The following is a 72089-nucleotide window of genomic DNA, read 5'->3' on the forward strand; positions in this document are numbered from 1 at the left end:
GATCACAACTCAATTTAAAAGAGTGGGGAAGTTGAGCAAATATTGCGTTGAGAGCAAAATCCATGCGTTGATCAGAAAGCTTCAAAGAGGACGTATTGGATAGTGAAGTCTGGAAAACAGCATCAACTTAGAACGAGGAGTTCTCCCAATTTACTTGTGCGTTTGAAGTGATTTTAAATCCATCTAAAAGCTAAAAGAGTCTAGTTTTCATGGTGGGGCTTCCGTAGAAGAAGCTCCAATGAATCGGGCTGGAAGCCGAGAAAAAGACAGAAGGGTCGGGCTGTCGAGTAAGTTGGGCCAGTATTAATTTTTTGAAGATTCCGTCTAAACCACGAGGATTTCTAAGCTAAGATTTTATGGTAAGCTTTCTGAGACATTTTAGAACATGTTTTCCGAAGGAAGTATCTTAAAATAAGGTATGGAACTAAGAGTAATATAAGCTGATATTTGAATCTAGAATTTGGGGTTCAAAAGGGAAACCAAGGAAACATAAGGAACTTCGGAAAGGAAAGTTCCTAACCAATCAAGGTGAGTGGTTATTGTGTGTTGTATTGTTGATACAATTTCTATATATAGGTAAATATATATAGGGGATAATGTTAAATTGGCATGATCAGAGATATATATTTATCTGATTATTATGCTTGTTGAGATATTGCTTGTATGTTTGTTTTGGAAATTGAAATTGTACCTGGGATACATAGTTAACATGCTTGAAAAGGGTACTTGGGGGGAAAATATAGTCGGCTTTGGTCGGCGGGAAATGATAGTCAATGACGACCGACAGAAAATATAGTCAAGTTACCTAAGCATAGCTAGCAGAAAAATAGTCGATGTGCACATTGGCGGGATAATAGGGTACAGGGAAAGTCCATAGGAATTATTGTTGTCTTAGTATACGTGTGAAAGTACTTGGGATGTTTTTATTATGTGATAACCAGCGGTCAAGCTGGGGTCGATTGTTTTAACCAGCGGTCGAGCTGGGGATTGTCCAGAGGTTTGGTTGGAAAATAATAATGAACTTGTGGTAATGTTCTTGTTGACTATGTATTACTTTCTCAAAAGTATATTTCTGTTGACAAAGTTATTTGTTTATCTAAAGACACCACTCACTGGCTTTACAACTCATGTTTTCCATGTTTTATGTTTGACCCCCCCTCCCTCCCAGGTAGCGAAAGGTGAAGAGTTCTAGGGTGCTGCTAAGGTCAAGGTCTGCCACGTGCCACAGTTACACTTCCTGAGGGTTTTACAGTTGTTGTTGTAAACTTTGTAGTTAAGTCTTGGAGTTGTATAAACGTTACATTGTTGTAAAATAAAATGGGCCTACTTAATCAGTTGATTGTTCAATTTGTATATTGGTATCAGAGTTATTTTCGCAAGAATTATTAGGCAGTAAGTGTCAATAAAAGGATTGATAAATGTTGCAGTCATGCCCTTCCTCAGATTCAGAGGGTAGTCTGGGTCGGGGTGTGACATAAGTAATTTCAAAGAAATTACATATCTGAATATGATTCAAACATTAATTATGTGAATTGGATTCATATAATTAAATTTAATATAAATGGAATTTATATTAAATATCATTGTTGAGAGAATTAAACCATAGGTTATATTGTATTAGATACAATATTGAACTATAAGTTATACAAATATAACATGTAGTTTAATATATATTACATGATAAATGGTCGTTTTATATATATATATATATATATATATAGTTATTAAAATTCATTTTAATTTTTTTAAAAAAACTAATTTTTGGGAGGGAGTTGTAACTCCCTCTTCACCTTTTTCTTTCTCAGACGTGAGAGTGGGAAAGGTCCTCATTCTCTGCAGTTGATGTCAAAAGTGTTTTCACGGATTCTCTCAACACAAAAAATGTAACGTCCTGAGTTCATAAGGGGTACATGAATAAACCGATATCATAAAGGGATCCTTTAGCTCCACCATGATGCCCTCAAATACATTTACAACTGCCGCATGAAAAAGGGCACATCTGTTTGTGAACATGTCCTGGACATGATGGTCCAATTTAATGTGGCAAAGGTAAATGAAGCGGTCATAAATGAACGTAGTCAAGTTGCATTCATCATGGAATATTTTCCAAAGAGTTTCCTACAATTTCGCAGCAATGTAATGATGAAGAAAATCCAATATAACCTAACCAGTCTCCTTAATGAGCTATAGACTTACCAGTCTCTTATGAAAAATAAGAGACCGATTGAAGGAGAGGAAAATGTTGTCGATTCTAAAAGGAAGTTCCATAAGGGTTCATCCACTGAAACTAAGTTTTTTCCTCAATCTTCTGCTTCTAAGAAGATTCAGAAGAAGAAAGGAGATAAGGGAAAGGCTTCCATTGCTGCTGTAAAAGATAAGGGAAAGGCCAAGTTGGCTGGCAAGGGCAGGTGTTCCCACTATAACATGGATGGACACTGGAAAAGAAACTGCTCTAAGTACCTCACTAAGAAAAAGAAGGAAAAAGAAGGTAAATACGATTTACTTGTTTTAGAAATGTGTCTTGTAGAACATGATGAGCTTGCCTGAATACTTGACTCAGGAGCAACTAATCATGTTTGTTCTTCTTTATAGGGAAATAGTTCCTTTTAGTAACTAGAAGAAGGTGAAATGACAATCAGGGTCGTAACAGGAGATGTCGTTTCAACCAGTGCAGTGGGAGTTGCAAAGTTATTTTTTAGAGATAGATTTGTTTTTCTTACGGATTTTTCATTGTACCAAGAATTAAGAGAAATTTAGTTTCTATCTCTTGTCTACTTAAACAATCTTATACTGTAAATTTTGAAAATAATAAAGCGTTCATTTTCAAGAATGGCGTTCTTATATGTTCAGCTAGATTAAAAGATAACTTATATGTATTAAGACCCACCGAAGGAAAAGTAATCTTAAACCATGAGATGTTTAAAACTGTTGAAATTCAAAGTAAAAGGCAACACATTTCCCCTAAAAGTAACAACACCTATCTTTGGCACTTATGACTAGGCCACATAAACTTCGATAGGATCAGACATTTGGTCAAGAATGGATTTCTAAATGAGTTAGAATATGATTCATTACCACAATGTGAATCATGTCTTGAGGAAAAAATGACCAAAATATCTTTTAACGGAAAAGGTTATAGGGCCAAAAAACCCTTAGAGTTAATACTTTCGAATCTCTATGGTCCAATGAATGTAAAAGCTCGAGGAGGATACAAATATTTCATCTATTTTTTAGATGATTATTCAAGGTATGGTTACTTATAAATAATGGGGCATAAGTATGAAGCTCTTGAAAAATTCAAGAAGTTTAAGGCTGAGGTTGAAAACCTATTAAGTAAAACCATTAAAATAGTTCGATTTGATCGAGATGGAGAGTATATGGATAAAAAATTCCAGGATTATATGATAGAACATGAAATCCAGTCCCAACTCTCAGCTCCTGGTACATCTCAGCAAAACATTGTATCAGAAAGGAGAAATAGAACCTTGTTAGACATGGTTTGTTTGATGATGAGTTATGCTCAATTGCCTAGCTCGTTTTTGGGGTATGCAATGGAAACTGCAGCTCACATCTTGAATAATTCCTCCGAAGAGTTTTTCTGAAACACCTTTCGAGTTATGAAGGGGGCATACACCTAGTTTGCACTACTTTAGGATTTGGGGTTATCCAGCACACGTGCTTGTGACAAACCCTAAGAAACTATAACCTCGTTCAAGTTGTGCCAATTTGTTGGTTACCCAAAAGAAAAGAAAGGTGGTATTTTCTACGATCCATAAGAAAATAAGGTGGTTGTATCGACAAATTCTAATTTCTTAGAAGAAGACCACATGAGGGATCACAAACCACATAGTAAGTTAGCATTAGGAGAAGCTATTGAAGAGTCAACAAGAGTTGTTGATGAAGCTGGTCCTTCAACAAAAGTTGATAAAGGAGCTAGTTCTTCAGGTACGTCTCGTCCTTCTCAATCGTTGAGAATGCTGCACGGAGGGATGTATCACGATCTGACTGCTACTTGGGTATAATTAAAACTCGGGTCGTCATACCTGATGATGGTGTTGAGGATACATTATCCTATCAATAGACAATGAATGACGTAGATAAGGACCAATGAGTCAAAGTCATGGACCTTCAAATGGAGTCAATGTACTTCAATTTAGTATGGGAGCTTGTAGATCTACCTGAAGGGGTAAAACCCATAGGGTGCAAATGGATCTATACGAGAAAGAAAGATATAGCTAGGAAGGTACGGGCCTTCAAAGCTAGACTTGTGGCAAAGGGTTATACCCAAAGAGAAAGGGTCGACTATGAGGAAACCTTTTCTCCTGTTGCTATGTTAAAGTCTATAAGAATTCTCTTGTCTGTAGCCACATATTATGACTACGAAATATGGAAAATGAATGTCAAAGTATCTTTTTGAATGGTAATCTTGAAAAGGATATCTTTATGTCTTAGCCCGAAGGGTTCGTAGTCCAAGATCAGGAGCAAAAGGTTTGCAAGCTGAATTGATCCATTTATGGGTTGAAACAAGCATCCAGATTTTGGAACATTAGATTATATACTGCGATCAAATCTTTTGATTTTGACCAAAATGTTAATGAGCCTTATGTATACAAGAAGATCAATAATAATAAAATAACTTTTAGTACTTTATGTGAACGATATCCTACTCATTGGGAATGATGTAGGGTACCTTACTGAAGTGAAGAACTGGCTAGCGGACCAATTCTAAATGAAAGATTTGGGAGAGGCGCAGTATGTTCTTGAGATAAATATCATTAGGGATCGTAAGAACAAAACGCTGACATTATCTCAAGAAACTTATATCAACAAAATATTGGCTCGATATTCGATGCAGAACTCCAAGAACGGTTATTGTCCTTCAGGCATAGGGTTCATTTGTCTAAGGAATAGTGTCCTACGACACCTCAAGAAGTTAGGATATGAGATATATTACTTGTGCCTCAGTTGTGGGCAACTTAATGTATGCTATGCTCTGCACTAGGCCTGACATATGTTATACAGTGGGAACAGTCGGCAGGTACTAGTCCAATCCAAGGTTAAACCATTGGACTACGGTTAAGAACATTCTCAAGTGACTTCAGAGAACGAGGGACTACATGCTGGTGAGGCTAAGGATTTTATCCTTACAGCATACACCGACTTTGACTTCTAGACTGACAAGGATTCTAGGAAATCTACGTCATGGTCAGTGTCACCCTTAAGGAGGGAGTTGTAGTTTGGAGAAGCATCAAATAAGGATGCATAATAGACTCCACTATGGAGGCTGAGTATGTAGCTGCTTATGAAGCAACTAAGGAAGAAGTTTGGCTCGGGATGTTTCTAACATATTTGGAAGTTGTTCCAAATATGGACTTGCCCATTACATTATACTGTGACAACACTGGGGCAGTAGCCAACTCAAAAGATCCTCACAGCCACAAACGAGGAAAGCACACAGAGAGGAAGTATCACCTGATATGGAAGATTGTGCAACAAGGAGATGTGATCGTCACCAAGATCGCTTCAAAGCATAACATCGCTGATCCATTTATGAAGGCTCTCTTAGCTATAGAGTATGGGAGTCATCTAAAGAGTCTAGGTGTGTGAGACATATATATAGTATAATATAGGGCAAGTGAGAGGTGTATAATGGGTATAAGGATGCCCTAGTTTATTGTATTTGTATATTTACTTTTCATGTAATGTACATTATACATTGGACATTTCCAGCTTTGGATTATTTGTTGCATGTATATCCCCCTAACTAGAGTTTTAGTTTAAGTGGGAGTTTGTTGGGTTTTATGCCTTAAAATTTATAAATAGTAAATGTTACATTTGACCAATCATTAATAAAGTGTTATTGACGTTTATTTCAACAAATTGTTATTGTTTCATCTTGCCTAAATAACCCTAATCCAATAAACTAACATCCTATGTTGTTGTATGAGTCTTGAACTATATGTGGAGGCATACGGGGATCAATGTTCAAAATACAACCTAAGGGGTCTTTAGTATATGGATAAGGCTGGGTATCTTATCCTGGTGACACTATGGATACGACCCACTTTGTATTCGATACAAATACAATGATCCAACGCATTCGTGTAGGGGACATACCAGTGAAGGTATCCTACAATGAGTTTGCATAAGATTGGACCACGAAATAGTAACAACTACATGTAACTCCGTTGATTTGTTAGGTTTCCATTTCACTAAAATGACCTAGGCAACTTAATCTTAATCTTGTGTGAGTTCAGAACTCATGTTCATGATGGATTTTCCTTTGATTTGTATGGGTGAGAGTGGTCAGTTTGTCGACTCAATAAGCATATCATTTTGGGGACAAGACCAAGTGGGGAGCTGGGAACATAATTTCACGAGATGGAATTCATTCCTTCATGACTTTTAGGGTAAGTAGATGAATGTTTCCTTAAGTGGTGTCTTCGGGGCTCGAATAATGGGCCTTATCCTTTCACTGGCCCAAAAGAGGTTTTCTGTTTAATGGTTGGACCACAAAAAGGATGTTCATTAGAGGAGTATTGGTACTTAAGGATGTAAAGGTAACTTAGGGGTAAAACGGTAATTTGACCCAACTAGTGTTACGAACACTTGTGAAGGACTAACTTGCTATTGTTGGTCAATATCTATGGAGACAGAAATATATCTACAGTGAGAAAGTGCAACTGTGGTATATAGTTGAGTGTACCCACAGTTAATGAATATTGATTAACTTGGTTAATGTGTTTAGCCAATTAATCTCATATCGTTAGAGTTTCTAATCTGTAGGACCATTAGGTCCTACTGGTAGCTCATAGGGTATTGAGGTAATTAAAGTAATTTGAATGTTCAAATTTACTAAGAGAAAGAATATAATGTATGGTGATGCATTATAATATAAAGTTTATATTTTAATTAAACTTTATAATATAAATTTATTTTGGATTTGATTCAGAAAATTAATTTAATGGGAGAACTAAATATTTGAAAGAGTTCAAATATTAAATTTAATATAAATAAAATTCATATAAAAACTATAGGTTAAAATTAATGTATATTAGATGCACATTAAAACTATAGGTAATATGAGAGAAAAATAATTGAATGTGATTCAATTATAAGGTTAAATTAAATATGTGATAGTTAATTTAATGATTAATTAACTGAAGAGTTAATTAATTATTTTATTTTATTAAATTAATTGAAATAAAACTATAGGTTATGAGTGAGGGATGTATTAGAATATGATTCTAATACATATTTAATTAAATATGAGATATTTAATTATTATTACTGTTGGATTTGATGCCCTAAATCTCGTAGGATCCTATAGTTTGTAAATGTTATGTATAAACTCATTATTTATTTAATAAAATATATGATATTTTATTCCAATTTTGGTTGCATTAATCACAAACCAATAAACTAAGTTCTATGGTTATCTGTAACTTAAACATGTATATAGAGACATACAGATGAATCATGTTTTAAGTGATAACCTAAATGGTCTATAGTAGATAGATAAGGATGGATACCTTATTCTAGTGACACCATGAGTATGATGCTTTGTAGATGTTACGATTTTTATAAAGTGCTACAAGTGATTTGATCATGATCATTCATGTGGAGACACGTAAGCGGGGATATTCTATACAAAGGAGTTTGTATAAGACCGGACCACGAAATGAGTAGTCTTATTATATAACATCATTCTTAATAGAGACTTTCATTTCATCAGGATGACCATAGGTAACACGACCTGAATCCTGAGTGAGTTATGAACTCTTACCTATGAAGGCAATCCTTTGATTTGTATAGGTGAGAGTGGCCAGATCGCGGACTCAACATGCCTACCATTTTAGGGATCGTCTGATTGGAGAGTTGGGAACACAACTACACAAGACAGAATTTACTCCTTCCCCAACGTTAGGGAAAGTAGATAAATTGCTTCGTTAAGGGCTGATTCTGGGGCTTGAACATTTTTGCGCCACACTCTCTCCTGGTATGGGGCTTGAAAACTGGGAATTGGGACGATCTACTTCTGCTCCAGTCCCCTTTACAGTGGTTCTTTCAATTGGTATCAGAGCAAGGTTTGATCATAAAATTCCAATTGTTTTTAGTTAATTTTACAATGATGGTGGGTGTTTTTGATCTACTACATTCAGTTTAAATTCATGTGATGAATGACTATTATTGAATGCGGTTTTGATTGATGGATGTTTTCGGGATAGGGCATAGTTTTACAGAATTGTTTTCTTTACAATTTGATTGTAAAGGCCCATGTTTTTGGGGCAAGAAATTGCTATTGAGTCTGTATCATTGTATATCGAGTCGTTCATGATGTTCCTGGAGGTTTTCTGACATTTTGGGGCTGGATTTGGACTTCGGATCGAAGAAGATCGATATTGTATAGTAGCGGATTGCATCGTAGCGTCGCGACGCTATGCCCTAGCATCGGAACGCTCCAAATAGCAAATGGAGAAATTTCTTCGTAGCGTTGTGACGCTAGGCACAGCATCTTGACGCTGCGATGCAAAAAAAACTTCTTCTGTTCGCTCGTGGTTCGTCCAATTTGAGCGATTCGATTGACGGTTGGACCGGTTCACGACTTGGTTCGAGCGGTTCAAGGCCCGATTTACTTGTATCGAACCGGATGGCTTATATTAATGTAATAGTTAGCCATATTTTTTTTAGTGTCCTATCCCAATCCATCAATCTTTAGATTTTAAATATACATGTGATGTATGTTTTATTTCAATATATGTCATATTGTATGTCATATAGATTTAAAAATCCCATCGTAGGTTATGAATTTATAATCATGCATCATATAGTATAATTGTTATATTATATAAATGCATGCATTAATAACATATACATGCATCATATATATTATAAGTGTAATAATATAAAGTATGAATGTATATTTTCTTTAAAAAATATTATTAATGTCATTCATCACTTTATTATATGTAAATGTTTTATATATATTAGTAATGAAATTGAGATTGCATGAAATATGACATTACCTTAGGTTAATTTATAATTGTTATGATTAACTAATGTATGTCAAGCATGCAATGATTGATTTTTAATTGTTTCATTTATTTATAATCGTTATAATAAAATGAAATTAGAATTAAAATCAATAATAAAGAGTTGCATGCAAACCTTAGGTTATAATCATTTTTTACAAATGTTTTAAAATATGATTGAGATAGACCTAAGATCACATTTCTAATGAGATTAGAAATCTTAGTTTAATCTTTTGATCAGTTTAATAGGATTAAATTTATTTCTTAATAAAAGATTAAAAATGTAGCAAATATATCTATAAGAGACCTTTTGTCTAAGGCGGGTTCTAAGTTGGGGTACTTAAGATGACGGAAACGTCACACCCCTACCTGGGAACCTACCTGGAAAGGTGAATTAGCTAGATATGATACATGCATGCAAGTTTGATTAAAGATTATTAAAGACTTTAATAATACTTCAATCAAAATTGTTTAATCATCAAAGAGAAGTGTTGTTTTTTAGCAAATTAAAATTTCACTTAGTTAAAATCATTGGTCAGGTTTTTTCTAAGTTAATTAACCCTAGGTAAAACACTCAGTGAGAGGAAAATGAGGTTTATGATACTTCAGTTTTCCTCTACACGTTTCTCCCTGAAAATTCACACCGTGAGATCTACACTCGACCTCGAAGCACCATGAGTGTCCCCCTACGGGTGGCATTTGGGTAGGTCAATATCAAGGTGAATGGAGAGAGTGTTTATAGTAAGTGAGAGTGGGGCGTGTGATAGCACATCCCTCGGTCTCTCTCATTAGGTCGAACTAAAGTTTCATGCAACGCCTCGTGGCATTGTGGGTGTCCCCCTAAAGGATGACAGTTTTGCATGACGCTTTATTTAACCTCTAGAAATGGATAGAGTTGCTTTAGTTTCATGTCCCAGATGGTTTTTCCCTATGGTTGGCTCATTGGGGCAGAACTCTAGGACCTAAAATGAGGGGTTATACTTACAAGAATTGTTAAGCTAGTTTAACGTATTCTGGACTGAACAATGGTGACTAATAGTGACAAGGACAAGGAGTTGTTATGTCTATTGGTTGAGAATGTCTCATGTCAGTGAAGAGATACTTGATCACCCTACTGTGACTTTTCTCCTACCTCACTGAAATATCATTGCAAAATTAGATGTCGCTTAGGGTACATTAGAATTTTGCTAAAATCGATTGGTTGTTTAAATGATTAATGCAAAATAAATTAATTTCAAAATAGTTTGTCATTTTTAGCAATTTATATAATGGGTACCGCTACACTAAACTTGCTCGTCGCCGATAAGTTAACTGGAAAAAATTATGTTACTTGGAAAACCATGATCAACACGATTTTTAATAATCGATGATCTTCGTTTTGTCCTAATGGAGGATTTTCCTTTCATTCCTACTCAAAATGATCCTCGAAACGTTCGAGAGGCACATGAGCACTAGAAAAGGGCAAACAAAAATCCCCGAACGTATATCTTGGCTAGTCTTACCGAAGTTCTAGCCAAGAAGCATGAGCCCATGTTCACAGCTCGTGAGATCATAGAGTCTCTAAGGGGAATGTTCGGACAACTGTCCGTGCAACTCAGGCACAACACTCTTAAAGAAATCTTCAATGCCTGTATGCAAGAAGGAGCATCTGTTCGAGAACGTTCTCAACATAATGGTCCACTTCAATGTGGTGGAGATGAATGGGTCTACCATTGATGAAGTCAATCAGGTTAGCTTCATATTGAAATCTTTACCTGAAACTTTCCTCCATTTTCGTAGCAATGTTGTAATAAACAAGATTCACTACAATCAGACCATTCTATTCAACGAGCTGTAGACTTTTCAGTCTCTGCATAAAAACAAGGATAAGAAAGTTTAGGCAAATGTTGCTTCATCTTTTTTAGAAGTTCCATAAAGGTTCGACCTTTGGAACTAAGCCTGTACCTTCTTCCTCCGACACCAAAAAGTAGAAGAAGAAGAAGGGTGGAAAGGGGAAAGCTAACCCTATAGTTGTTGCTCAAAGGGGCAAAAAATCGATCAAGGCTGCAAAGAAAATTTGTTTCCATTGCAACCAAGATGGGCAGTAAAAGTGGAACTACCTAAAATACTTGGCAGAAAAGAAGAAAGCCAAGCAAGGTAAATCTAATTTACTTGTTTTGGAAACTTGCTTAGTGGAGAATGATGATTTTGCCTGGATTATTAACTTTAGGGCCACTAATCATGTTTGTTTTTCATTTCAGGGAATTAGTTCCTGGTGGCAACTAGAAGCTAGTGAGATGACGATGTGGGTTGGAACTACACACTCTTCTCGGCTGTGGCAGTGGGAGGAATCTGGTTGACTTTACAGAATAAATTTCTTGTATTAGATAATGTTTATGTGGTTTCTGATTTGGAAATGAACCTTATTTCTGTAAAATGTTTGTTACAACAGTCCTATGTAATCAACTTTTTTGTTAATAAAGTGTTTATTTTCAAAAATGGCGTTGATATTTGTTCTACAAAATTAGAAAATGACCTTTATGTGCTAAGACCGTTAGCTAGGCCCTCCATAACATCAAAATGTTTAAGACTACAGTAACTCAAAATAAAAGACTTAAAATTTCTCTAAAAGAAAATGCCAACTTTGACACCTAAGATTAGGTCACATAAATCCCAATAGGATTGAGAGGTTAGTAAAGAACAGATTTCTAAATGAGTTAGAAGAAAATTCTTTGTCAGTATGTGAGTCATGCCTTGAAGGAAAAATGAAAAAAAAGACCTTTTACTAGAAAAGATCATAGGGCCAAAGAACCTCTCAAGCTCGCACATTCAGACCTTTGTGGTTCGATGAATGTCAAGGTTAGAGGAGGTTATGAATATTACATCACTTTTACTAATGATATTCCATATATGGGTACGTTTACTTAATGCAACATAAGTATTTTGAAAAGTTCAAAGAATTCGAGACTGAAGTTGAAAATACACTAAACAAAACGATTAAAACATTTCGATCTAATCGAGGTGGAGAGTTTATGGATCTATCTTTCCAAAACTATTTGATAGAACATGGAATAGTATCCCAACTCTCAGCACCTGGTACACCTCAGCAAAATGATGTATCAGAAAGGAGAAATCAAACCTTGTTGGACATGGTTCGGTCTATGATGAATTACGCGTCCTTACCTGACTCGTTTTGGGGTTATGCAGTAGAGATTGCAACGTAGATCCTGAACTGCATTCCATCCAAGAGTGTTGTTAGAACACCTTTAGAACTATAGAATGGTCGTAAAGTTAGTTTACGTCATTTAAGAATCTAGGGTTTCCCAACACACGTGCTTGAGGCTAATCCTAAGAAATTGGAACCATGTTCAAGATTATGCCTATTCGTAGGTTAATCCAAAGGAATGGGAAGTGGTTTTTTCTTTGATCCAAAAGAGAACAAGGTGTTTGTATAAAAAAAGACTACTTTTATGCAAGAAACCCACATAATGGAGCACAAGCCACGTAGCAAAATCGTGTTGAATGAAAATTTTTGAGAAACTACTGAATCTTCAACAAGAGTTGTTGAAGAACCCATTACCTCAACAAGAGTTATTTAAGCAGGATCATCTAGTAGGTCAAATCCACCTCGAGCATTGAGGGAACCTCAACGTAGCGGGAGGGTTACGACACCCTCTGTTAGCTATATGGGTTTAACGGAAATCCTAGCTATGGTAGCAGATAGTCAAGTTAAGGATCCATTGTCTTACAATAAGACAATGGAGGATGCTGACAGAGATGATTGGATCAAAGCGATGGATCTCGAAATGGAGTTTATGTACTTCAATTCAGTATGGGATCTTGTAGATCAATCTAATGGGGTTAAACCTATAGGTTGAAAATGGATCTACAAGAGGAAACAGAGTGCTGATGAGAAAACCTTCAAGGTTAGATTAGTGGGAAAGGGTTATACCCAGGTTGGGCGACTATGAGGATACTTTCTCACTTGTTGCCATGCTCAAACCTATCCGGATACTCCTGTCCATTGCCTCATATTATGACTATGAGATTTTTCAAATGGACGTCAAGACTGCCTTTTTGAATGCCAATCTTAAGGAGACCATTTACATGATGCAACCCGAGGGATTCATAATCCAAGGTCAAAAGCAAAAGGTTTGCAAGCTTAATCGGTCCATTTATGGACTGAAACAAGCATCTCAATCTTAGAACATAAGGTTTGATACATTAATCAAATCTTATGGCTTTGATCAAAACATTGATGAGCCTTGTGTTTACAAGAGAATCATCAACAGTTCAGAAGTTTTTCTAGTATTATATGTAGATGATATCCTACTAATTGGGAATGATGTAGGTTTATTAATTAAGGTTAAGAACTGGCTAGCGACCCAATTCCAAATGAAATATTTGGGAGAGGCTCAGTTTGTTCTAGGTATTTAGATCTTTAGGGTTCGAAAGAATAAAGTGCTAGCTCTGTCTCAAGCGTCATATCTTGACAAGATGATTGTCAAATATTCGATGCAAAACTCCAAGAGGGGCTTATTGCCTTTAAGGCAAGGAGTTACATTGTCTAAGGAACAATGTCCTAAGACACCTCAATAGGTTGAGGAAATGAGATAGATCCCCTATGCATCAGCTGTTGACAGCCTAATGTATGCGATGTTATGTACTAGACCTGACATCTGCTATGCAATGGGGATAGTTAGTAGATATCTAATCCAAGATTAGATCACTGGACCGATGTTAAGAACATCCTCAAATATCTATAGAGAACGAGGGACTACATGCTCGTGTATGGTTCAAAGGATTTAATCCTTACAGGATTCACAGACTCTGATTTTTAGACCTGTCTCTTATACACATCTAGATGTGTATAAGAGACAGCTTAACGGAGGAGCAATAGTGTGGCGAAGCACCAAGCAAGGGTACATCGCTGACTCCACCATGAAGGCTGAGTATGTAGCAGCTTGTGAAGCTGCTAAGGAAGTTGTTTGGCTCAGAAAATTCTTGACTGATCTGGAAGTCATTTCAGACATGTCGAAGCCCATCACATTTTATTGTGATAATAGTGGTGTTGTGGCTAATTCTCGAGAGCTTAGGAGTCACAAGCGCGGGAAGCATATAGAGCGGAAGTATCATCTCATCCGAGCGATTATGCATCGAGGAGACATGATCGCCATGCAGATAGCTTTGGAGCACAACATTGCTGATCCGTTTTTAAAGGCCCTCACAGTTAAGGTGTTTGAGAGTCACCTGTAGAATATGGGTCTATGGGACAGGCCACATCTAGACTAGGACAAGTGGGATATTTTGTACTAGGTGCGTGTTTATACCTTAGTTTATTATTTGTGTACTTTGTATTTTGACTATATTGTACACCTCACTAGCTTTAGGTCAAGTGAGAGACTGTTGGGTTTGATACTCTAAATTTCGTAGGGTCCTATAGTTTGTAAATGTTATGGAGAAACTCATTATTTATTTAATAAAATATATAACATTTTAGTCCAATTTTTGTTGCATTAATCACAAACCAATAAACTAAGTTTCATGGTTATCTCGTAACTTAAACATGTATGTAGAGACATACGGATGGATCATGTTTTAAGTGATAACCTAAATGGTTTGTAGTAGATGGATAAGGTTGGATACCTTATCCTGGTGACACTACAAGTATGGCCAGCTTTGTAGATATTACAATTGTTGTAAAGTGCACTACTACAAAATGGACATTACTTGATACTTATAGATTTTAATTACTTGACGTTTCTTTGGGAAAAAAATGTTAAGTAATGTCATTTTGGACAAGAAAATGTCAAGTAAAAGGGTTAAAAAAGTCGAGATTGACGGAATATTTCAGATATTTTCACGCGAACCTTTACTTGACACGGTTTTCGTGTCAAGTAATATAGGTCTTGCTTGACACGTTTTTCGCGTCAAATATAAGAAGCTCTTACTTGACATATTTTTCGTGTCAAGTAAAATATAAAAATAATATTTTTTTTTAATTTTTATTTTTTGTTTTTCTCCCTTCCTCATTTTCATTTCCCTCTCAAATTGGGTTTCCCTCCTACCAAAATTATAATATAAATTATTATTTTAAACAAGTAAAAGGGTTAAATGCCCTAGTAAAAAAAACTCCTCCCTCCTCCAAAACCCTCTCTTCGCAGCACCCCACTAGCCCCAGCCGCCTCTCCCTCTCTCCACCCAAACTTCGGTAATTTTAATTTGGTTGTATTAAATTATTTGGATTTTTATTAATTGAGGGTATTTTTGGAATTTTGGACTTAAGTGTAATTGCGAGAATTTAAGAAAAGAATAAAATAAAATAAATATATGAATATTTTATTTTTCTCTCCCCCTTCCTTCTTCTTCTAGTCGCCAAAACCACCCCCCCCCCCCATCTCCACCTCTCTCTCACTTCTCCTCTCTGCAACCTACACGTTTCGCCCAACCATCGTTTTCCCTCGCCGTCTGCACACCTCTCAGCCGTTTGCGTTCGCTGGGCCCTGCCATCGTTTGACGAGTTAAGGCTTCGCAACGTTCGCGGGATCTGAAGCCATTCACCACAGCTCGTTCGTTGTCGCGCCATTGCTCGACTCCCAACCGTTCGCTCTAGTTGTCCGCCTTCATTCGACCATTCGCCCACCGTTAGCCAGATCCTCGTCGTTCTGTCTGTCTCACGTAGGGACTGCTGCAATCGATGATTCTTTCGAGTTGCGTTCAACCAACCATCCGACAACTGCTTTCCTAATCTGGTCGATGCCATCAGTCTTTTCGTTGTCGACCAGCCACTGGGTTTCGCTGGATCTTAAGTTTTGGCGTAAGTTTTTTGGTTTTTCTTAAAAATTTACCCATTTAAATTTTTGTCCAATACTTATTTAACCCTAAATTTTGGATGATGGATTCAGGAATTTGAGGATATTAAACCGCTATCCCAATAGTGTTTGAGGTTCGATTTTGTTGTGTTTGGATTAAATTGATTTGCCCTTAGGTTTGGGGCCTGAACTTGAGTTTTTGGAAGGATTGTGTATTCCAAAAGTTTGCTATCCAGTTGTTTCAGTGATCGACTTTGGAGGTTGGAGTTGAGATCTTGAGGTGGTTTTGGATCAAACCACTACCAGGTAAGGCGCCTCACAGTTAGTCTCATATTCTATCTTATTTGATTTATGTATTAAGGTTACAACTATTAGTTATGATAATTTTTAACTTGTTTAATTTGTACTATTATATTCATATCATAAGAGAAGGAAGTTGTTAGTGCATCAACCACACATGAGGAAGGGAAAAAGGTTAAGGAGATGGAAGCTATTAGTATACTTTGCTTGAGTTTTTTTTTTTTTTTTTTTGTAAAATTTATTTCAGTCTGAATATTATACTATACTCTTTGACGAATATAGGGCAATGACCATTTTTCAGTCTAAAAAAATTTGCAAAAGACTAAAAAAACCACATTCTAGAAAACAGTAAAGGTAAGTATAAGAGTATTGAAAAAATTAATAGAATGATGTTTATTTAATGCATCTGTATGATATGTGTATTAATTATTGGCTTTGTATTTTAGTGTCCTTTACAAATGGGAACTATCGATGGGTATTATGTTATAATATATATGCGAGAAATTGTGACTAAACAGAAGAATATTATCGCAGATGCGGTATGTCTTTAAACAACTTATATATATTGTAACATTATAGATAGTGTAAATAGTAAATAAATATATATATTTCACTTTTTATGTTTTATAGATTGATACGAGGAGCTCGTACTCGCAACTTGAATTGGATGAAGTACGCGTGGAATGGGCTAAATATTTAGGTCGCTATATCTGATGGACTTCCTATAAATTTTGTGTATGTGGCTACATGGGAATGCCCAAAACTTTTTTTGTGTAAATGTTTTGTTCAACCATTATAGGTTATATACTTCAAAGAAATGTGTGGTGGAGGATAGAATTTTAGTCTTCTGATTTTTGGAATACATAGCATATATAGATTGGTCTTACAATTTTGGAATTATCATATATTGGGGTGGGTTGATAGAGTATATATTGTTGTACGATTGGTCTTGTAAATTTTGGAATCGTTCATATAGACGTGAGTAATAGAAGAATGGAATTGTTTATTTTAGTATTATGAATTGTTACGTTGGATATATTTGACTGATATGTAGACCTAAAATATGTGCAACTGTTTATTTTAGTTGATGAAAGTGTCTTATTGGAACAAATAATGTAATGCAAGAAATAAGAAATGGAAATGAAATTCGAATGTTTAATTTGGAAAAAAAAAGAAGCATAGATGACATTGGAAATGTGTCAAGAATTAGATTACTTGACCATTATTTCGTGTCAAGATAAAAATAGATTTGACAAATAAAAAATGTCAAAAGTCATCACAATAATAAGTGTCAAGAATTAATACACTTGACATGTCATCAGTATCAAGTGTATTATATTTCTTGATACGGAAATTGTGTCAATAATTATTTCTCTTGACGTTTTTACAATATCAGGTTATGACATTATACTTGACAGTCAAATAGACGACGTTTTTATTAGCGTCAAGTATACCTTCTACTTGACATTGGAAAAACATCAAGTAATCCAATTTCTGTAATTCATGTGGAGACATGTGAGCGGTGATATTCTATCCAAAGAAGTTTGTGTAAGACCGGATCACGAAATGAGTAGTTTTATTATATATAGGTGAGATTGGCCAGATCGCCGACTCAACATGCCTACCATTCTAAGGATTCGTCTGATTGGAGAGCTAAGAACACAGCTACACAAGACGAAATTTTGATTCTGAGGCTTGAACATTGTGGCACCACACCCTCTCCTAGCCCAAGAGGGGTTAATCATAGTGGGACTATGATTTATTGTTCATTAGAAGAATCGGTGGTACTTAAGGAGTTAGATGTAACTACAGGGGCAAAACGATAATTTGGCCCAGCTGTACTTACGAGCAATTTGTAAAGGGTCGTTGTACTGTGGATTGATTATATCCAATAGACACAGAAATATATCTGTAGTACGAATAGTGCAGTTGTCGGTCTTTAGTGGAGTGTCCGGAAGTTAACGGATGGTGAATAATTTAATTAAAGAGTTTAATTAATTATTCACGAACAGTTGGAGCTTCAAGCTATAGGTCTATGAGGTCCCCTCGGTAGCTCATCGAATTTTATGAGAATCAAGTTTTGGATTAATTTGAATTGTACAGATTAATTGAGGGAATTAATTATATATGATATAATTAAATTTATATAATTAGATATGATATAATTACTATAATGCATTTGATATATCATAATATAAAGAATTTACAAGAGAAATTAAATGTTTGAATATGATTCAAATATTAATTATATGAATTAGATTCATATAATTAAAATTTAATGTAAATATGATTTATATTAAATATCATAAGAGAGAGAAAAGAAACTATATGTTATATGTTATATATGATTGCATAACATATAATAAGTTGGTTATTATATATTTTTGTTATAATTTTAATTGTGAACTAAAATTATTTATTAATAATTTTATTATTAAATAATTTTCTAATTATTTGATTTTTAAAATAATTAAGGGGGGAGAGTTACAACTCCCCACCTTTTTCTTTCTACCACACACGTAGTAATTAAGGGGAGAGACAGAAAACACAGAACATTGTTCTTTATAAAATTCTTTTTGGCTTACTAAGGTTTTTTCTCTCAAAAAAATATTCCTTCTCCCTCAATCCCAAAATACTTGAAAGCCCACACCTCCTAGACTCTCACCAAAGAATACTGAGGACTCTTTCGTGGTAGTATTCGACGGATTCAATTGAAAAACGGCTTCAAATGTGAGGTTTCCTAAACCTTTTTAGTTTATTTTTTGGGCATGCTATATAATTTATTTTTCCCTAATGCATGTGCTGTAAAAATGTTTTTAAAAAACTATTGAAAATTCGGACGATCCACTTCCGCTGTAGTCCCTTTCACAGGGGTTCTTTCAATTAATTAATTTGAATAATTAATAATTATTTGATTTATTTTAATAAATTAAATTTTTATTAAATTTGTTTTTAAATTAAATAATTTTATTTTTATTTAATTAAATAAAATAAATTTTATTTGATTTATTAATAAAATAAGTAATGAATTTAAATAAATCTTCCTCTTCTCCCTCAGTCTATCACAGAATTAGTTTTTGATCTCTATATTTTTTAATATTCTGATATTTTTTTAGAAAATTCCCTAGGATCTTACCTCCTTCTACCTCACTTGCCCAAGGAGAATACAGGTGAAATCTTTTTGGTGATGTTTACTTGTTTTGAAGATAGTAGATCTAAGAAGTTGGTGAAGCCCTCCAAAGTCGAAAGGGTTTCTAGAATTTATTTTCTCTATTAATTTTTTATTAAAATTTGAAAATGGTCTAAAAAATTTTCCACTACGCTTGGGATTTCAACCTAGCAGAAACATGAAACTTCAATTAATTTTGAATTTGTTTTTGTTCTTCTAGGTGTTTCGCTTACATCAAGAGTCGTTACAGCCTTTCTTCTTCTTTCAGGTTGTATTTTCTGGTTGTTTCTTTCAACTGAAAGACTTGCTATTGTATTATTTGTTCTCTGTATCAGTGCAAACAATTAATTCACAGTTCTATTTATACAACTTACAACTAAATAATTACACTTTGGTTATATAAAATTGTTTCTATACTCTATCACATATAATATACATAAAACAACCTTCTTATTGAAAGGACAAATGTACGTCCTTATCACTGCTTAAAGAGTGTAATGATTCAGTTTTTTTAGGTTTTTTTTTTTTCCAATTATCCCCGCAGCACGCAATCGGTAATTACTTCTCGTATTCTTTTTTGCCTTCTCTTTTACCATCCCTTTTAATAACATGAACAAAATACTGCTTTTAAAATGAACTCATTTTCAGTTTGTGATCCCTTAAAAATCAGATTGGGTCTGATTTTTAAAAAAAAAAAAAAAAAAACAAAAGAAATATGTGTTATTTTGAATATAAAAAATCTCGCATGTACATTTAAGGAGAAGAGTATGTATGTTGAACCTTTATTTTAAAGTTCTTCCAAATTTGTAGATTTTAAGAACAAAGATTTGTCATCGAAACCCTAATCCATTAATTTGTTGAGTTTGAACATCGTATACAACCAGAGCACCTCCTATTGATGACTACTTCTCAGATTCTAATGGTTTCGTCCAAATCTTCTAAGTATTTGTCGATTTCTTATGGTTTCTTCAGAATGAACAATTAGAGCACTTCCTATAGAGCAAAAGCTTAAAGATGGAAGGATGGGGACAAGGAAATGTTTTGGTGAGAAGAGGAAGAGTTTTTGTCTATTCATTCAAGATAATGGCAGCATGAAGAACGACCAGAGCAACTCTAAGATAATGATAGCATAAAGAATGATCGAGCACCTCCTATCAATGGCTACTTCTCGGATTCTAATAGTTTCTTCAGAAGGAATGGTCAAAGCACATCCTATGGAGCAGAAACTTGAAGATAGAATGATGGGAAAGAGCAAAAGTTTTGGTGGGAAGAGGAAGGGATTTTGTCTATTCATTCAATGCTTGAAGCGACAAATTCAAAAATAGGGTTAGCTTTTTGGGGAAGATAAATTGGCAGGTGGGTTTTAAAAGTATGTTGGTAATTTCAGGCAGGTATAGTTAAAGTGTATCTAAAATTTTGTCTTATTAAGGATTGTATCTATGTGTTAGGGGTACTTTGGACTTTTAAATTTTTTATTTAATATTTTTTATTTCGTTTTGACATTTTTACAAATGAAAAGTAGTTTTGCTATTTGTCCAAATGAAAAGTTAAAATATGCTATTTTTTTGTTAGTCCTTTTATATAATGCACTTGGCCTAATTTAGGCCTTGAGCCATGTACTGTATTTTCTCGAGTCTAAACCAATTTATTATAAAGAATTTAGACTAATTTAGGCTTTGTGTCAAATGATCACCTGAGCTTGGATTTAATACTAAGCCAATCGGTCTAATCAAATGACATAAAAGAAGACACATAGTATCATCTGGATGTGCTATCTTTGATCTTTGAATTTGTAATTTAGAAGCACTTATTATTTTGTAATCGGTCTAAAAATTAACTATATGCAAGTTTGTCGTTAATTTAAGATAGTGATGTGGCGACTCATGATTGATTAGAATTTCTCATTCAACTGGTACTAAAAAACAAGAATAGAACTTCTTCCAATAGAAAGACGAATGAAGATTTTCATACACAAAAAAGAACACGAGAATATGTCACCCAAGCAAGCTAGTGTGCAATCGAATTGCAGCGATGAAGGTAGTTAGAGCAACATCCTCTACACAATAAGCCAACAACTATCATTTGTCAAGTTTTTTTTATTTTCAACATGCCTGAGCCTTTTTCTTCTTTAGGTTTCAAGTCTTAAATTTCCCTTTAATCTTTAGATTTCGTGTTTTTTACACTTTTTGCTCCTAAAATTTTACAAATATTCATTAATATGTAGGTTTTTGACACATGTAATATAAAAAAAGTTAAGAATATTATTTTAGATCTTAAACTTTTAAGTCTTATTCCATTTTAGTCCATATACTTTTAATAAATCTAAAAATTTCTCCCTACATTCATTTTATTGTTGATTATTAACATTCTTTTTATAAATTGTGAGAATATTTGTACTTATGTTTTTTTCTTGTATGAAAATTAACTTTGATACAAGTTAACTTTGAAGTACCAAATTTAAAATTGGTTGAAAGTACAATAATTAAATTTAAGATTTATTAAAATATAAATTAAAAATATCTCGACTAAAATGAATTTGTAACCCAAGAAATTGGAAGTAAAATGATATTTTAACCCAAAATAAGTTGTTGACATATTGAACCCTTTTTGAGGTATCGAATTAGAATCTAGATATTCAATCCTAAGTTTATAATATATAATCTAATAAAATTGAAAGTTTGATGATCGATTAAAAAATTAATAAAGATTAGAAACTTAAAAGATACTATTTAAAGTTCATAACACATTAGATATAAAATTAAAAGTTAGATATCTATTAAACATCTTTTGTATTCAAAGACTAAATTTGTAACTTAACCTATATTTTTCAGATAAAGAAATATCTAATTAGGCAATACTCCTTGAACTTTATCATTTGTTTAAAAAATATTCTTATTTTTTTAAAAATTTGCACTTACCCTGTACCTTTCATAAATGTTTAAATCCTTTATATTTTCATTTTAGGTCACCGTCACTTAATTTAGATCCCTATTTTTGTTCAAAATTCTAAAAAAGTTATCCCGTACAAAAAAGAAGTTTTTAAATGTTTATATCAATAAAATCGAATTTGTTTTTATAGAATAGATATACTTTTGAAACGTTCTTACATAAAATTGGGAAAAATACTTTTTTTTAGACTTCAATCTAGGTCTTGCATGCTCTCTAGGGTCTCAAAATGTTACACTTTAACTTTGAGTTTAATTTTAATTTGGTCTCTAAGTATTAGTTAATTTTCATTTTTATCGTCAAGTTTTTATCAATGCTCATTTTGGTGTTGTTGTTAACTAATTTAAAATAATTATGATGTAAAATTCTTAGTTAATTTTAAAAGTGATCAAAAGTCAGAGAAAACAAGTTTAATTATAATTAATTTCCTCTTTTAGAATAATTAAAAGACATTAACATCAACAATTGCAAGTGAATATTTAGTGAAAAAATTAAAGTTAAAAGTATAAATATAAAAATTCTGGGACTAGATTGAAATAAATCTCAGAATTCAAGAGCAAAAGTATAAAATTTTGAAACTTTGATACTAAACAAAAATTAAACTCAAAATTCAAGAATAAAGAAATTAAATATTGAAACCAGTGACAAACTAGATCCAAAACCTAAAAACTAATAAGAGTTTGTTTAGAATACATTTTCAAATATTGAATTTTGTTAAAAAAAAAATCATTTTGGAAAAACAACCATTGAAGTATTTGGCAACCATTCAAAATAGGGGTGTATTTTAAACTCTTTTATCAAAAGAGTTTAACCCTCCATTTGGATTCAAAAAAGTTTAAGAAATAATTTTAAATCCTAGTGATTTAAAATTTTAGACATGATTCTAAATTAATTACTGTTTGGAACGAGAAAGATTTTAAAAGAAATGTATTTAAAATTTTATATTTGAATGGTAACTGGAAAAGGAAAAAAAATAAAATTTACTAAGACGTGTTAATTCAAAATTAGAATTTGACAAGGTTAATTTAGGCTCTGTTTGGTAAACATTTTGGTGTTGGTTTTTGTTTTTGAGAATTAAGCCCATGGACACTACTTCCACCTCCAAATTTCTTTTTTTGTTATCTTTTTTTCACGAATGGTTTAAAAATCAAGCCAAACTTTGAGAACTAAAAAAAATAGCTTTTAAAAAGTTATTTTTGTTTTTAAAATTTGGCTAAGAATTCAACCATTTTAGTTAAGAAAAATGCAAATTATGGTGAGAAATGTGGATAAAATAGGCATATTTTTCAAAAACAAAAATAAAAAGTCAAATGGTTAACAAGGGCCTAAATAATTTACTTTTATATTCTATGAAATTCTGCTAAATCCGAGCATTTTAGTCGAGAAAGTTTTTAAGTAAAATAGGATTTAAAATCATTTCAAATTTAGTCATTTTATTTTCTGCAATACTAAACAATACAATTCATTTGAAATCTATGAGGTTTCAAACATGCCATAAATAAAGGAAAATTTGGGCCGATGACCTAATATCTGAGCCCATAATGGCAAATGACCCTTTTTTTATAAAAAAAAACTGTCAATTGACCTTCTATAGATGTCATAACAGTATGAGATTACAAGAATTACCCCTGATAATTGTCTCGCTCTCGCTACATGGTGTTCTCGCTCTTGCTATCTGTCTATCTTCCATCATAATGTGATTGTTTGTCACTATACGATTGATTTGACATTTTTCACGAATTCATCTGTCTACAACTTAAAATCGTTAACGCACAACAAATATGTAATGGTAAGTTCTTTAAAATCTAAACTTCATTTGAACATAATTTTTTAGAACCAAACAAAGTTTTCAGAATGAACGGACTTTTTTTAACGTGGTTTCATTGGTGTTTGTAGGAACTGGTCTAAAAAAGGTATGTAAATAGCATAACGAAAGGGGTGCGGAAAAGAGCGACAATGAAAGGGGTGTTGGAAAGAGCAACGAAAAAAGGTGGAGAGAGAGAGTGACAGCGAGAATGAGAGCGAGTGACAGCGAGAGGCAACAACGAGAGTCACGGGAGCGAGAGCAATTGAGAGCGACAACGAGAGGGATCTATATCTATTAGATGATATTCATCTACTTAATAAAAAATGTTATCTTGCTTTGTAGGATGACGAAAAAGTGTCTACTAATTCGATACGGAGGTGATTGGGATGAGAACCAAAATTTGTATGTTAGAGGCGAGCTAATAAGAATTATTGTGCCTATTACATTGAATTATGAAGAACTTAAGGCTCACATTTATAAGGTTGCAAATGTAAGTTGCTCAGAGTTTGATGTTGTTATGAGAGTTAAATATAAACTTGATTATGAAACCTCTCCACAGTGCATACGGAATGACGGTGATGTTCGCTTCCTTCTTTTCTGGGAAGATCTTTGTAGAGTTCAACTATATGTAACGCTAAAATCAAACCATGACGAAAACGTGAATATGAGTTATGATGGTACAAGGGTATATAAACAATACGAGGTATCATATGAGCTTAATCGAGAAGGGGGTGATATTCCATTGTCTATGAACACTCAACCATCAACATTATCAATACACAATGACAACATTCATGCATGGGACTTGGAAAGAAAAACTCAATGTAACAGACATATGCTTGGTAATGAGAGATCAAGAGGAATTACTTCAATGGATTGTGGTCCTTCAAAAGAGCGTGATCCTTTCGTGGTTGGTAATGAGAGATCAACAGGATTGAATGTTATAAATTGTGGTCCTTCAGAAAAGCGTGATCCTGATTGAATTTTATAGATTGTGGTCCTTCGAAAGAGTGTGATCCTTTCGTGGTTGATAATGAGAAATCAGCAAGATTGAATTTTATAGATTGTGATCCTTTGGAAGAGCGTGATCCTTTCGTGGTTGATAATGAGAGATCGGCAGGATTGAATTCTAGGGACTGAGGTCCTTCAGAGGTACGTAGACCTGTAGTGGCTATTAATGAGAGATCAACAGGATTGAATTCCATGTCTTCATGTCGTAGAGGGGAACTAATTATGCCTGGTACTTTTTCATCTGAGACAGATGTTGAAATTGGTCAACTTTTTTTTAGTAAGAGTGACTTAAAAATGAGATTGTTTATTCTGTCCATAAATAATAATTTTGAATATAAGGTAAGAAAGTCAACTAAGTCTTTGTGTTACTATCAAATGTATTAAGAATAATTGTAAGTGGAGCCTTTGTGCAGTGAAAGTCCCAAGGTGTGACATATTTAAGATCACAAAGTATATGCAATTGCACACATGTTCTATTGAAATTTTAAATCATGATCATAGACAAACGACTGTGGTAGTTGGTGAACTAATCAAAGACAAGTTTACAGGCATAAAACGTGTTTATAAACCTCGTCACATTGTTGAGGATGTGAGGAAAGAGTACGATGTAGACATAAGTTACGATAAGGCGTGGCGTGCAAGAAAAACCGTTTATGCTCTCGCTAGGGGTACTCTAGAAGAGTCGTACGCTGTTTTATATGCATATGGTGAAGCGTTAAAATGGAGAATCTAGGTACAAGATTTGAAATCGAACTTGAAAATGATGTGCATTTCAAGTACATGTTCATGGCATTAGGGCTTTGTATTAAAGGTTTTGCAAGTTGTCGTTCTGTGATAATTGTTGATATATCGTATTTGAAAGGAAAATACAAAGGGACCATGTTTGTTAGGGTTTCCATTGTCGGTAACAACCAAGTATATCCACTAGCATATGCCATAGTGGACAATGGAACTGATTGAGCTTGGAAGTGGTTTATGTTGAATTTGAAGTGTGCCATTGGAGAACCCCCTAATTTCGTGTTTATGTCCAATCAAGCAATATTTATTGGCAATGTCATTCGTACAGTATTTTCTATGAAATTTCATGGATTATGCACATACCACATAGAAAATAATATGCTTTCCAACTTTAAGGACAATACGATTGTTGGGATGTTAAAAAATGCAGTTAGAGCATTTTGCATGTCAAAGTTCCAATCACACTAGGACCAACTACGTACTTTTTGAAATGGTGTTGTATCGAAATATTTGGAAGATATTGGTCTTGTTCAGAACGATCCTCCTCGGGGACAAAATGTTCCTCCTCAAGCTTAGGACATACGTCATCCACCAACACATCATGAAACATATCCTCACTGGGGTGTAAGCAGACTGGTGGAAGTTCATGTCCGTATTAGATTTGTTCTCCCTCACTCTACGTTCTGAATTATCCTGCTCATCACCTTCCCCACCTTCAGAACTATCGTCTGAACTACTAGATCTCTCTGAACTCTCGGTGTCAGAGTGTACTTGTCTTACAGCTCGTCTATCAATTGGGGTGTCCCAAAACTCTTTCTCAGCATTGGACATGACAAGACCTCCTTTGACTTTTGTCTGCATTAAGGATCCAACCCAGTAAGATGGTTAGTGTATATTTAACAATCAAATAAATATATTGTGGCTACATTACATTTACATTTTGAGACTAAAAAACGTCTCTCTCGAGTACTTTGAATGACACCGAGTGGGAGCATGACCACTGTAATATACGAGGCACAACTACCTTGCTCTTTCGAGTGACAACGTTCCCTACTATCGACGATAGGATCTCGTACGTCTACATCTAAATATGAAACAACTCGTATTTATAACTATGTTAATGTTAAACCAAGGATAAAGTTAAGTTAAGTAACATCTACCTAGAATGCCTGGGGAAATCCACGGAGCGAGTACTTCACAACAAAATTTTTATTTTCCCTCACCTTCTTCTTGTATAAACCAACTTTATCCTTATATAAACCAACCTTATCATTTAGTGCAGTCTTGAGGGCATCGAGTGTCCTTTGCCAAATAATTGTACCCCAATCAAGACTGTTGTAATAGTCTATATCTTCAACATCTTCAAAAAGAGTACGATCGACAACAATCTTTTACTTGTTCTTACCCATCATTGCAACTTTTGTGTAATATACAAGGGTGATTTTAACAGCATCGTCGTCGTTTTCAAATACCAAATTCTTATATTCTTCTAGTAAATTCAGGTGGAATGCGTCTGAGATCGACCGATTATCAAAGTACCTTGTCGCAAGTTCTTGTAAGGACTCCTCACTCCATACAACTCGCTTATCTCGCTCTCACCAATCTCGCTCATCTCGGTCTCACCAATCTCGCTTATGTCACTCTCACAAAACTCGCTCTACCTTGTCTGACTCTAAATATACCTTCTTCATCCTCAACCAATGCAGAACACATCAAAAACGCATCGAACCCCAAAATAAAAAACAAATACAATCGATTAAACCCCGAAACCCATCTAAACAAATGAAACCAACCTAAACAGACGAGTGGGAGCATGACCACGGTAATATACGAGGCACAGCTACCTTGCTCTTTTGAGTGACAACGTTGCCTGCTATCGACGATAGGATCTCATACGTCTACATCTAAATATGAAACAACTCGTATTTATAACTATGTTAATGTTAAACCAAAGATAAAGTTAAGTTAAGTAACATCTACCTAGAATGCTTGGGGAAATCCATGGAGCAAGTACTTCACAACATAATTTATATTTCCCCTCACCTTCTTCTTGTATAAACCAACCTTATCCTTATATAAACCAACCTTATCATTTAGTGCAGTCTTGAGGGCGTCGAGTGTCCTTTGCCAAATAATTGTACCCCAATCAAGACTGTTGTAATAGTCTCTGTCTTCAACATCTTCAAAAAGAGTACGATCGACAACAATCTTTTCGCAAGTTCTTGTAAGGACTCCTCACTCCATACAACTCGCTTATCTCGCTCTCACCAATCTCGTTCATCTCAGTCTCACCAATCTCGCTTATGTCACTCTCGCAAAACTCGTTCTCTACCTTGTCTGACTTTAAATATACCTTCTTCATCCTCAACCAATGCAGAACACATAAAAAATACATCGAAACCCAAAATAAAAAACAAATGTGACCGATTAAACCCCGAAACCCACCTAAAAAAATGAAACCAACCTAAACAGACGAAACCAAGAACTTTGTAAACGAAACCAACCTAAATAGACAAAACCAAGAACTTCGCAAACAAAACCAACCTAAACAGATGCAACACTACATGCAAAACGAAAATTAAATTCACTTACCCAAGAACTTCGATTACGGAAGTAAATGGATGGTGGTTTTGTAGAGCGAGATTGAACGACACTACACGAGAATTTTGAGCGACTGGGACAACCGTTGCGTTTGAGCACACAAGTATCGTATAGACTGGAGGAGCATTTTTGTAATCTCATATCGTGATGACGTCAACAGAAGATCAATTGTTAGTTTTTTTTAATAAAATTAGGTCATTTGGCATTATGGGCCGAAATATTAGGTCATCGACCCAAATTTTTCATAAATGAAAATGAATTTTTTGAAAAATATATTTTTTTCTCAAGTGAATCCAAAACAGACTTAGAAGCATTTTTTTTTCTTTTTTTCTAAAGCAAATTTAAAGAATAGGTTGAAAAAATTTCCCCAAAAAAAAAAAAAGAAAAGAAAAAAAGAGAGAGAGAGAACTTTGTAGGGAGGGTAACTTCGTCCAAATTTGGATTTTTAGAAATTGAAGTAATGGTTAGGGCATTGAACAAAATTACAATTACCAGACCTTCAATCCGTTTCAGTTGGGAAATTCTGGCGATCTCTCAGGTCCCAAATGGTTCGAATTCGATACTAAAATTCACAAAACTTCAACTTTACATCCAAATTTCTTCAAATTCTCACTACCAAAATCCCAATTTCACTGTTCTTCTTCTTGATCTGTGATAACATTCAGAAACCGCGGTGAATCAATCTCAAGCAACCCATCACACAGCAATGCAGAGCATCAAACAGCTCCATAAGCAATCCAGCATCAATCACCGGCGGGATGAAGAGGTTCCGCCGGCTCCAACATCGCCATATTCCCCAAAAGCTCTCAAACACCCCAGATCTCTCCCCAGATCCATCAACTACCTCTTCAGAGAGCAGAGACTTCTCTTTGTTTTTGTCGGCATTTTGATTGGTTCCACCTTCTTCATCCTTCAGCCCTCGTTGTCCCGTATTGGCCCCTCTGAAGCTGGTTCTGCAATTCGCAGATCGTTTTCTACAAGTTTGACGAGCAGGGACCAGGTTTCGGGGTCGGGGATATATGGATTCGGTAAAACAGGGGGAAGAGTTCCCGTCGGTATTGGGCGCCGGAGGTTGAGGATTGTTGTCACCGGTGGAGCTGGATTCGTGGGAAGTCATCTTGTGGATAAGCTTATTGAAAGAGGGGATGATGTGATTGTTATTGATAACTTCTTCACCGGTAGAAAGGAGAATTTGGTGCATCATATGGGAAATCCTCGATTCGAGCTCATTCGACATGACGTGGTTGAGCCAATTCTTTTGGAGGTGGATCAAATCTATCACTTGGCTTGTCCAGCATCTCCTGTCCATTACAAGTACAATCCTGTCAAGACTATTATATCCTTTTTCCAGTAGTTCCATTTTCAGATTCTTGCTTTTCGTGTTAGCTATCGTTGCATTTTAGGAAGAAAGTTTGCTGTTAGAATTATGATGTTTTTGCCTGGACATCCTTGACTAATTATCACAAGACAAATGTAATGGGTACCTTGAATATGCTTGGCCTGGCAAAGAGAATTGGGGCTAGATTTCTACTCACCAGTACGAGTGAGGTTTATGGTGATCCACTTGAGCATCCTCAGAAGGAAACATACTGGGGAAATGTAAACCCTATAGGTAAAAAGTGTAGTTTTGATATATACCACAAGCATTTAGTAGAATATTAGCATATTGAATCAGAGTTATAATTTTAAGAAAATAATTTAATTATTAGGCGAGAGGAGCTGCTATGATGAAGGAAAGAGAACAGCAGAAACCTTAACAATGGATTATCATAGAGGTGCTGAAGTCGAGGTAACTACTCTGACGTTTAGTTGTATTCCATTAGCTGCTGTTAGGATGCTTGCATTTAACATGAAGAAAAGGGATTGCTGTATTTTTTATAAGGATTAATCTCTTGCAGTTTCCTGATTCATTTGACAATTGGTAAGATTTTCTTTTTGCAGGTTCGAATTGCTCGCATTTTTAATACGTATGGACCCCGTATGTGTTTAGACGATGGGCGTGTTGTCAGCAACTTTGTTGCACAGGTTAAACATCTGACTTGACTTTTTACCCTTCTCCTATTTCAAGTTTTTGTTTGGGATCTGATTGTGATCAATGCTTAAAATGTATTTTGATTTTCTAATGCTCTTAGTAATTGTTCAGGCCATTCGCAAACAGCCATTGACTGTTTATGGTGATGGAAAACAAACACGGAGCTTTCAATATGTCTCTGACTTGGTATGCCATATTGACTTTTGTAATGTCTCTATGGAACCTTTATCTGCGTAGCATCACTTAAAAATATTATTGATGCTTTTGCATTCTTCTGACTTTGTTTGGGACTTACATACTGCGAATTGCCTTAGCCTTGTTGGATGACTATATATTGCCATTCTAGTTAGTATGTTTTAAGAATCTAAGATATTCAGCATTTCATTCAATGCATTTGCAATCTTCACCCAATTATGTTGATTTCATATTTCAAGTGGAAATGTGAAGGCGTAAACAGGAAGATTTAAGACAACTCTCAAATTAGTTTGTAATTTACAATGAGTTACATTTTCTGGTTCTATTCTGTCTTTGGATCTAAACTAGTTAAGATAGATGCTTGTAATTATCTATTTGATCTGTTATTTCTGTGGTTACCACTTACTATATATGTAAGGGCATAAACTGAAAACTTGGCTTCAAAGAGGCAACTCAACTTCTAAAATAAAGCATTATTTAGTGATTTAACGAATCCCTACTGAGGACCTTGAATAATCTCCCATGGTAGGTTAATGGACTGGTGGCACTGATGGAAGGTGAACATGTAGGGCCTTTCAACTTGGGTAATCCAGGAGAGTTTACCATGCTGGAGCTGGCCCAGGTTTGTCTTTCTAATTGACTTATATATAATACTATTAGTTATTATATATTAGTATATATATATATATATATTCACGAATTTTCAGGTCATTTCCAGATCCTTAAAAAGGGGTTTTAAGTAATACAATCTTTGTTGCAAACCGTGTCCAAGTATTTCATGGTCACTCCTCAATGAGAGGAGAGGGAGAGAGTTTCTATAGCAACAATTTCAACTTTTTCTTTTACATGTTTATATAGGTTGTCAAAGAAACTATAGATCCAAGTGCAACAATAGAGTTTAGACCAAATACTGCTGATGATCCTCACAAGAGAAAACCTGATATTAGCAAAGCAAAGTCATTACTCAACTGGGAACCCAAAATTTCACTAAGAGAAGGACTGCCTCTCATGGTGAGTGACTTCCAGAAGCGCATTTTGAATGAAGATGAAGGTAAAGGTTACTAATGAAGAAAATTACAAGGAATGAGACATAGTATGTATAGTGAGAAGCATCTGAATCTTGTTGATTCATTCATTCGTTGTCCAAATATCCTCTAAATTCATCTTCATCCCACTATAGGAACACAAAAAGTTTTTTGCTCTTCATTACAAGCTTGAGTGCCACATCCCTATTTATTTCTGTTCTTTTCAATGCATTTTATCCAATAGTTCTGTCCTGCTGGTGAAAAGGTCTTTCAGGCCAATTTTTTGTTTCCTTGACCCAGCATGTGATTAGGCTACCTGAAGTTTGGTTGTTAGAAACAGACCGATCTGTTTGTATGGGCTTCCAGTGTCCTCTTTATCTCTGGGCTTGTCATTTCCACTTGCCCCATTACACTACATATATGTATCCATGCAAATAAACATCACATACATATATTGTATTTGTCGATATGAGTGATATGATGGTGTAGAACTGTTTCTTTAAAGTTTTGCTTCACACACCCATCTAGTATAAATTTACTCTTCCAATTTTGAAGTTTCTTTTGTGTTTGGTGAATGATTGCAACCTTTTTGTTGGTGCTGCTGTGGTTGCCACAAGATGTGATTGTTGCTAGGTAGGAGTTGAATGTCTTCAATGAAAAGCTAGCAAATTCATGGAGCTTTCGATTTGAACTCCCTATAATGTTGAATGATATGTTGTTTCAAAATTAGCCATATGCCTGGAACGTGCCCTCGGTATCCAGGGGATGCAAACCGACCACCATAGAACCCTGTTCAATAAGTGAAACAACTATAGTCGTTGACTTATTTAAACACAGGCTGCTACATATGCTTTTAGTTTTTCCTTCATGTTAGTTCAAACTTTTACCACAGTGAATTGAAGGTGAGTTCAAAGGGAAATTATACTTGCCATGCCATGTATATGTATTTCTTGTGAACAGTTTTTGTTCTTCGAATGGGTTCTTGGAAAAAGACAACTTTAGATGATTAGACATCTGGGGATCTGATTCCAAAGCATCCTAAATCCTTTGTTTTCATGTACAAGAATCCAATTCTATCCAAAGAGAAAGAACAGATTCCATTCCAAGAGAAAAAAAAAAAAAAAGTGAAGAAAATGGAACAAATTCTAGAAATGGTTTTAAGTTTTGAAATAACATCATTCTTATATTCTATGTAGACCTACCATCTCTGTATAATTTGTGCATTTGACTTTTTCTGCATTATGCTATAAACACATTTGAGATACTTATGAAGGTCTCCTTCCTCAAAAATTGTGAATAGAGGGTCGTCGATGCTTCAACCGCGTAAAATTACTGATTTCATGTTGTAATTACAACTTGAAGCGATGAATGTACTAATAAGTTAAATTAGCATAAACCAAGCTTTCATTATTGATATAATTAAACAAAAAACCAGCATGTTACCTCTTTCATTATTAAGATATTTTAGCAAGTTGCGCTCCATTTTGCGAAGGGTAAAATGACACAAGATAATTGTTATGGTAGTAGAGTAGAGAGATGATTTTAGAGTAAACAAGAGAGAGAGAGAGAGAAGTGGTAGAAGAATAAAGTGGACCAAAGGGTAGGTTGACATTGAATGAAATGGAAGAGAGAACATAAGGAATTGATTAGAGGGTTTAACAATATATTGGTAAAAATGGGTTGGCCAAAATGTGAAGAAAAGAGGATGCAAAAGAAAAACAAGCCAAATTCTATCAGCATCTGATTCCCATCATAAGCTACTGAAAGGGAACTCCATGGCTTCATATTAGAAACAAAGAAGAAGAAAAGTAGCTTTGGACTACTTAATACTTTCCAACACCCAAAAAAAAAAGAGCGGGGGTTTGAACTTCTTCTAGAATCCCTCTAATGCTTATTCATTAAGTGATTATTCCCTATTTTGCTGTTTGGATTTGTATTACCGTTCCCATGATTTAGATTTGACCTTCATTTTCTTTTCTGATGGGAAAGAACCAAGCTTTCTTTGCTTTGAGTTTGATTGAACCTTCTGAGTTCTGATAATTAAGAGGAAAGTAATGTCAGATAACAGATTCATTGAAACATCGACAAACATGTCGAAGACATTACTATGCGTTTTTTACTGCATATATGATGTGGAAAGAAGATGAATTTACAGACAATTGTTTAAAGTGTAATTGCAAGCAGACAGTTGCTGCTGTGATAGAGCATTAAACATTGGAATTGAATTTTTCTGTAAATTTCATCAGAAAGTTTTCATTGAATAAGACATGAATTTGTTGGACATATCAAATAAATTCTGCAGGCTCAGGCTGATAAAAAACATTATAGTTCCCTGTTATAATTTTACATGTTTTTCTTTTCAACTGGAGGATTCTGACTGCATGATTTATTTGGTTCAGTATCTATTTCCTCTTTGAGTATTAGCCAAATAAAGTGCTCTCAATATTTTGTTGGGAAAAATTCTTCATTTTTCAAAATGTAATAAGAATCAAACTGTTTCTCTCTCTCTCTCTCTCTCTCTAAAGAGATCTGCTTAAAACCAGAAAAGAACAAAGGCCTATCTGTAAAAGCTTTCATCTTTCTCTCTCTCCCCATAGGTTCAGATTCTCCCAACCATACCATTTCTTTCTCTTTCTCTCATAAATCATTGCCAAAAGATGAAAGGCATAGATATATTCTGTGAATACCAAGCTTCAATAGCCATATGAGCTTAAGCATGGAAATTGAGCAAGCCTCCTCATCTTCATCGTCCTCCTCCTTCCGCTCCTCGCCCGTTATTCAGCTCGGTGGCCGTGCTCTCGACCGCCACAACCCCATCATCTGTGATGGAAGAAGAAACATCACTGCCCCCAACACTCTATTAACACCTCCTCGAGATTTTTCTCGACCACCCTTTAGTCCCCAACCTCACCATCAACTCACAAAGAGCAAGAAAAACTCTTCAAAAGCCAACAGAAAAACCAAGACCAAAATCCCATCGGTGAAACAAGAAAATGAAGAGAAAGAAAGTTCTCTCAATCTTCCATCTACTGATATTTTGAAGAAAAGCTCCTTCATACCCACTGATATTGTTACAAGGAGCTTTGCTAAGTTGAGTGATCTGGTCGCTCCTCCTCCTCCGCCCCTGGCTGGATCATCTAGATACCTACTTGAAAGTGATACACAATCACAATTTTTCGATGGGTTGCCAGAGATCGACCCTGTTTACGATATCGTCTCGGTTGATGATTACAAAGAACTCAAAACTAAGGTAGATCAAGATGAGTCTACTTCAACAACTCAACCAACATTGTCTCAGGAGCCCAAACCAACTCCTACCAAACAGGTTTGCCACTTTGCTATACCTTTTAGTGATCAAGAAGTAATATGACAGAACATGATTATGGAGGATAAAAGAAACAATTGCAACTACTTTTAATATTCTATAAGGTAAATGACTTTCTTTTTAAAGAGAAATGTTTGCTTTTGGTTTTGTTTGCAGGTTGTTGTGTTGATGGTGTCACTGCACTGTAAAGGTTGTGAAGGGAAAGTTAGGAAACATCTTTCAAAAATGGAAGGTATACTTCAGCTTCCTTAAAGAATATGTTTGACAATGTCTTTAGCCCTTTTGATAACACTTGTAGAAAATGCCATCTCTTCGGACATGTTTTTGGACATCCATTCTTAATCTGTCTTTTCTTTCTTAGGATTTGGTGCTTTTACTAAAAAAAATGAAACTTTCTCTAGCTTGACATGATTGAGTATCGTATCTGTTCGAATGTTTTATTACGATAAATATACACTACGATAAAGGGTTTTTTTAACCCAAAAGGATAAATATTAGAAAGAATTGACTTTAAATTTTGGAAGCAGGAGTTACATCCTTCAACATAGACTATGCAGCCAAAAAAGTGACAATAGAAGGAGATGTAACACCAGTGGGAGTTTTGGCAAGTGTATCAAAGCTAAAGCATGCAAAGTTTTGGACTTCTCAACCGCCAACTCCGCCACCGCCGCCGCCACAGTCACCACCATCCACCTCGTTGACTGTGGCTTCGACATCAGCCACTACAGAAATGCCAGGAAACCAGCTTTGACTAATCATATCTTATGACTGATAAAGTTTGAGTTTACTGTACATCTAGTTTAAGACTGAACTTTGATGCCTTCAAAGATGGAAAAAGGTTGGGATTCTAGAGCATGCTGTTGAGAAGTTTCAAGTTAATTCTCTTTTCCTTTGTTACTTTTGAAGTTTTAAGCTGAGTAAGGTAAAGAGTGGCATCTTTCAAGCAAAAAACTATTGGGAATTGGATTCCCCATGGTTTTGCTGTAATATAATACAACCATGCCTTTTTGATTCCCAAAGCCTTTATTATCTGATGAGGTTTGTTTTCTCCGAAAATATTCCACAGAATGTGGTTCTTTGAAGCTGTTCAAACCTTGGTAAGAGTAAAGTTTCAGCCTAAATGATTAAATCCATATTAAATTATAAGTTTATTTCATAAGATTATTTAGTTCCTGTTATTTAAAAAGAAAAATTGTTGGACAATTGCATGATCCATAAATAATACACAATTTACAAAATAAGTAAAAACCACCGTTAAAAGTTTAAGATTCTATTAGACAGTAAGAGACCTAAATTCAAGAATTAAACTTGTAATTTAACCTAATCTTAAACATTTCTTAATAACCTAAAACAAAGTTATGACATAAGTCAACTCAAAGGGATACCTTAAGTCCAGGTCCAGCTACTAATCAGCATAAAAACTTGATTTTGACTGCATTCTTCTAACCTCACTTGCAAAATTAATCATGAAATGGACGACCTTACTTGAACAGGTCTATTCTATAGGTCGTACAATTGTCCTTGAGTTCTAAAAATCATGAAATGTTTTTTTTTTTTTTTTTTTTTTTGGGGGGGGGGGGGGGGGGGGGGGGGCGGCTCCTCATGCATTAAGTTTAAAGGCTTTATATCTTATTTCGACATGAGAGCTACATCATCTATAAATACATATCAACTACCTCAGTTATGAGTTCATCTACCATTAGTCTCTCGATCTCCTTGCCTATTACATCAACATCATACCCCAACACTAACCATTGCGTTGTCCTCCCCACCACTTTCTCTACAATGTCTTCATCTACTTTCTTCACTTGCTTAGCTAGAAACTTACACAAATTATTGAAGAGCTCTTCACTATGCCCTACTTGAATTGTTGGGGGCCTTATCCATGGATAAGGGTCAGTGAATTTTTGGTAAATATCCAATATTCCTAAATTTATACGGTCAAAAAGTAGCTTTCTTTCTGACCTTGGTTGAGAAGACCAAACCGCATACTTCTTCTCGAGCTCCTCAAATGTAGAAGGATCAACAGGGCATTCCAGAGAGTGCCACATTGCAATGAATATGTCGGGGTCGGTATCTTTAAAAGCTGAGTTCTGTAAGATATCAGTTAGATATGAAAACTCCCAGTTATCTTCAACTTTGCAAGCATATCTCTCCTCTGGAAACCCAATGGAACCTTCCACTCCATCTTCATCCCTCGAGATGTGCTGTGTTTCTTCAGATTCAGTGAAAGCTTCTGTCTCTAACTTGAGTAACTTGAGTTGCATTCGAAGCCCTGTATTCATCACACAGAGGATAACAAATTAAAACTTACCCAGCTTCAGAAAACAGAAGATAGTTGAAACCATAAGATTCTAATCTCTACAGAGGCCTGGCTAGTCATCATTTCAGAACACTTGAGTTAGATCATATATAATAACTTTGTACTTCTCAATTCTCAAGATCATATTCATCTTTTTTTTCTCGTTCGTTCTTTTTCGTCTCTGATGAATGAAAATTAGATCACTCCATTCAATAATTTTATGTTTCCATTTTCATCCTTTACAACTCAGCCAAATTTGGAGAACTAAAAAGAAAGGGCAACTATTGGACCACATGATAATCAGAAGAGTCAATGGTATGACAAGAAGATACAAACATCTGCTTATAAAGATGAAAATTGAGTCAAACAACTTGTACTGTTACAGATGAATACCACCCAATTTCACATTCGATGAGTTTAAAAGCAAGGCAGGTACAACCTGAAGTTCAATTCAATATGTTCATGGTTTGAATAATATCATACTTGAATAACAGGCAGAATATTAGAATTATTTCAAACTTAGGTTGATTTCATCTGCCAGATCAATTCAGTAAATGCTTAAAGGAGAGCATAATCATACGTAATTACCATGGAGGTCAGCACTGAGACTCTCAAAGCAGTCAGAACCAGGCGGTAGATCATCTGTAAAAGGAGGTTCCAGAACGGAAACTGGACTGGGCTGATCAGCCTCCTTTGAGCTTACAGGAGATTCTAATCCAGATATAGATTTCAAATGGAATGAAGTATCTTCAGATCCCTCAGGCGACAATTCCTGGATATAAAAAAAAAGTTTTAGATTGGGGAAAATTGTCAATGCAGGATTTCATGGTTAAAATATCCTGAAGTGTACAGTGAGAATATTTTAAGACAAACCTTAGAGATAAAACAATCTTGATCCCCAGAGGGAGAAATATCTTCTACCACTGAATGAACCGACAATTCCGGTTGAAGTTCCTCATTAGAGGATACAATCGCCTCATCAGATTTCACTCTCAAATCCATCCAACTTTCGAGAACATGAGTTTGGTCCTTCACCGGGAAATGTGTTGATTCTTCAACAACCAGCAGATTCCCATCGGCTGGTTCATTGTCTTTAAAATCGCTGTCTTGATTCTGGCTAGTGCAAATCTCCAGTACAGGGTCGTTAAATTCCTCAAGTGAACAGATAGAACTATGAGATTTCCTTCTCCTATGTCTGGAATTTCTGTGGGCTATATGTTCCCTTTGGCATAAATTCTCGCTAATTGCCTCCTTTCTTTCCCACTTGAAGGCCTCTTTTGGTATCACAAGTGGATCCATCCTCAGAGATTTGGATTTTGTTTTAACAATCTCAAAGGCAGTTGATGAGGCAGGAAGAGATCTTGACCTAGATAATTTCTCTAAGCAGATGTCCTTCCAGCCATCCCTACTACTTATGCCAAAAGGTACGATGCACTGGTCATTAAAAACTTTGCCGCCAGATTCTCCTCGATACCTTGGTTCCATATATGCAGGTGTACTTTCCTTCTCAGGCATGGCAAGCATCTCTGCCAGTGTGCAACTCCTACTAACAACACCCGTCTTATGGTAGTCACAAGTAGTTTTCCATCTTTCTGATAGTCTCTTCTTAGCCTCTGCACTCAAGGATGACTGTTTATAACGGAATGATGAAGACCGGCGTTGACCATTTAAGCCAAACATATCGCTGGTATTGCATTTCCCAGCCTCTAAATCATTCCCAATAAAAGGACTTGCATTCCTATCATGTCTTGCTATTCCAAGAGATGAACTCATGGAACCATATTCAAAATTTTCTCTCACTTGCCTAGTTTTCTTGGAAACTTCTTTAGAAGATCTAACCTCATGACTTGATACCCCTGGATCGTCATCATGGTTCTTCGTTCTCAAAGTTTCCATCCCCCTGATCTCTGTCCTTTCAGATTCTGATGGCTTTCTACAATCAGACTGAAAAGCATGCGAGGATGATATAACACTGGAAGAATTTTGTGCCTTCCCAAGATTTGGCTTCAAAACAACAATTCTTTTTGGGAAGATAGACATTCTTTCATCGTCCTCTAATTTAATTCTAGAACTTTCAACAGGACATTTTGCAACATAATTAGAATCAGAGGGGCTGATATGACCGCTACAATGTTTGCGAGATTTTCTGTGCTTCTTCCGTGGATTTCTCCTCACTGACTTCCTACCAGAGTCATGGCACCCATGATTCTCATCATCTGATGATTTCATAGATACCGTATGAATACAATTAGAGTGGGGAAGAACATCATTTATGTCAAGAAGATGCTTCATGAATAGAGAATCTGGCTGCTGAAGATATTTCAGTAGAAGTTTCTTGTTTGAATCCAGTACTTCAAGGGCGTCATGAAATTCCTTGGAACCCTGTAGCTTCTCGTCAGTTACAAGACGTCTGGCATCCATGAACTTCTTATGAATAAATTCCATCTCTGTTCGAGCAGGCTTCAGATTTGCAATCTTGGGTACTGAGAAACTGCTGCTTCCTTTCATCGATGTTTCCTGTACCTCAAAGACATCCTTAAATTTTTGCTGCTGCCTTGAACTTCGTGCATACAATTGATTGTCGTCAGATGCAGCACGCCTTTGAGATTTTTCAGGTGATACCGTCCTCTGCGAATGGTTCCCTGGCGTCTTCTTCTGTTGTTTATAAGACGGCCGATGCGGCACTGGCATCCCATCCAGACCCATCAATTTGGCAACGGGACTGGGTGACCTCCTGGATTCAGTCTCTTTAGACATTTCTTCTGCTATTACGCTTGCCTAAACTAAAGAACTTCCAATTCAACTTAAGCGTGGACTACAATTTTTTAAATCATTTTACCAACCATCACTTCTGTTTTCATTTTGACTCTACAGAATGACCAAAAACAAGGGAGAATCAGCTAAATCAACCTGATGTAGGAAATGGTATAAACCATATTACATAGTTCAACCAACATGTAAGGTAGGTAAGTGAGAGCATGGTGCATGTAATCTGCTCCTGTTGAGATTTGAATACTTGGCTCTTTCCTGGAAAATGTGGTAAACAAGGATGGGGTGAAGGATCAGAGAAATTTTTTTAGTTTTTCTGTTTTTTTTTTTTTTTTTTCCGAAAAGAACAAAAAGAAAACCCAAGTTTGAAAAATGTAATTTCAGAGGATTTATCAGGGAATCGAGTATTGCAACGAACAGAATCCAATGTTTCAAAACATACCAAAGATTTTCTTTTTAAATTTACAGGAAATATTTAAATTAACAAAAGGACAGAAAAGGAGGTAAAGAGGAGCAGAGCAAAGGGAGGGGGGAAGAGTTCACAAAAACAAAAATGGAATTCAATTTAAAGGTGAACTTCGGAAAGTACCTGGATGGCGATCACTTTTCCTAGCAACTTATTTCACGCGCCTCAGTTACATCTAGAAAAATTATTGAAAGAGATGATTTTATAAAGAAAACCCTACAAAAGAATAAAAAAGTGGGGAAAAAAAGTCAAAAAGTAACTTCTTGAAAACCTGCTTTAGCAAAGGATTCAAGCCCAGGCAATAACTCCAGAGACTTGATATTGCAGACAAACTGCAACAGACAACAGTAGAAACACCAATAAATACATATAAACAAAAATTCTTTCCAATTACTCAATTCTTTCTCTTGCCAAAAGAAAAAGGTGAAAGTACTACCATACCAATTAGCCAGCCATAACATGAAATACTTGGCTTTTCAAATCACATTATCAAAGCAACCAAAAATCAAGCTAATGGGGTTGCAACTTTCTCAGTTTCATTAGCATTTAACAGCAAAACAAAATAAAAGCCCCCAAACTTCCAGCTGAGAAACTTGTGGCACAAAGCTAGAAACGAAAATTCTCGATTAACGTTATACCTCAGTACATTCAACAGAAGCACAAGAACAAAGAAACAAACAAATTCATTTCTGTACTCTTTTCCTTTCCCGAAATTTCCTCAAGAGCCAAATAGAAAGCACTCAACAAAGAAACAAGAAAAACTAACCGAAAGACAGACTTCTCGATTACGTCGTCCTTTCAAAACAACTGTTCACCAAGCTTACACAAGTGATTCCCGTGACCTTCTACCTATTTTGTCGAAACAGGTCGAAGCTTCTCTACTTCACGCATTAAAAGCACTTTCTAAATAAATGAACAGTCAACAAAAACACATTCGAAATCCCCGAGAGTACCTCGAATTCCACCACAGGCAAATGAAGGACACCTTTCAGTCTCAGATTCAGAATTCGGTACAATCCGGAAATCCGCAGATCGTGAGATTCGAAAGAACGGTAAATAAGGAATGTGCGTGGGGTAGTGGAACCGGAACTAACCCTAGCCAAATCGGAGATACGGAAATTCCAGTCCGGCGAATCGAGACGGCGGAGCACGGCGGAGGAACCGATTAAAGAGAGAGGAAAAAGAGAGAGAGTAATGGATTTGAACATTTAAATTGGTGAAGGATTGAGAAAGATGAGCGGCAAGTGGATGGACTGAAAGGCCAATTTGGCCCAAGAAAAATGTCGACGTGTCGGAATCTTATGCCGCCATGTCGACTTTTGGAACTGTCGTAAAAGGAAACATAAAGAAATTGGAAGGGTAATTATGTAAACTGGTGATAGGGGTAGATTTGGAATTCGTTATATTTAAGAAAAGGGTGAATTTAAAAAAGTTTGGTAGCATGAAGCATCTTGACTTTTGTATAATTATTTTAAAATTATTTATTGTTCTTTATTTTAAATTTTCTATATAAAAAAATTATTTGAAATTTATTCAATCAACCCTCTCTTTTTATATATATATAGGCGTGTAATTTCAAGGATGATGAAAAAAATCGAGAAAAAAAATGACTCAAATCATCCTCGTAAAACTGTTATTAAAAAAATTTTCTTATTAAGTATATCTGAACATTTTGAACTTTAAGAGTTAAGTATCAATTAAAATCAATTCAAAGACGATTAAATTTATTTTTCCAAAGTTCTCACTTGGTAGCAAAATAAACTATCACATAATTTTTCTTAATTGAGCAGAGAAAAACGATAAAAAAAAACAAACAATAAGATGAAAAAACACTCCTTAATAAAAAGAGTTATACTTCATTTGATTATTATAGTTCTCTAATTTTTAGAGACTTTGATGTAAACCTTAAATTAAAAATTACCTTTAATCCCCAATAAATAATAATTTAGTCATTAAACTTTGGTTGGTAGCAACTTAGTTCTTAAACTTTTAATTTTGTAACAATTTATCCTTAAACTTTAGTTCGTAGCGATTAATTCTTATATTTTAAAATTTGTAACAATGTAGTCCCTATCGTAGCAATTAGTGTTGAAATTTAATGAAATTTCTCAAATAAATAAACGATAAACTAATGAGAGACTCAGTATGTTTATAATATACAAAGTCTACATCATAAAATAATAAAAATTGACATCTAATTTTGATAAGTTTGTTTATATTAGGGACTAAATTGTTATATATTATAGTTCAGGAACTAAATTGTTACAAAGTTAAAAATTACTGGATATTTACAAACTAAATTTATTGATTAAATTGTTACTTTCATAAAAATTTAGGGATGAAATATTTTTCAACCTTTTAATGTTTTGTATTAATACTGTTTTTATGAAACGATAGAAAAAGCCAATTGAATGATGTAAATCATAAATAAAAATAATTTAATAGAAATAGATCTTCTTTTATTATTATTATTATTATTATTATTATTATTATTATTATTATTATTATTATTGGTTGTTGCGAAGTACGCCAATAAAGAAATTAGGGAAGGCTTTGTGGTGGAGTCCCACAATGATACAGGCACGGCTATCAATTATTTCTATTTTTATAAGTTACTTTCATATCTTAACAAAATATAAGGTCAATTCTCAAGATTTTGGAGAAAATAAACTTTCATCTCCCACATATTTTGACTATATTCACAACATAAATGTCTAACTTTACTAATATACAAATTCTAGATATTAATAAAGTGAAATTGACCACGTAATATCTCTAAAGATCGAAGGTTCAATTCCTCACTTTACATATCTCTCATTTTGAGATGAAATAGTGTGAAAATAAAAGTTTTAGATGGTAAAAGAATAAACTCATATCGGTTAGTTTTGAGGAGAAATAATGTAAAAATTTAATAGAAAAACTTTGAATGAGGTTAAAAAATAAATGCATGTTCTTTTTTGTAGATTTTTTAAATTCAATCTCTTTAAAAATTAAATTTTCACATTGAAATAAAGCTGGAAATTGAGAAAAAATTAAAATTAAGTAGCATATTGAAAAGACTTCATTGTCCGACGACATTAGCATGTGAAACTATACAATGGTATGTAATCAGGACTATAAAACTAAAAAATTTAAACTGAACTAACGTAGCTAATTTCAAAAGAAAAAATCAAAATTTTCTCGAAATTTCAAGATTTATTGAAAATCTCATCAAAAGTGAAGGAAAAAAAAATTTGGAATTTCGTCGAAATGGTAAAAAAATAACAAACAAAATGTTCCTATTGAAATTTCAAGACTGATTCAAAATTTTGATGGAATTTTTTCCATATATCCCATCAAAATTTCCGTTAGAAATGAGATAATTTATGAGATATCATCATAGAAGTAATTAGATATATTTTAATAATTAATATTTAAGTGCATCCCTGAACTCACCTATATTTATATATTTCACTAAATTGTCCAATCATAACTTTATCAAGTGGCACATTTTATTTTTTCTTTTGGAAATATTTTGATATTTTTTTAGATGTACGTGATGAAAAAGGGTGCACAAATATAAATAATCATTCAAATATTACCTATTTTGATTGGGTAACTAAAAAGAAGGTAGCATGCATGAAACATGGACAGAGTGATGGGATATATATGACAACTGAAGCTTCTTTTGTTTCCTTCCAATTCATTCACTGCTTCTACATACATAGAGACAGAGAAAGAGAAACATTGCACAAACAACAAGAAGTGCCATATAGAGACAATGACCTAAGTTTATTTGTCATGTCCACTTAAAATCTTACCATATCATCACAATAATGCATAGAAAGTGGAAGAGGGGTTATTTCATTACTCTTCATAACCTTTTGGTTTCATCACTAATAGAATAGGGAATGGAACATTGAGGCATTTGGCCCATTGACTATTGTTAATTTACTGGTATTTAATATGTTCGAATTAGTAAGTTTGTGTTCAACGTATAGAATTATAAGATGAAGTTTTACGATAATTATGAAAAGTAAATTAAGAGAGGAAATTTGAGTTACTTAATAAAGATAAAAAGTGTAAAAAGATTAAAAAAAATGAAGTTGCTCGATAAATATGTGAATTTCAATAGTGTTAATATTGAAGTTGAGTTGTTTAGACCAATGGAAGAAGTTCGTGGGCCAAACGGCTTGTAAACTTTTAATTTCATATCCATCAATTTGAAAAAGTGAAAATAGATCCAGAAATCTTTATTTTTTTTAAAAAATTAAAGATAAGAAAAATAAATCATAAGTCTATTAGGTACATGATTAAAGGTTCAAGTACTTATTATCAATGATTGAAATATCTATCAATATTTCGATGTGTCTATAAATCAAAAGGTTGTGCATCGATAATAAATATTAATCAAAATCTCGGATATCTTTTATAAACATACATAGAACATGAACAATCATTATATATTAATCTTGATATGAATATGAAACTAATAAGAAGATTTATAACCTAGTTTAAAAGTAAAAACAACTCACTTATTAATTTGAACATATCTTTCTTTATATATAAATTTTATTATTTAAAGAATATTCTATTAATACTAATCTCTTATCAATATATTCATTAATATATCTATAGAATTAAAATATCGAATCAATTCAACGTCAATATAAAGTTGCAATGACCTATTTGACACAAACCTAAAATTTTGCAATTTAATCAAGTTCTTATTAATGTTGTTGCGGAATCAATACAACAAACCACACCAAAAGGGAATGTTCGAGATCTTTTAAGATATAAACCAAAAGTCTTAAATTAAATTTAAACACCTCAATAGAAAATTTACTATCTTAAATCCTTGGTTGTTTCTTGAAGCTGAGCTTTTATATGGGCAAAGCTTCCCTAAAAATTGAATAGGCATGGGCCACAAATATAATTATATAACAATTAGAACAGTTAAACCTATAAAATGTTATTAGAAAGAGGTGGGGAAAAAGCTTAATGTAGAAGACCCCACTTATTTTTCAAAAAAGAAAAAAAAAACATTTACAATATTCATTATGTCTTATAAGAGAACTTTGCATTACATCATTGGTGTTCTTTTAAGGGAGAAAAAATGACAAAAGATCATTGCTTAGTATCAAAGAAAAAAAAAAAAAAGTAACCTAAAAGAAGTGACAGATCCATAATTTTTGTTCAATGGACTGAATATAAAACTTCGTGAGTATTTCAAATTGAATCCATAAAAAAATATTTAATAGATCTCAACTTTCAATTTCATGTCTAATAATCTAAAGAAGTTGCATCCAAAAAGATTAAACATCTTATCACCATGCTAAGATAACCATTTTAATAACTAAAATGACTTTTTTTATATTAGTGTAAAAAAAAAAAATGCATTGAAGTGGGAGACTCAAACCATCCAGGCCTATGGTAAATTTGCACAACTACATGTAGTCTTATTACTACTAAAAAGAGGTTATATGAATATTTCAAATTGGACTTGATTTCTAAGTACAAGTAAGAGATTTCCACAAAATAAACAAAAACAAAAATCAAATAACAAGGCCATTTGGAAACAGAAACCACCAAAGTTGATGGAAGAAAGTTTTCACTAAGGCCACGTTTACCGAATTGCAATAAAAATTGGTGTAATTGTAATGAAATTCTATTGATGGACCAATCGTAATGAATCTGAATTACAAATGCAATTGGATTGTTTTTTATCGCGTTTACCTATAATTACAAATTCATCACATTTATCATTTAATCCTAACAGTAACGGTAAAAATAACAATAAATGTCATATTCATAATTTTTATACTTGTACGGAAACAAAATCTGTAACGATAATAGTAAAGATAGTGAATCCCACGTAATTTCCAAATATAATCAGATTGAACACCGAGTTTTGTTTACAGATTTGGAGGTAGATCCCACACCTCATTACAATTACGAAATACAGATAAACAATAACAAATGTAATCAATTGGAGTCCACTTTTTACTTTACCATGACGGATTACGTTCCAGTTACAATGTTCAAGAAAAAAGTTAGCAATGGAAGTAAATAGAGAAACAGTAAAATTATATTCTGCTACTTTCTAGTGGTGAGAATCTATCATTGAAATCCATTTTCAAAAATGAATTCAGATCTAAATAAAAATGCAAAATGTAGCTCCAATGTTTCAAATCTAGAAGGTACAAAAATTAAATGCAGATAATGTAGAAAGAAGAGAAAACTGTACATTTGAAATGTTTTGAAGGAGACAAATGTAGTGATAATGAACTAAAAAGATAAAAAGGTAAATTCGCCTAGAGTGGACTGGAGCATCATCTTTGAGGTCAAATCCCAGTTCCCAGCCATGGAATTTCGGATTGGATTTAGTCACCTTTTTTTCTTCGGATTATATGCGTGACAAACAAGGCAGTCAACATTTTTCCTTTCTATTTCATACAGTCGCTTTCTAAGCCAAACACACTCCGAATCCAATTTCAAGGCCATCCACTTGATCCTATGACCATGACATTAAAATTGTTTAGATATTTTTGAATCCGACTCTCAACCTAACTTGTGTTAATTTGATTTTTAAACTTTTAATTTTGTGTCAAATAAGTCTGTAAAACTTTCACTCTTGGGTCCAATACATTCTTGACATATTCTAAATTTCTAAAAAGTAATTGATCTAATAGATAGATTTGAATTTTATCTAATGGATCATCTACTTTAAATTCTATATCTAGCATGCCGTAATTTTTATAAAACATTGAATAGGTCAACAACCTATTAAATATGAAATTCAAAATTCAAGAACCAAACAATTTAGATCCCGTTTAGTAACCATTTGATTTTTTATCTTTAATTTTTAACCTATAAACACTCGTTCCATCTCTAAGTTTCATAGTAAAAAATTGAGAGAAAATATATTTAATTTTCAAATACCAAATTGTTACCTAACGGAACCTTAGTATTTCAAATTCTAATATTATACAAGGGTGCTAAACTCTAAATCTTAAACCTACATCCCAAAATCCTTCCCAATATCTACATTAAACTAAGAAATACAATCTTATATAAAACCTAAATTATCATACAAGTTTTTACCGATCATGAATATAAATGTAAAATGATAACAAAAAATTCATTGATATTTCCTATATGAAGCAATGAAGACGCACATGAAACCAGCTATGGATACATCTGAAGACAAGTAAATGTAGAGACCAACCTCTGTGTCGTATCCTGAGGGTAATTCTTGGCCTCCAAGCCTCCACTTGTACTTTACCTTCTGCAACTGCATGGTCCAGATGAATTAATGCGACATGACATAAATAAAACTGGACCTTCATTTTTAAAAACCCAACAAATTTTGAACACTATTCTCTGAGAATCCACATCAAACAAGTGTGTATGTATTTCACTTCAAAATGTAAAAGTGAAATGAAAAAGAGGCAAAAGTCCTTTCATGGGTGAAAATTAAGTTCAGTATTTAAAAGGGCAGATATTACGGGCTATGTTGTGCATGAAAGAGACATACAGCCACAAAAGTTGAAAGTAGGAGATGACCTAAAACATTCAAAAAGCAAACAAGAGCTCCATTTCAACTTTCAAATCTAAAGCCTTCCTTTTTGATAAAGTTAGGCATAATAATAAACACTAATTGGAAATGGAGCATAATAACAAGATCATAACGTAAAGAAAAGCCCTTGACACCGAGAATAAGAAAAATCACTATTAATAACGTCATGAATTTAATAAAAAAAAAATTAGAAACCCAACTTCTCACTCAATCTTTGGAATGGGAAGAAATGAACAAAAACTAAAAGAATTTGAAAAACCAGTAGCATTACAAGCAACACAATGAGCAACCTCAATCCCAGCATGGAGGCAAAATGAGAAGAAGACAACTCCCAAACACCTCACCAAAGCACCAATGTTGTCAACCGAATTTTTCACCTCAATGAAATCTGAAGAGCAGATGTTAATCAAATCCACAACCTCCCTAACATCAGATTCAACCACAATGGAAAGGGAGGCAGATATCAATAGAAGAAAAGAAAGTTGAGGCACTTAATAATCGCTTGGGCTTCCAACTTGATGGACCATTCTTGAGCAAACTTACAAACCGCGAAACGAATAAGAGATCCAAGAGAATCACAAACCACTCATCCCACTCCACCACAATGCTTCTCAAATTTCCACGACACATTGGCATTCAACTTCCAATCGGACTAATTTAAAGAGTAATCTGGTGTTTTTCAAGGGTCCTTTAAGAGTACTAAACTCTTGTGTACTAATTAGAAGTAGATCTAAAATGATCGATAAGAAGAAAGAAAACAGAACTACCAGTCCATCCTTTCATTAATCAGAACTAATGGCCCAACCATCAATGCTAGTGGAAGAAACAATAATGAAAGAAGAACAGCAATTCATTATATTCATCAGTCAGCCTATTAGAAAGAAGATACAGAGCTGCAGTCAAATTTAATGTCCAGCTAGTTAAGATTTAAAAAAGAAATTCAAAGTTCAAACTTACAAAATGATACACCTTTGAACAAGCCAGAAACTTATCTAACCGGATCCAAAACACATTGGTTTTTTTTCAGGGTTGTACATTTCGTTCACACTAAAATCCATCATGGATAGAGGAAGTTCACCTACTAAAAAGTACTTTGATTAGACATATGCAATTCAATACACCAAGGCATGTGCAGTGTGAAAAATGGGATCCAGAGAGCAACTTCAGTTAAACTACATTCATCAAACTCCATAACATGGGAATAACAACATATTTACCTTCCATCCCTTAATTTCAACCAAATTTGACAAAAACTGGAGCTAGATTACAACGATGAAGCAACAAAACCATCAGGCATAGAACCAGAAAGTTATGAAGTTATTATTAAAAAGACAATCAATTATTCGAAGCTGCTGCATCCCTCTCAAACTGCTGTACGAAATGCTTGGTTGCAAACATGTTTTCATCAAAATATTCTTTGTAGGGATGGTTCTTTGGAACAAGCCTTCGAAATATCTCAAATTGCTTCTCAGCCTCATCATTCTTCCTAAGCAGAGAATAAAGAATTCCCTGACACAAGTATGGCCTAAAATCCCTCGGTTCTTCCCTCTCAAGTTCCTGGTAATCTTTCAATGCTTCAGAGTAACTTCCTTCCATAACTTTAATCTGAGCTATCAAAAGCTTAAAATCCCTTTCCTCCGACTTCCCTTTATGTTTCTTGCAATGTTCCACTGCTTCTTCAATCCTTTTCAGAATCGCCTTCAATGAATCAGTATCTGATGTCTCTGTCAACATTACAAGCCCATGATAGGCCTCAACCTGAAAAGGATCCTTCACTAAAATTTTCTCAAACTCCTTTCTCGCCAATTCAGAGTTACCCACATGACTATGAACGTTGGCCTTCAACACTAGCCATTCTAAATCATCGGGCTCAAGTTCAATTAAACGGTCTAGAATTTTAACAGCTTCAGGAAACTTCCGAGCCTTAACTCTTACCTCCATGAGCGATCGAAGAGCTTCAACATCATTTGGATTTTTCACCAATTGTTCTTCAAGTACCCTCTCTTTTTCTTCATGAGAAGCTTCGTCCTCCGTCGATTCCTTCACAGGTTCCACCGTAGGCGGAGGAATAGGAGCTGCAATAGCACGTTTCCCGCAAAACCGCATAAAAAACAAAGCGGCGACCGCGGTGAAAGTAACGCAGGTGGTTTTGAGGATTGATGAGGAAATGGGGTCTAGAATTTGGGGAAACGAGGGCCTCGTCCGTCGCGGAGTTTGGAAAACTGAGTCAGAGGAGGACGACAGGGATGGGGAAAATGCTCTGATGGATGATGATTTGAACGACGGCGACTGTACTGACAGCCGGGTTCTGAAGCTAAGTTTAGATACTGGTTTTGAAAACCACGGTAAGTGGTCCAGGGGAAGGTGAAGGGAGTGGTGGCAGTGTTGCAGTCTCCCAAGAGAGTCCATGGCGACGGGAGAAGAAAAATGGGATTCACAGAGGTGTAAAACCCTGATCACGTTGCCCAAGGAAGAAGACGAAGAATAACGACGATGGGCTTGGGCGTACAGGAATCTCGGTGTATACCCGCTACGACGTCGTTTAACACAGGAAGAGAAAACCGCCAAATTCTTTGGCGCTCTTTTCAAAAATATATGTATTTGTGTAGGCCCATTTCTTGGCTCACAAAGTTTTATCTTAAACCAAGTTCTTGAATATTTTATCTTAAACAGTTTTTTTTTTTCTTTTATTTTTACTCTTAAATTTAAAGATAAAATATTTCCTCCCATTTCATGTCTTTCTTTTACCATATGTGGGGAAGTCAATAATATAATCCATTCCATTTGAAGTCTTTTAAGTTTTTTTAGTGTTTATCATTAAATTTCTATGCTATCTTTTCACACTTGTGTACTATAGCACTTGCCACGTATTAGAAAATCAGAACTAAACTTGGTAACAATTGAAAAATGAATAACAAGAGGAAAACAGTAGTAGAAATCTAAAGACGGAATAAATAAGAATAGGTTTCAAATCTTGTGAGGACTAAAAAGAGGATGAAACTGAATAACTCATACATCTTAAAAACTAGAACTTCAAACTCTTCAATAGTCAACTTTAACGCAATTAAAATTTAAATAAAATGATTTAATTTTTTTTTTTAAAAAAAAAAAAAAAAAAGGAAAAGGAAAAAGGAAACAATAATGGTTAACATGAACACAGAACTTAGATTTCCTTCTCATTTCAGAAAATCAATTAAAATTTCCAAAAAAACCTTAGAAAATCATTCCAAGCGGCTCAAAATCCTGTTTGAAATCTCATTATTCAAATGTAGAGGGGCCTTTGGGTTGGTCGTTGAAAGGCAAAAAGAAAACGCCATGGAGCTTTACTTGCCTAGCTATCGAAAACCTGAAAGCCGAACACCATCAAGTGATTGCCATTTAACATTCGTTGTTCAGATGGTAAAAAACTTCCTACAAATAATTGGTCTTGTTTCCAATTCTCATCTCCAAGAAGTTCTCTTTCAATTCTATATATATGTACTCGTATGTTCTCAATCGTTTTCTGTTACCTCCAACTTCGTGTTTCGCTTCCCTATTCTGTATCTGTTGTATCCAAAATTGGCGGGGCAAAGCTCATTCACTCTTATACACGCTCTTTTCGGCGAGTCTCACCGCTCCGATTTCAATTCCACGACAACCTTTGGTTTGCTATCTGCATTCCAACCGTTAGCCCTTGTCCAAGCACCTGGAAATAATGAACTAGCCAAATACATATCAATACAAAAAAGAATATTAGTACATTACTTTTGTAGTTTTGCTTAAAAACCTCCACCAACCAAACTGGATTTCATCAGGAACAGACAAGATCATTATATGGTATGGTGTAGCAAAGGGGAAGGGGGAAGGAAAAGGGAATGTAATAGAATCATCTATTGGACTTTAACTACATAAGAATTTTGACAAATACAAATGAAAAAGAAACAGATAATGAGCTTATTGGTGAAACAATTCATCACTTTAAAAGTTTCTTTCTTTCTCCCTCGATAGCGGCTCACTCTTTGATTAAAATGTGAATGAGAACTACAAGGGGTAACCACACCTTCTTAGATCCCTGGTGAAGAAAGGATGTCTTAGTGCTTCCCTTGCCATGAGCCTCTCTGCTGGATCATAACGTAAGAGGCCTTGCAGGAGATCAATCAAATCACCAGCCGAGTGATCAACGTGCTGCATTATAAGGTTCTGCATACAACATTTCATAAGAGAGCACTAAAGAATTACACCTTGGATTACAAAAACAAATTGATGGAAGGGGCAAAGATGAGGTGGAAATAATTACAGGCAGCCTCAGTAATTTCCAGACTGCTCTCATGCTTTCTCGAGACGTTGCACCCTGGGGCCAATCTAGCTGCATGCCTCGCCTGAAGTATTTTTCAGCACGCCGACTGCAAAAGTTAAAAGCACAGAAAAGACAAATAATGAGAGCTTCGTCAAAAATTACAACCCAAAAAATTAACAAAAGGAGAACATAATCCTCACTCCGCCCGCAGAACCATATGTTGAGGCAACGGGCCCAAAACCTTCTCCATCATGGCAAGATGCTCCAAGTTCTCGTGTGTTTGAAAAAGTGCCTCGCCCTGTTTATAAAGCAATAGAAAATTATAAAAGGAAAAGGAAAAGGAAAATGCAGAACCTAGTTGTAGAAATAACTCAAACTAATCAGAGAACAGAAAAGGAAATTCATATTTTCCAAAAAAAAAAAAATTTAAAGCAACAGTTAAAGTGGCCAATTACCAAAATACCTCCCCATAAAACTGTAACCGAGCCATAGGTCTTACAAAATGTCTCACCGCAATACATAGTGATAATATTTATCAGGAATCTTACAAAATGAAAGGGCCACAACAGAAGAGCAATATAAAGGAAATTCCTATTTTCCAAACATTTTTGGCCACAGATTGAAATTGAATCAAAGTGCAATTTGTGCAATTTGTTTGAGGATAAACAAAATATAATCAAAACACCGAATGGTTTAACCGAGTCTATAAAATAATACTTACAGAACAAAGTTCAACAAGTATGCATCCGACACTCCATAGGTCACAAGGATAGTTCCACCCTAGACCTGCAGGCAATATAACAGTGTGTAATTCAAGGGCAAAGCATAGCCAACCGGTAAACAGATATTACTGCAAGAGAATATTGTACCCAGGATAACTTCAGGTGCCCTATAATGACGTGTTGAAACAATATAGCTGTGATCTTGATGTTCAGTCGTGGTACTTCCAAAATCAATGAGCTTGATTGCAGCCGACTTTGGAAGATTCTTGAAATAGGACCCATCTTTCACTGAACGTGATAAAAACTAGAATGCAGAAGGGGGGGTCAGTTTTTAAAAATAGCAACATATCTCAACCATGCAAGAACATTGCCCTTCCCATGTATGACTCCACGGGAATTAAAAGCAACCAGTATACCTTATGATCTGGAACTCTAATGAACTCCGAGGAAACAAGAAGAATATTCTCCGGCTTCAAGTCAGTGTGAATTAGCCGTAGCTCGTGCATAACTACAGAAAATCATTTAAAAGACCAGTAAGACGGACATCCATAATATGTATTATTTCATGCACCAGCAAACAAACTGCCATATATCAATAGTCATTATGAAAAAAAAAAATCAATAGGCAATTCCAGAATTCACATTACGTGTATTTGAGCATCAAGTAAATAACAAAAAAAAAAAAAATGCAAAAATTATTCACACACATGCTACAGACTCCAGAAGTTGTCTGGCAAACTCCCGAACAAGATCAATGGGAAATGAACGGTAGCTGTTTTTGCGAAGAAAATCGTATAAGCTTGGTCCAAGCTTCTCAAATACCTGTCCAAACCATTTAAATTCATCCCCAAGTTTTCTTTTAACTCACACAATACTCAGGCATGGAGGAACTAGCATTGCCCCTCCAAATTAATCAAATCAGGAGATATTAACAAATACTTACAATACATATATGATTACGATAGTCAAACCAATTCCGAATTTGCACACAACTGCAAAGAATGAAACCACTTATACTAATATGTGTATTAAACTTCTCCAACAAAAGAGCGAAGTAGGATTGACAAAATCTTACCGGGTGCCTCCGATATCATGTCTAGCCAGCCTCTGTAGGACATCAATTTCAATCATGGCAGCTTCACGATATTTGCTTATAGATCGGACTATTTTAATGGCTACAACCTCATTTTTCTCACTATCCAAGCATTCTAAAACTTGCCCAAATGTTCCTGAAGAAAAACAAAAATAAAAAAGGTTTGACGATCATGGAAATGGAATAGAGAAAAGAAAATATAATAATAAATACCCAGAAAATATAATAGAGAGGAGCAACAGTAAGAATAAAGGAAAACTAGGTTCCTGAAAAAGATGTACTGACCTTCACCCATTTTGCTCAGAATTCTGTCTGCAGATAGCATAAACAAAAGACATAAGCTAATGACAGAGTAACATCAATAATAAGCACAAAGTATCAAGAAATACAATGTAGGAATGTTTCTACCATCAAGTACCACATCCAACATTAATTAACCAAATAACTTCCAAATTAGGAAAAATTTCCAACAAATTTACCATTAATCTGATCCCTCTAATAGCGTCTAAAGTGTACCAAGAGATGAAAATGATCGTAACATAACATGGGAAAAGAAAATTCATATACTACAGTCAGAGAACTGGGAGATGCTTACAACGAGGAGTTAAGCATTCTCCAATGGAAAATACATAGTGTCCATCTTTATTATCAGGCCTCCATGGAGGAGATCCAACGCGTGGTCCTCCTCTGCAATACATGGACGGATATGCAAAATTGGGAACTTGCCCATTCCCAAATTCCTGCCCGCAGTATGGTGGTGGAAGAACCTGAATTCATAACAAATCAAATGTCGAGCACAAGTTCCGATCGTCAAACCACAAACGCTATGGTTTCGAGGTGCCATAATACGGACAAAAGAAATAAAAAGCCGATTCCATTTCCATGATTTGAAAATTTCATACTTCAATTTCCATACGCACAGCTATTGTATAAAATGGAAAAAGAATTACAGCAATAGCCATGTCCTAAGAACAAAAAATTAGGTCTAACAATAGAAAATAAATCTCATAAATCACAAGAAGCAGTACCTTCGGAGGAGGAGCAGGAGGCGGCATATCCCATGCTAATCTCTGTCTCTTCCTTGGGCGTTTGTCCATGTTTTTGTGTGGAAATTCAGTAATCCTTTGCGTCTCCATTTTGCCTGGCTTTTCCCCAATTTTCTCTTCCTTCTCGAGTCACACAGAATTCTCGGAGAAGTCGAAGACCTCAACAATGCAGAGCTTCAACCGAAAGATCAATCCTAATTCCAAAAAAAACTAAGAAAACTGAAGAAATCAACTAAAAAAGATGACGGAAATTCAACCTTCGAAACCCTAATCGTGGAACAGATCTCGAACAGAAGTCCGAACCAGTTCGGGATTAACCCAGGTCGATGATCAAGCTAACCTTACCAGGAATAACGGTTTATTTTCCTAACTATGGTTAATTACAAAAGGGTCCCATCTCTTTAGCAAATATTTTTATTTTTACTATTATTTTTATTTTTTTTAAGTTTTTCATTTTTGGAGGCGAGAACATGAAAATGGGTGCCTCTTTCGGTGGCGCTCACCAAAAAAGAGAGCCCACTGAATTTTATTTTCAAAACTTGGCCCTTACGGCCCATTAATAAACCTAAGAAGACCGAATTGCCATTACATATTATATTTGTAGCTCTCATAGGTCGTTAGCTTGTCAAAAAGCCATTCCAAGAAAATCTTAACCGTTTTTTGGTTTAAATCAATCTATTAAAATCACTCTTAAAAAACATGTTGGCTTTAAGAGCAGCATCTTTCTAGTTAAATTTTTTAATTAATATTAGTATACCATATTCATTTTTTAAAATAAATGTATTTTTCTTAATATTTATAAATTGATCTATAACAAATAAAATTTATCATACTAAATAATTATTTAAAATTTTAAATTACATAAAGAATTAAAAAATTTGATAGAGTCTATTTTAGCGATTGTGTCTAAAATGAGATGTTTTTATATATGTTTACCAAACCCTCTAACCTCTTCAACTTTAAGTTGAAATTTATCAAATACTATTTTAGTTCTTTTCAAATAATTTTTTCTAAAAACACAGCTGACAATAATTATTTTAAAAGTTACAATAATATCAAAAGTGTCGTGATTCATTCGAAGTATTAGTAAAAGCGACTAAATTTATAGGTTATGAAAAAAAATATTTTTTGCCGCTCTAGAATTTGGGCTTAGTGTAGATTTGGTCTTTAAAATTTGAAATTTTACATTTTGTAGTCCTTAAATTTTAAGCTTGATTTCAACTTAATTCCTAAAATTTAATATTTACACTTTTAACCTCAAATTTTCACTTTAAATCTTTAGTATAATCTATTAATAAAATTTAAATAATTATAATTAATTAAGATTTACTATTTTTTCATCACTATTCAAATTAATTATAAAATTTTACTTCATGGTTATTCAAAGTTAATCAATAGAAATCTAGGGACCAACTTTATTTTTTTAGTACAAATTGGGGTGGGAAGATTTGAACCATAAAGCTCTTGATTCTCAGCGTAGATTGATGTTAAGCTAAACCCAAAATGTATGGATCAAAAAGATATTTTTTCCTAAAATTCAAGTCACTACAACAAAAAAGCGTAGTACACAATGGGCATAAACTTGAACTCCAAAGTTGGAGGTCGATTTCATTAAATAATTATTATACTCTAAGAAGAATTAGAGTGACAACTATAAAAGAAAAATTCCAAGTGTTTAAATTTTTCTTGTTTTGAAAAAGTGTCCAACCATGTATCAAAGTAGTGGAGAGAGGAAGTGAGGATAAAGGCCTCTTTAGAATTACTCGAGAAAAAAATGTTTAAAAAAATTTGTTTTTATTTAAACATTTTTTACAAATTTTTATTAAAATAGATTTGAAAAAACTATTTTGAGTGATGGTCAGACACTTCAATTTCGAATGATTGTCAAATATTTCAATTTCTTCCAAAATGACTTGTTTTTTAAAATACGCACTTGAAAATGTATTCCAAACACACCTTAAGAGTGATTGAATATAATTAAACATTTCTTCCAAAATACCAACGACTTGGACACATTTTAACTTTTCTTTTAGTTAAAGGATATTCGTGCAATTTCTAAAAGTTCACAATTATTATAAATATTATGATAATAGATGTTTATTAGATGCTCATGTTTAGTGTCCATTAATCATATGTCATGCCCTCGTTTTCCAAAATGTTGTGTCTCAACATTACACATTATTAGTGTCCATGTAATTCACCTGCCAAATTGTCTATAAATAGTGGCATCCAGTGGGTTTTGGAATACACACATTGGGAAAAATCCATGAAAATTGGGAAAAGTGGATAAATCCATCCTTTTTATTTATTTATTTTTACTTTTATTATTTATTTATTTTGTATATTTATATATCAAGTTTGATTTATTTTAATATTTATTTATTTTATTATATATTATATTATATTACATTAGTATCCGTGTTTCCGTTAAGTTCACAACACGTTATTAGCACGAGCTCATATCATGTTTCTCGCTAAAGGTAGGTCACAAAGGCATGTCGATTTTTCTCTCTTCGTTATAATTAATAAATTAAATGTTGTTTTACATATTTGATATATATTAAATTTCTAATATAAATATAATATTTTGTAATTGTGTTACTATGAAAATATTATAATATTAGAATTTGTAGTATTTGATATTAATGGTAATAATTATTTGTCGTTAGTGCTTGATCCCAAAATATACCTGGATGCCATAAAAATGTGATCATCAAAAAACAAATTTTCTTCCTAAACTCGTCATAAATAGATGCACTCGAGACTCCAAAATTTTAAATCATTATGTTAGAGAAGACATTTTTCTACATTTTGGATATGCTTCTACAATAGCAATATCGAGAGGAATATTTTAAATAATATTCTAAACTAATTCCATATCTTCTTGTGGCCGAACAAAATAACGAGTTATTGATAAATAATCATGAATACAACTGGAACAACATCATTTTTGAAGTGAATATTGTGAATGTTAATAATCGCGGTCGAGGTCGTGACCGTGGCAGAGGAAGAAATAATAATTATTTTTGTGGTGGTCGTTCTAATCATTAAAATTTCAAAAGAACCACACAAAATAATTATCACAAAGGAAAAGCTCCACAAGATAAGAGTTCAAAAAGTGTTGAAAAATAAATGTTTCTGATGTGGAATGACTGGGCATTGGTCACATACTTGTCATTAGTCAAAATACTTAATTGATCTCTATCGAGCATCCCTAGAGGAAAAAGAGAAAATTGTGGAAGAAAAATTTGCATACCGAGATAATGACATATTTAACCCATCCCATATGACAAATTTGGATGTGGCGGACATCTTTGAATCTCCTAAAGAGAAAATCAGCAAAATTGATGGAACATCGAGTTTTCCTTTGACATTGAAACTATCTTGATTTAATGTTGTTTTTTAAATTCATCTTCATATTTTTTTTTCTCTCAGTAGATGTTGACCTTTGAATATTCAAAATGTTATTTCTCTTATTGTAATTATTTGCTTTTAATGAAAAAACCTAATTCATTTTCATATGTTGGGTAACTAAAAAATGAGTAAGAAATATCTATGTCTGGCAGACAGTGCAACTACACATACAATACTTAAAAGTAGAAAATATTTTTCCAAACTGACAATGCCGAAAGCAAAAGTCAATACAATATCCGGTTCTGCAAACCTAATTGAAAGGTTTAGAAAATCAAATATTATTCTCCCTAGAGGAACAAAATTTACAATTGACAATGCATTGTTCTCTAGTCAATCAAAGAGAAATCTACTTAGTTTTAAAGATAGAGTTGCAATGATTATCATATTGAGACTGATAGAAGGAATAATATGGAGTATTTTTATATCATATATACTATCTCATATGAAAAACGTATATTGGAAGAGTTATTTGTTTTATCTTATGGATTATATTATATTCATATACGAGTAATTGAAATATATGCAACAATGAACCTAAAGTTTATGAATCAAAACATATTTACAATTTAGCATGACAGATTATGTTATCCAACATCTATAATGATAAGAAGAATTATTGAGAATTTAATTGGACACTCATTAAAGAGCCAGAAGATTCTTCAATGTAATGAATTATCATGTGATGCTTGCTCTCAATGAAAGTTAATAATTAAACCATCACCAGCTAAAGTGGAGATTGAATCACCTGCATTTTTAGAACGTTTGAAAAAGAAAATACATGGAATACATTGTCATTGTCTTATTTAAATCTCTGTATAGATCAATGTGAACTTGAAGTTCATAAGATAATCCATTTGCAAAATATAGCAAATCAGTTACTATATGCATTTATTGATGCAAAGAAAGTAACTAAATCACATATACCAGCTGCAAATATTCCATCGAAAATTGATATTCCAACACAACAAGTTGTCATTAATGAGTCTGAAATATGCCATAAGCATGGTAGACCAGTGGGTTCCAAAGATAAAAATCCTAAAAAAAAAAATAGTCAATAAGAATTGGTTGCAGATATAAATATCCATAAAAAAATTATTGACTTGACCAGTAAAGAAGGTGAAATACCTAAAGATAATAATCAGATTTTTAATAAATTATATCTTGACAGGAAAAAGATGGAACCGAACTAATGTAATTATTGAAAATATTTTTGCGTATAATGTTGCTATTGATATTATATTTGAAAATGGGGATCCTGAACCAAAATTTGTTGAAGAATGTCGACATAGAGAAGATTGGTTTCAGTGGAAAGAAGCAATCGACACAAAATTAAACTCATTTTCAAAATGTTAGGTTTTAGACCAGTAGTCTGAACACCAGAAGGTGTCAAATCTATGGGATACATATGTGTACTTGTGAGAAAAATAAATAAAAATAATGTGGTCACAAGATATAAAGCAAGACTAGTTGCACAAGGTTCTTCACAAAGACCTGGTATTGATTATAAGAAGATGTATTCTCCGATGGGGGATACAATTACATTAAGATATTCAATTGGTCTGACTATGTATGAAAACATGGACATGCGTCTTATGGATGTAGTCACATCATATTTATATGGATTTCTTGATAATGATATTTATATGAGAATCCCAAAATGATATAAGGTACCTAAAACATATAAATCAAAATCTCGGAAATTGTATTCAATAAAGTTACAGAGATTGATATATGGATAGAAACAATCAGGACGAATGTGGTACAATCGCCTGAGTGGATATTTATTGCAAGAAGGATATCAAAACAATTCAATATGTTCATGTGTTTTTATAAAGAAACAGTAGTCTGGATTTGCTATTATAATTGTATATGTTGTTGATTTAAATATAATTGGGACTTCTGAAGAGTTTTCAAAGGTAATAGAATATCTTAAGAAATAATTTGAGATGAAAGATCTCAAAAAAAGAAAATTTTGCCTTGGCTTACAAATTTAGCATTTAGAAGATTGGATATTTGTTTATCAGTCAACTTATACAGGAATTTTTTTTTAAATGTTATATATGGACAAAACACATCCATTGAACATTCTAATGGACGTTTGTTTACTAAATGTGAAGAAAGAGATATTTCGACCTCGATATGATAATGAAGAACTTATTGGTCCTGAAGTACCATATTTTAGTGCAACTGGTGCACTTATGTATCTTGCTAATAATACAGGACCAAATATTACATTTTCAGTAAATTTATTAGCAAGATATAGTTCTTCTCTAACAAAAAGACATTGGAACGAAATTAAGCACATACTTCCTTATCTTCGATAAACGATTGATATGAGTTTTTTTTTTATTCAAGTAAATCGAATTTTGATCTGATTGGTTATGCAAAATTTGGATATTTATCTTATCCGCACAAAGCTAGATCTCAAACAAGCTATCTATTCACATATGGAGAAACTAATATATCATGGCGGTCAATGAAATAAACCATAATAGATACTTCCTCAAATAATGCTGAAATTCTTGCAATTCACGAGGCTAGTCGAGAATGTGTATGGCCAAGATCAATGACTCAACACATTCGTGAAATATGTGGTTTGTCTTCTAATAAAAATCTTCCAACAATATTATACGAAGACAATACAACATGCATATCCTAAATCAAAGGAGGATATATTAAAGGAGACAGAACAAAGCGTATTTCACCAAAGCTTTTCTACACTCATGATCTTGAAGAAAATGGCGATATCACTGTACAACAAATTTGTTCAAAAAATAACCTGGCAGACTTATTTATAAAGGCATTACCTACCGCAATATTTGAAAAACTGGTCACAACATTGGAATGCGATGACTTAGAGATCTCAAGTGTTGTTTCCATGAGGGAGAGTAAATATACTTTTTAGGAGTATGAATTATATCATACATGTACTCTTTTCCCTTCACTAGGATTTTTTCCCATTCGGTTTTTTCTTAATAAGGTTTTAACGAGACATATTTCATATATAATGGGCATCTAAGGGGGAGTATTATAAATATTATGATAATAGATGTCCATTAGATGTTCGTGCTTAGTGTCCATTGACCATGTGTCTGTTGGGTTTTATGCCCTAAAACTCGTAGATAGTAAATGTAACATTTAACTGATCATTAATAAAGTGTTATTAATGTTTATTACAATAAATAGTTATTGTTGGTCTTGTATTTATCTTGCTTAAATAATCCTAATCCAATAAACTAACATCTTAGACTGATGTATGAGTCTTGAGCTGTATATGGAGATATATGGGGATCAATGTTTAAGATACAACCTAAAGGGTCTATAGTATATGGATAAGGCTGGATACCTTATCCTTGTGACACTGGATATGACCTACTCTGTATTTGATACAAATGCTATGATCCAATACATTCGTATAGAGGACATGTGAGTAGGAGTATCCTATACAAATAGTTTGCATAGGACCGGATGATGAAATAGTAACCTCTAGATGTAACTTCGTTAACTAGTTACGTTTCTATTTCATTAAAATGATCTACGCAACTTAGTCTCAATCCTGTGTGGATTATGGACTCTTGTTCACAAGGGATTGTCCTTCGATTTCTATGGGTGAGAGTGGTTAGTTTGTCGACTCAATAAGCCTATCATTTTGAGAAGAAAACCGAGTTAAGAACTGGGAACATAACTTCACGAGATGGAATTCACTCCTTCCCGAGTTTAGGATAAGTAGATGAGTGTTCCCTTAAGTGATGCTCTAGAACTTGAATAAATGGTCCTACCCTCTCACTGGCCCAAGAAAGATTTTTGTTTGATGGTTGGACCACAAATAAGATATTCATTAGAGGAGCACTAGTACTTAAAGATGTAGAGGTATATAACATCTCGAGCTTTTCATAATTCAAATTATGTATTTCCACAAAATTCGAGGACAATTTTATTAATTTCGAAATTCAGTTTGTTTAAAGAAAAGATTTGGACTTATGTCGCAATTAATCTAAGTTTAATTGAATTTATTTTTAAGTTAGTGTCAAAAGTGAGATGTCATTTTGGAGAATTGTTTTAATTTGGAATTTAGGTTTTTTTTTTTTTTTTTTTCCCTCCCAAGGATGGGGATAGAAAATTTAAAGATATTTATGTTTATGTAGGGTTTTAAGGAATAAAATTAAATTAAAATATAAACTAAAGTTATATTTTATTTTAAATTATTTTTATTTTATTTACTTTAAAAAAAAACAAAGAGAAAACTCCCTCATTTCGTGAAGCTCGCGCCTGACCCCCCTAACGAAACCCTTTCGTCCGTCGCTGTTTACACCCACGCGACCAGCCGAAACCCTTTCGTCCGCTGCCGCCTACACCCATGCAACCAACTGCCTTCCTTTGCACAGTTGCCAGCCACTTGTCTCCTCTAGCCGTACCACACCGCTGTCACGTTGTCGTCGACTAGATCAGTTCGCGCCATTTTCTCACGCAAACCTAGCCAGTCGTTTGTCATCCAACCCTTCGCACGTCGTTGTTCACCCACGTTGCCAGTTCCACCAGTTGCTATCACACCTCCTTCTAGACTACTCTCTTAGCCCAGGCAAAGACATGACTGCAACAATTATCAACCCATTTATGACACTTACTACCTACTAAACATTTTTAGGTAATCTGATAACAACATGCAATCTCATACATAGCGGTCTGCCATTATGGCCAAACAAACTTAACCATGAAACACAAAACATTTACAAAATTTACAACACGAGTCTCATAAGTCCCAACTCCCAAACTTAGTCCCTACATGCAACAACAACAACAACATGTGTACAAATATTTACAGTAACCACCTAGCTGATAAGTTACTAGAACTTCTGACTTTATGTGGTAGAGCAGATACAGGGCTATCTTCGAGGGGTTTGACTGCTACATAGGCAAAGAAAATATTTAAAAACAGGGTGAGCTACTAGCCTAGTGAGTGACTTAAGAAAGAAAAACGGGTTCTCATGCTTAAGTCTCAAAAAAGAGATCATACTTAAATATAAGTCTTTACGGTAACCTTGTACTGAAATGTAAACTTTCCAAGCACTAAACATGTAAAGCTGTTATCATCATAAAACATTAAACTGATCCTTAGTTGAGAGTAACCCTGTTATGGTAAAATCCCGACGTCAAGCCTTAGTCAACCCAAGCAGCTGCCTATTTGTTTATGAATTCCAGATTCGATTTACTTTACTAGTAACTCAAATTCTAAAGCTCATCTCAAGAAATGTCCTTCTATAGAATCGTTTAGAATTGTCTTAGGAAGATTACCTTACTTTCAACTTAAAACTCTTTGTGGTTCGTCCTGGAGCCTCAATTCTTCATCAATGGCCCGGATTCACACGTGAACTGGACCTCTTGTCATTTTCTTCTTTCTCCGGCCTTATTCTGATGAGATCTTCTTTCAGTAGCACTATCTCTAAAACTAGACTCTCAGAGCTTTCCAACAACACCAAAAACTCTCAATTTGCATGGAGGAATTTTTCAAACTGACCTTTTGCTTTTATACTACCCCCACCGTTTATCATAAATTCTTATAATGACACCTCCACCTCAAGTGGGATTAGTTCATGAGATTAAGACAATTGGTGCCCCTAATCGGTGGTTTATGACTAATTACTTCACCTACTATCAATGCATGCCTTTAACTAGGTTCAACGCACACCATAGTTTTCACGCAAGCCTAATCCAACGCACGTGCCTTGTGCCTTGGACTCTTCTTGGGTTCAATCATCATCGCAACTCCAACCCTTTCAACTTTGTAAAGCCTAACCAACGCAACCTATAATCATCGCATGCCAAGCTTGATCATCGCACACTCAGTCATAGCCCAAGCCATTGCTTGCTCGAATACTTGAGGCTTGTCATATCACAGCCCTTCATCGCATGCTAATCTCTAATGCTCGTCCACACGCTACACCTCAACGCACAACCTCGCCATTACTTCCTCTCACGTGCGTGTGCTAGGCTGAACACCCAGTCCCGAGCCAATGCCACAACCCCATCAGCCGTGCGTCCTCTCTTTGGCAACACTCTGAAGGAACTCTTAAACAAAAGTATCCATGAGCGGAAGTGGATCTTTATGATTTCATTGTGATAGAATTACAACATATACATTCTAATATAAAGATATGCATTGTAAACACTAATTATTGGCATGCTATAACAATAAATACAAGAGAACGAGAAAACATACCAGTTGAAGACTTTTTTCAATCGAACTCGATCCAACGGAAGCGAACTCCTTACGCTTCTTATCGTCCAACAAGAAGTCGTCTAACAACCCCACGGTCGTCTACACAATCAGCAGTGCACGAACAAACAACAACCGAGGACGACACCACCACTCGAAGCTCTTTGTATTCTCGGAGTGAGAATCAAAAGGGTGGACTTTTATGGAATTGGTAGAAGGTAAAAAGAAAAGCGATCGTGTAGAACGAACAAGCAAGTGGGAGATAGTAGAAGACTATCGTATAGTCGGGTGCTTGTCATTTAGGTCAGGGTACACGATCATGTAGGTTTAGATAAGCGATCGTTTAATTTCGCTCGGCACGCTAAGTGATCATATAGAAAACATAAGTGATCGTTTAAAAATCGCGGACGATCATTTAGTACACGGGTGGGCAATCGTTTAGGAAGACGGTCACTATCGTATAGGCTCTCAACTCTATGCGATCGTATACTTTCACACTGTGAGCAATTTTTCGGATCTCTTTCGTGTCTCTTGCAAAAATGAAAACAATTTTCATTTTATTCTTCAGTTACAAGAACTGAATTCGAACTTCCCACTTTCGCACGAATCCGGAGAAATACTCGGCCAATTATCTCATAACCGCTTAATTAATTAAATAATGAACATAATCATATTATATTCTTAACCTATAGTTTGATATCATATATCTACTATAGTATTTTCTCCTCTACTTGATATAAATCATATTTATATCTTATTTCCTCCAAAATAATGTATCTCATACATTTAGTCAATCATATCATATATAATTAATCAGTTCAACTATATCATATATAATCGAACTCCCTCTTGTCAATTTAAACATTTCAAACTGGCCCAAAAATTGATTCTCAACTTTTATCCAAGCTACCAAGGGGACCTTTCGGAGCTATGGGTCGAAGCTCCAACGGTACATGAATAGATGACTAAACTTTTTAGCCACGAGATTCACCATTCGTTAACTGCCAGACATTCCACTAAAAACTAACAACTGAACTCTTCTTACCACATATATATTTCTATGTCCATTGGATATAACCAATCATGAATACGATAACCCTTCACAAATGCTCGTAAGTACACTTGAGTCAATTTATCATTTTGCCTCTATAGTTACATCTCACTCCTTAAGTACCACTGATTCCTCTAATGAACAAAACAACATAGTCCAACGATGTATGAACACCTCTCGGGCTATGAGAAAGTGTGTAGCGCCACATTGTTCAAGCCCTGAAATCAGCTTTTAAGGGAGCCATCTATCTATTTACCCCTGCTTCGGGGAAGGAGTGAATTCCATCTTGTGTAGCTAAGTTTCTAGCTCCCAAATCAGACGAATCCCCAAAGTGGTAGGTTTGAATCGTCGACCTAGCCACTCGCACGCAAGTAAATCAAAAGACTGCCTTTAATGGCAGGAGTTCCCAACTCACTCAGGATTAAGGTCATCTTACCTATGGTCATTCTAGTGAAGCAAAGTTTCTGCCATGAACGGTGTTATATATGAGACGTTAACACTTTGTGGTTAGTTCTTATACAAATTGTTTGTATAGGACGCCCCTGCTCGCATGTCCCCTTCACGAATGATCAGGATCAAACCATCTGTGACAATTTACAACACTTGCAACTATTCCATAAAGCGGGCCACATCCATATCGTTACCAGAATAAGATTTCCCTCCTATATCCATATGCTATAGACCAATTTGGTTATCACTTAAGACATGATCCATTTGTATGTCACCACGTATATGCTTAAGTTATATAAAGATAACCAGGGATTTTAGTTTATTGTACAAACTGTTTACATCACAAACAATCGTACAAACTGTTTACAAACTACAAGACATGAGACTTTAGGGTATTAACCCCAACACGCTCAACATCCTCCCACCTCACGCATACTAACCTCACAAGACTTGGTTGCCGCATGCCTTGTCCACGCATAGGGTTGCTTGCGCTCAACATGGATTCTCTTGGCGTGCACATCTAACGTATAGCTTCTCCTCACTCGGCACACTTGACTTGCTTAAGACCCCAACTAACCTCAACAAGTAAGTAAGGCCAACGCCCATGGCTCACCTCTAATACCTAACACAAAGCCAACTTATGGCTACACATAGCAACATTTAGCCAATTTCTAGCTTATCCTGAGAGTCAAGGTTCCAAACTTAAACATTTCTTCTAGCTCTTCACCCTATTTCCTACAATAAACATTAGTTCTCACATTAACCTAGACACCATACTGGTCTCAATAGTAAACATACACAAGTTTGGAAATTAGGATTCAGGGTTAGTTGCTTTGTTTCACCGCCATAGGAGCTGAGCAATCGTCGTTCATCCATGTCGCTTGAGTCCATTCAACCCTCAATCGCGTGCGCGTCCATCCGGCGCCATCCAACCCCCAGCCGCTATAGTTATTTGGCCATCGGATATGTTTTTGTGTAAGATTTTAGTCATTTGGGTTATTTTCGGTTGATTCTTGAATGCCCATTTACTTTTGACATCAATCGATTGATGCCCATTATGTTTCAACTTTGGATTCAAGTTTTTTAAGGTATTGAGTTGCTATAAAGTGAAGTTAGAGTTGTTTTAGCAAATTTTTGGTGAGTTTTATACCACACCCTAGGTAGGATTATCTGAAAATATTTGGTAATATTTGGGTGTTTGGGATTAGGCCTTAATTATTAATTTTAAAGCTTGGTTTCTGTTTAGGCTTGATTAAGGATTCAAGAACTTCACAAGGGTTCAATTGCTATTTGGTTGGACCTGATATCAAGGTAAGTAATCTTATTAATGAAATTTCCACGTGTCAGGAAATAATAATTACGTTTATTGAGGTTGTTTGTTAGAATGATGTATTACTTATGACTTCATTGATTTGAGAATTTGAAGAACTGAGTACGCATGAAAGATGCTTAAATGCTAGAATGATTTTAGTATATTTTGTTATGTGAGATTCTGATTGATATGAGAATAATGAGATGTATATCTATGTTATGGAACTATGATATAATGCATGAGATGTTTATAATAGTGATAGCATCCTTACCGATAGTTAGATACCCACTAGAGATGGTGACCTCCTTCGGGTCACCAGAGGTTGTGTTTCCTTCAGGATTCACTAAAGGTTATGTGTCCTTTGGAATTCACTAAATGTGGTGCTTCCTTCGGGATCACCAGAGGTCGTGTTTCCTTCGGGATTCACTAGAGATTCTTGGTACCTTACACTACGATAGGATGAGTTCAGATGTTTATTTAATTCCCATGAGAACTGGAGGATGATATACGTTCACCAGAGGTCGGCATCTAGAGGGCATAGATGCCTAGCCTGACCCCGGTAGTGGGGCTACTTACTGAGTATTTTATACTCATGCTTTCCATGTTTATGTTTCAGGTAAGGGTAAGGACGCGTTAACGAATGACAAGCAGAATTCGTGATCGAGTCACTGGGACCAGTCTTATGCTTCCACTCATGTTTCCTGATTTATGTTCCTGTATATAAATTTTAGTCTTGATGTTTTGAACTGTCCCTTTTTTTTTTAGTAGTCGCTTTTCAGACTTGAAGTTTTCTAGACTCGTTTTTATGGTTTATGAGTACCTTGTTACTTGGAATTTTGATTATTTAGTTTTTAATGAAACCTCTTAATTGACATTATTTATTCGACATTTATTTAGTTATGAAATTGTGTTGTTTTAAATTCCATGCATGCACGTTTGTAGTAATAGTCTAGCTTGAGTCCTAGGGAGTCGAGTCTTTATAGTTGGTATCAGAGCCCACGTTTTAGGTTCTGAAGACTAAATTACCACGTAAGTCTATATAGTCCCTTTGGCGTAATAACAGATTTCTTATCATCGTCAAGTATGCCTTACTAAAGAGTTGTATTTATATGTGTGTATGAGACTAGTTGATGTAATGCCTTAGTAGATATGTTTCATTGAAGAAGGAACCAGCAAGAGCTGATCTGTGAGTTCATGACAGGACATGGCACCTAAGCTCAGAGTTAGAGAAGGGGTTCAAGACACCCAAATGTAGCACCCATAAGTCCAGGACCCTCCCCTCCAAAGGTGCAAGAAGAGGGAGCCGGCGGGAGTTAGAATGTCCCGATAGCTCTGAACCCACTCATTGCTTACGTTGATGAGAAAGTAACGGAAGCAAGAATCAGGGAAGTTGTGGCATCATCCCTGATGGAAAGGATACAAGACCTAATTCATAGTGCCATGGAAAGGCAGACCGCTCCGAACCAGACTCGGCAGGAGCAGTTGCCAGAAGTTCAATTATAGCAGACTCAGCCACAGAATCAGAACATGCATAACCTGTCCCTTGAGGCTAAACACTTGAGGGATTTAAGAAAGTTTGACCCCCACCCCTTTGATGGATAGTTGACGGACCCTACAAATGTAGAAATGTGGTTGTCCTCGATCAAGACGATCTTTCGCTACATGAAGTGTCCGGAGGAGTACAAGCTTCGTTGTGCAGTTTTTATATTGACTTACAAAACCAAGATTTGTTGGCATTCAACGGAGAAGATGATTGACACCATTGGGGGTCTTGTGACATAGGATTAATTCAAGAAACATTTCTACGAGAAGTATTTCTCGACCAACACTCGATACAATAAACAAGTCGAATTCTTGAATCTAATGCAAGGGGTTATGTCAATGGAAGAATATGAGCAGGAATTTGATAAGCTATCCCACTTTGCCCCTGAACTGGTAGCCACCGAGGCAACAAGGACAAAGTGGTTCGTTTAGGGTCTGTGGAGTGGGTTGTGAGATATGGTGCATGCCTTGGACCTCAAGACGTATGTCACGACATTGTAGGCTACCATGAGGATTGATGCTAACTCTCTGGAGGGAGAAAGGCACAGAAAATCGTTCGAAATTAGAACCTCTATGGGTTAGAAAAGGAAGGTCGAGCCGCGAGTTCCTAAACCTAAGCAAATGGGTCAGAATACAAGTAATGCTCCGTGTCAGTTGGTTCAACAGGGCTCTTAAGCTACATCTGTTAGAGAGGATAAGCCGATCTAATTAACCTATGGTAGACGACATTGGGGACGTTGTCTAACCAATACTGGAGTCTGTTTTCAGTGTGGTCAGAGGAGGCACATGTCGGAGAAATGTCCAAGGAGGAATGCGTCTGAAAATAGGAGCCAGCCTACGAACTCGTTTCCGAGAGGACCAAGTCGTCAACAGTAGCAGGGTAGGGTCTTTTCCACCAACTTGCATGAGGTCGAGAAGTCCGACATAGTTGTGATAAGTACGTTTACCATCTTGGGACACTATGTGTTAGTTTTGTTTGAATCAGATTCATCGCACACATTCATATCTTCAACATTTATAAAGCATGCCATGTTAGGATCAGAACCCTAACAATATGCCCTGTCAGTTTCCAGACCATCAGAAGAATTCATGTTAGCTACTGAAAAGATACAGGCGTGTCAAGTAGAAATAGCAGATCATGCATCAGATGTAACCTTGATAATTCTCAACATACGTGATTTTGATGTAATATGGGCATGGGTAACTAGCTGCTAATCATACCAGCATAGATTGCTTCCATAAAGAGGTCATCTTTAATCCTCTTACGGAAGCCAACTTTAAGTTTAAGGGGGTAGAGACCGAGGTCTTGCCTAAAGTAGTTTCAGCTTTGAAGGCCAATAGGTTGTTTAACCAAGGTGTCTGGGGCATCTTGGCCAGTGTGGTTGACACTAGAGAGGCTGAAGTCTCATTGACTTCAGAGCCAATTTTAAGAGACTACCCAGATGCTTTTCCAGAGAACCTTTCCAGGTTACCACCACAACAGGAGATAGATTTTATTATCGAGTTAGAACCAAGCACAACTCCTTTCTTGAAAGCTCTAAACAGAATGGCACCAGTAGAATTGAAAGAGCTTAAAGTTTAGTTACAAGAATTGTTGGATAGGGTTTCATATGCCCAAGTGTGTCACTGTGATGTGCAACAGTACTTTTCGTGAAAAAGAAGGAAGGATCATTGTGACTCTACGTTTACTATAGAGAGCTAAATAAAGTGACCATAAAGAACAAGTATCCGCTTCCCATGATTGAAGACCTGTTCGACCAGTTGCAGGGAGCTACGTTGTTCTCTAAGATTGACCTTAGGTTGGGATACCACTAGCTGAGGATAAAGGATAGTGATATGCAGGATTGCGATGATAAAAATATACAATATTACGTCTAAAAGCATTAAGTTCACAACATTGCGATCGCATGCGTCCATTTCATTAAAACAACTAACTTATGTATTTTTGTGCAGAAAATGCATTGACGCAAGGCAAAAATGCGATCCAAAGAAATTAACGTCCGAGCGCATTAAGAGTTTGCGTTGACGCAAGGCTATGCAATCATTTGTGCTCGTAAATATCTGCTCAAGAAGGTTACCACATAGAGCCGACGGATCATGGTGGGCGCATCTGGGTGAAAAGCATAATAAATCACAATGGGACAGAAAGCTGTGACGTTCGATTCCGAAGTTGACAAGCCGTTAACGACCTACTGTAGTAAGTATACTCAACTTTTCGGTGACTAATATTTGACGCATCAGACAGAATTAATGCCATTCTATCAGTGTAATCATAAGAGAGAAGAAGCCTTTCACCCTGAAGCTCTATAAATACCGAAGGCTACCTTTAGTGAAGGAGTTCATTTAGTTAGATAATTTTCCCTTTAGATATAAGTAGCCTTGTTCATAGAGAACAACGTAGCTTCGGTGAACTTGGAAGAGTGCCGGAAACGTCAAAACCAGAGAGAGGGCCGACTCTTGCGGAAGCAAGAACATCTTTTGGGCAGAATAGAGATAACACAGTGTAAAAACCTTGGGAAGCAAGGAATTGCTACCATGCTCTCTACCCTTTATTTCCATTTTCATTTTGTACTCTGAACTTATTTATAGAAATGGAAATTACATCTTTATATCTGTTCACTCTCTGTACATTACACATGAGTAGCTAAATATGTCGAATGGGTTGAGAAGCACTTAGCTAGCATAACCTGAGATCTTCATTCATGCCATTATCTTGTATTATGTATGAGTATTCGTCCATTAGAGATACTCGGTAGGGTAGTCTAAGGATAAAATCTAGGCTTGAAAAAGTCAGGTTAGAATCTAGGCTCGGGAGAGTTAGATTAGAAATCATAATCAAGAGATAGAAGCTTAGGAATAAGTTCTGTTTGCTATTAACGCATCACATGCACCCTAGAGATAG

At 34.8% G+C, this 72089-nt stretch overlaps 5 protein-coding genes and 1 long non-coding RNA gene across 17 annotated transcripts; 3 read left to right on the forward strand and 3 right to left on the reverse strand.

The window, feature by feature from the left end:
- Positions 1-15404: 15404 nt before the first annotated feature.
- LOC120090073 lies at positions 15405-17137 on the forward strand. The gene is made up of 2 exons (XR_005485407.1): positions 15405-16662; positions 16754-17137. It is a non-coding gene; the product is annotated as an uncharacterized LOC120090073 (long non-coding RNA).
- An 11729-nt stretch (positions 17138-28866) lies between these two features.
- On the forward strand, positions 28867-32204 carry LOC120090421 (UDP-glucuronic acid decarboxylase 1). Its single transcript, XM_039048074.1, has 7 exons — positions 28867-29731; positions 29860-30007; positions 30105-30184; positions 30337-30420; positions 30539-30613; positions 31152-31244; positions 31481-32204. The coding sequence occupies exons 1-7, from the start codon at positions 29102-29104 to the stop codon at positions 31685-31687; spliced, it is 1317 nt and encodes a 438-aa protein (XP_038904002.1). The 5' UTR covers positions 28867-29101; the 3' UTR covers positions 31688-32204.
- Positions 32205-33979: 1775 nt separating this feature from the next.
- LOC120090422 (protein SODIUM POTASSIUM ROOT DEFECTIVE 2-like) lies at positions 33980-36054 on the forward strand. Its single transcript, XM_039048076.1, has 3 exons — positions 33980-34972; positions 35129-35204; positions 35500-36054. Exons 1-3 carry the CDS (start codon positions 34352-34354, stop codon positions 35721-35723), a joined length of 921 nt encoding a protein of 306 aa, XP_038904004.1. The 5' UTR covers positions 33980-34351; the 3' UTR covers positions 35724-36054.
- A 461-nt stretch (positions 36055-36515) lies between these two features.
- Positions 36516-41924, reverse strand: LOC120090419. Of its 11 annotated transcripts, XM_039048068.1 has the most exons (7): positions 41463-41924; positions 41276-41390; positions 40781-40841; positions 40633-40684; positions 38148-40301; positions 37863-38046; positions 36516-37247 (listed from the first exon to the last, which is right to left on the reverse strand). In XM_039048068.1, the coding sequence occupies exons 5-7, from the start codon at positions 40029-40031 to the stop codon at positions 36628-36630; spliced, it is 2688 nt and encodes an 895-aa protein (XP_038903996.1). In that variant the 5' UTR covers positions 40032-40301; positions 40633-40684; positions 40781-40841; positions 41276-41390; positions 41463-41924; the 3' UTR covers positions 36516-36627. The 11 variants fall into 11 exon arrangements, with proteins under 11 accessions (XP_038903996.1, XP_038903995.1, XP_038903994.1 ...); XM_039048067.1 differs by lacking the exon at positions 41276-41390; XM_039048066.1 differs by having other exon boundaries at positions 40781-41390.
- A 4546-nt stretch (positions 41925-46470) lies between these two features.
- On the reverse strand, positions 46471-51074 carry LOC120090927. Its single transcript, XM_039048620.1, has 2 exons — positions 47717-51074; positions 46471-47002 (listed from the first exon to the last, which is right to left on the reverse strand). The coding sequence occupies exon 1, from the start codon at positions 50849-50851 to the stop codon at positions 49403-49405; it is 1449 nt and encodes a 482-aa protein (XP_038904548.1). The 5' UTR covers positions 50852-51074; the 3' UTR covers positions 46471-47002; positions 47717-49402.
- Positions 51075-51410: 336 nt separating this feature from the next.
- On the reverse strand, positions 51411-55544 carry LOC120090928 (serine/threonine-protein kinase AFC1). Of its 2 annotated transcripts, none has more exons than XM_039048621.1 (13): positions 55187-55544; positions 54754-54925; positions 54444-54470; positions 54141-54294; positions 54009-54057; positions 53773-53887; positions 53482-53573; positions 53213-53369; positions 53065-53129; positions 52544-52641; positions 52344-52449; positions 52107-52246; positions 51411-51766 (listed from the first exon to the last, which is right to left on the reverse strand). In XM_039048621.1, exons 1-13 carry the CDS (start codon positions 55292-55294, stop codon positions 51676-51678), a joined length of 1374 nt encoding a protein of 457 aa, XP_038904549.1. In that variant the 5' UTR covers positions 55295-55544; the 3' UTR covers positions 51411-51675. The 2 variants fall into 2 exon arrangements, with proteins under 2 accessions (XP_038904549.1, XP_038904551.1); XM_039048623.1 differs by having other exon boundaries at positions 51411-51752; positions 55187-55543.
- Positions 55545-72089: the final 16545 nt, after the last annotated feature.

The sequence above is a fragment of the Benincasa hispida genome, chromosome 11, assembly GCF_009727055.1.
Source record: "Benincasa hispida cultivar B227 chromosome 11, ASM972705v1, whole genome shotgun sequence".
In the NCBI taxonomy this organism is placed as follows: Eukaryota; Viridiplantae; Streptophyta; class Magnoliopsida; order Cucurbitales; family Cucurbitaceae; genus Benincasa; species Benincasa hispida.

What these genes read in the sequence shown, in the direction of transcription:
- LOC120090421 (XM_039048074.1), top strand. Translation starts at nt 29,102, where the DNA reads ATGCAGAGCATCAAACAGCTCCATAAGCAATCCAGCATCAATCACCGG. An exon ending in GGGAAATGTAAACCCTATAG is followed by an intron (nt 30,008 to 30,104) that starts GTAAAAAGTGTA and finishes TTTAATTATTAG; the next exon opens with GCGAGAGGAGCTGCTATGAT. An exon ending in CCATGCTGGAGCTGGCCCAG is followed by an intron (nt 31,245 to 31,480) that starts GTTTGTCTTTCT and finishes ATGTTTATATAG; the next exon opens with GTTGTCAAAGAAACTATAGA.
- LOC120090422 (XM_039048076.1), top strand. Translation starts at nt 34,352, where the DNA reads ATGAGCTTAAGCATGGAAATTGAGCAAGCCTCCTCATCTTCATCGTCC. An exon ending in AACCAACTCCTACCAAACAG is followed by an intron (nt 34,973 to 35,128) that starts GTTTGCCACTTT and finishes TTTTGTTTGCAG; the next exon opens with GTTGTTGTGTTGATGGTGTC. An exon ending in ACATCTTTCAAAAATGGAAG is followed by an intron (nt 35,205 to 35,499) that starts GTATACTTCAGC and finishes TTTTGGAAGCAG; the next exon opens with GAGTTACATCCTTCAACATA.
- LOC120090419 (XM_039048072.1), bottom strand. Translation starts at nt 40,031, where the DNA reads ATGTCTAAAGAGACTGAATCCAGGAGGTCACCCAGTCCCGTTGCCAAA. An exon ending in AAGATTGTTTTATCTCTAAG is followed by an intron (nt 38,047 to 38,147) that starts GTTTGTCTTAAA and finishes TTTTATATCCAG; the next exon opens with GAATTGTCGCCTGAGGGATC. An exon ending in TCTCAGTGCTGACCTCCATG is followed by an intron (nt 37,248 to 37,862) that starts GTAATTACGTAT and finishes TGATGAATACAG; the next exon opens with GGCTTCGAATGCAACTCAAG.
- LOC120090927 (XM_039048620.1), bottom strand. Translation starts at nt 50,851, where the DNA reads ATGGAATGGATTATATTATTGACTTCCCCACATATGGTAAAAGAAAGA.
- LOC120090928 (XM_039048621.1), bottom strand. Translation starts at nt 55,294, where the DNA reads ATGGAGACGCAAAGGATTACTGAATTTCCACACAAAAACATGGACAAA. An exon ending in AGAATGCTTAACTCCTCGTT is followed by an intron (nt 54,471 to 54,753) that starts GTAAGCATCTCC and finishes TGCTATCTGCAG; the next exon opens with ACAGAATTCTGAGCAAAATG. An exon ending in TCTGAGCAAAATGGGTGAAG is followed by an intron (nt 54,295 to 54,443) that starts GTCAGTACATCT and finishes GTTTTTCTTCAG; the next exon opens with GAACATTTGGGCAAGTTTTA.